The sequence below is a fragment of the Bufo bufo genome, chromosome 4 (assembly GCF_905171765.1).
Source record: "Bufo bufo chromosome 4, aBufBuf1.1, whole genome shotgun sequence".
Classification (NCBI taxonomy): domain Eukaryota; kingdom Metazoa; phylum Chordata; class Amphibia; order Anura; family Bufonidae; genus Bufo; species Bufo bufo.
The window spans coordinates 526,858,553-526,930,641 of record NC_053392.1 but is presented as its reverse complement, the minus strand read 5'-3'; the positions used below and the strand labels follow the sequence as shown (position 1 = coordinate 526,930,641).

Genomic DNA, 72,089 nt, shown 5'->3' with positions numbered 1-72,089 from the left:
CAGTGATCAAAAGAAAAAAAATTTTTTGTCACTGCGGTGGGGCGGGCGTGGGTGAACGCACGTGTGGGCGACCGATCAGGCCTGATCGGGCAAACACTGCGTTTTGAGTGGAGGGCGAGCTAAGGTGACACTAATACAATTATAGATCTGACCGTGATCAGTTTTGATCACTTACAGATACTATAAAAGTACAAATGCTGATTAGCGATACGCTAATCAGCGGATAAAAGTGACTGCGGTGCGGTGGGGTGGGCGCTAACTGACGCTAACTACCTAACCAAGGGGCCTAAACTATCCCTAAAACCTAACAGCCAATACTAGTGAAAAAAAAAAGTGACAGTTTACACTGATCACTTTTTGTCTTTCACTAGTGATTGACAGGGGCGATCAAAGGGGTGATCAAAGGGTTAATTGGGGTGCAGGGGGGTGATCTGGGGCTACAGTGAAGTGTTTGGTGTACTCACAGTTCAGTCTGCAGCGTACTCAAGTTGTGTGCAGTAGGTGTTTCTGGGTGATGTAGTGCAATATACACTAACCTGGTACAGCTGACTCTCTGCAAGGGCAGGTATAGGTAGAAATAGTTTGTGACGCCAGTGCCAAGTAAACGGTGGCACGCCATTTGCGGATGCAGGAATAAATTGAGGAAACGTAGTATTAAAACAGAACTCCAACTTTAGTAATTTTCAAGCAGAGACAATATTGGAATCGCAGTTCCTTGGCATACAGTCGATTTTGCAATTCGGTCGATGCAGGCAATTCAGTTATAGCAGGGTAATTACAGAGTGTTGAACACAGGACTTGCAGCACAGGAGCTTGCACTCTAATTCTGTCTGATCCTGGAATATAGCATATCTTCACCAAGGCCCATTAACCTAGTTCTGGCTTTATATCCTTGGCTATAGCTTTAATCAGTACCTCCTCTGTCTTTCTGAGTACCTCTTGCTTTCCTGATCTTTGCTTCTGTCTCTCTCAGCTTCTGGACACTTCCTCAGGCTCTAGAAACTTCTGAGCTGTGTCTAGACTGACCTTTACTTCCTTGTCTGGGCCTTATATAAACTAGGGCTTCCTAGCTCCCTCTAGTGACTAGAAGCTGGACTGACACCCCTAGCAGGCTTATACATGCAAGTGTCATAGTAACAGGGAAACACATAGCATTGCATTACATGACATTTTATAAAACTGACATATACCAACTTCTCCATAATTAGGAGGGACGACAGCACACCAAGTGACACTTTGGTAGTGACGGGTATTACAGTCCCCGTACACTACATACCCCACTGCTTTAAGCTGAGTACGACCTCGTACTCCATCATGGGTCGCCCAACTGGAATCTCTACCTGAAATAGAAAAAGAGACATGCAGGCATACATACATGTAATTCATTTGCATTTACATTTACATCAGGTCCAATTGGCAAAAGTGAAGGGTAGTGACAAGGGGCGTCGTTCTCTTCTCTCAGGATAGTGAATGAAACGGGGGCGCTGACCTGGCACAGCGTAACATTATAACCAGGATAGTCCATGACAACGAATAAGTCCATAATAGAACAGCAAAATGGATAAAACAGTATAAAAGTTCTTGGAGGCTCAAAGAACAAACATGAGTCCGTACCCAGGTTATTTCTTATTAATCACAGAGGCTCTCATGCGGTGGAGTCCATCTCTGGGCACATTACTTTTAAAAGAATAAGAATCTCAGAGGCTCAGGTACTTTTGAGTCTGTCTCCGGGCACGGTTCCTTAGTATGAAGTTGCACAATAAAAGGACAGCAAAGACAAGTGCTGTAATACCCCTGATCAACCTGAAAAGGGGGTGAAGGGTAAAAGGTGCAACTAAAGGAACAGGCACAACTTGGCGTGGGGTAGCAAAAGCAGGCAGGAGGTCCTGGAAACAAACTTGGCCTTGTTAGCTTTGTGATATCAGTGGCCAACACCTACCACTGAGCCGTGGACAAACTGGCAGCCGCAACAAAAGACCAGAAACATAGGACTCCTGTCCTGGAAGGGTTAACATCCAAACTGCTGCAGTGAAACAAATCAAAGGCCTAGCAGGCTGATTTACAGTGGCATATCATAACCACTCGGCTCCGCTGGCAAGTATCGTCTGTAGTATTCTTCCACAGGCGGGTGTGCCCACATAACAGTGTCAGGGGGCAGCTGTAGAGTAAAGGGGCCCCTAATAGGTATTGGCCCCATAGGCCTAGGGGTGAACCCTCTGGTGGACCTTGCCGGTCCTGACATGATCACTGCAGGGTGTAACGGGCTTGGCACCGCCGCAGCAAGCGGTCCGGTGCCCTGGGTGCAGCAGTTTACGGCAATCGCGGGTCCGGTCTGGGGCACTGACGGAGCGGTGGCAACAGAAGGCGGTTTGCGGGTGGTGACAGGCACCCTTACCTCATCCTTCCTCGGCGGTGTCTGGATCCTGGCGGTGTATGTCTTGCGCAACTCCCGCAACTTCTCCTCCAGCCGGACGATCTGCTCACCGATGCTCTCTGTGTCGGAGTCGCTGTCCTCTGCTGGCGCCGCCGGCGCAGGTACAGTCACCGATGACGCGGACTCGGCCTCTGCAGGTTCTGGCGATGCGTCTGGTCTCCGTCCCATCCGGATGTTCTGAAAGGTAGCACTAAGTCCTTTTAACTGCTCCAGCTCCGATATTGTCTTCTCCCGACGAGGCAGCTCGGGGGAAGGATAGGGGCTCACCCATTTCTCCAACACGGTTGGCTGCCAGAAGACATTGGGCCCAATGAAGGAGCTCCGCTCCTGAAAGGCGTGATGGGCCGGCTCTGGAGAGCGTTCCGGTTCCCGCTCGCAGCCAGAGTAGTCTTCTCCTTCTTCTGCCTCCCAGTCCTCAGATGCACGCTTGGGACGGGTCACAGCAGTCGCATAAGGGCCTCGTAGGCTCTCGGCAGGGGTGTACTCCACTTCCTCTCCCTCGCGGAGGCTGTGCTGGTACGAAGGGAGGTAGTCTCTTTTGACAGACCTTCGATTCACATAGAGGTCTCTGCCAGTTAGATAGTCCTGAATAAACCCGTAGCCACGGGGTTTGTCAAATGACAGCACCACTCCCTTTCTCCTTTCCAGGCGGGGTTGGGTGTGCGTATGCTTCTCATGTATGGTCTTGGTTAGTTCCTCATAGATGATTTTGGTCTTTGTATTCCGCTTGATAGCGGCCTCTCGGATCTCCGCCATCAGGGAGGACCATTTGAAAGATGGTTGGAAAAAGTCCCTCCACGAGCCATAGTAGGGCTCGGGTTCTTTCTCCCTTGGGCGGCAGGCGGGTTGCTCCGGTCCCGGAGCGTAGGCCGGTGGAGCCTCTTCTGGCTCTACACCGATGTCAGTCATCTTTGCAATTTCAGGTGCGGACGCTGCAGTAACACTCTGCTCGCTTTCCAACATGCTCGATCCTTCTGAGGAGAGCGATAGGGTCGCGTCAATTAGAGTAGCCAGCTCCTCCCACTGCACTGGGAGGCCGCCCCCCAGGTATTCCAGTATATGGAAGGCGGTGTCCATGCTGGCAGACATGCAAATATCCAGATAAGCCGTGGCGCCTGACCTTGACCTTCTTCCCGCTTTTTCCTCAGAAAGGCGCCAATTTTTCCCGCCTTTTCGGGATGAAGGTGACGCAGCAGTAAATTCAGCAAGCCCGGCAGCCATCTTTGGGTATAAACGCTGTCTATTCACTGACAGCAAGCAGGATTGTAAAAAGTCCACAAAACCACACTCCAATGCGGCGATTTTCTTCCTCTGTGTAGCGCAACACTGCACAGCGCCTCCTGGAGGTTTCTGGTACACTTTGGGTATGATTCTCAGTCCACAAAGTCCACTTTAAATAAACAGGCAAATTGTCACTTTGGTCACAGGGCAACTGTATAAGGCACAAAGTTCACGCTTCTTGCACTGGAAAGCGTGCGTATCCTGTTCGTGACGCCAAAAGAGAGGTGCAGCGTACTCAAGTTGTGTGCAGTAGGTGTTTCTGGGTGATGTAGTGCAATATACACTAACCTGGTACAGCTGACTCTCTGCAAGGGCAGGTATAGGTAGAAATAGTTCGTGACGCCAGTGCCAAGTAAACGGTGGCACGCCGTTTGCGGATGCAGGAATAAATTGAGGAAACGTAGTATTAAAACAGAACTCCAACTTTAGTAATTTTCAAGCAGAGACAATATTGGAATCGCAGTTCCTTGGCATACAGTCGATTTTGCAATTCGGTCGATGCAGGCAATTCAGTTATAGCAGGGTAATTACAGAGTGTTGAACACAGGACTTGCAGCACAGGAGCTTGCACTCTAATTCTGTCTGATCCTGGAATATAGCATATCTTCACCAAGGCCCATTAACCTAGTTCTGGCTTTATATCCTTGGCTATAGCTTTAATCAGTACCTCCTCTGTCTTTCTGAGTACCTCTTGCTTTCCTGATCTTTGCTTCTGTCTCTCTCAGCTTCTGGACACTTCCTCAGGCTCTAGAAACTTCTGAGCTGTGTCTAGACTGACCTTTACTTCCTTGTCTGGGCCTTATATAAACTAGGGCTCCCTAGCTCCCTCTAGTGACTAGAAGCTGGACTGACACCCCTAGCAGGCTTGTACATGCAAGTGTCATAGTAACAGGGAAACACATAGCATTGCATTACATGACATTTTATAAAACTGACATATACCAACTTCTCCATAATTAGGAGGGACGACAGCACACCAAGTGACACTTTGGTAGTGACGGGTATTACAGTCCCCGTACACTACAAGTCTGCTCCTCTGCTGGATCCAACCGACGAAAAGGACCAGCAGAGGAGCAGAGAAGCCATATAACAGATCATATTTACTAATATGATCTGTTATATGACTTGTGATTGGATTTTTTGAAAATCGCCAGCCTGCCAGCCAATGATCGTTGCTGGCAGGCTGGTGACGAACTTCTTCTTTAACTTTTGCCGGCCCGCGATGCGTATATGCGTGACTCTGCGCAGCGCTGCCACCTCCGGAACGCGATCCTGCGTTAGGCGGTCCGGAGGTGGTTAAAGTAGACCAGATCTACAGATTTGACGCGTATATGCGTGACTCTGCGCAGAGCTGCCACCTCCGGAACGCGATCCTGCGTTAGGCGGTCCGGAGGTGGTTAAAGTAGACCAGATCTACAGATTTGAAGAAATCTCCTCATGGGAACTGCGCGCAAACCATAAATTTACTAAAATCTGGCACAAATGGAAAGTCTTCAAAGAGCAATGATTCACCCGAAAACGGAGCAGTACACTAATGGAAACACAATTCCACCCCCTATAACAAGGAACTGCGCCCGTCCCGCCCCAGAACATCTACCTAAGTGGGCCTGCACCGACCCGCTCAACCCAAGTTCATATGTCTTTAGTTAACTTGTGAACTGGACTTTTCCGGATGCAACTATACATAGAACCACAAGAGAGACTCAATGTTTAATTCTCGTTCTTGATATGGTCTTTACATGTTATCTTTAGGAGGAAAGTTCGATCCTCCTACATCTGTATTGAAGATTTAACTCAATAAAGTAATTGAAAACCCCCCCCCCCCCCCAAAAAAAAAAAAAAAAAAAAAGAGGGAGGGGCAGTTGCAGACAGAGTAGAACATCTAGGTGTAACGGCAACGCCCCCGTTGCTCCTAGCGGCTCATTTGCATATGTTAAAACTTTTCTCAGCAATGCAGGCAAATATGAACATGGGACGAATACAGATGCCTTCAGGTGCCAAGAGCATGTCCAACAGGTCAGCCAGTTTCATAGGTACAAACCTGTTGACAGATTGCTGAAATGAACACGTCTATCACTACCACTTTACTATGTTAATGACAGGTTCCCTTCCTTACCTGCCATAGTTACACATGGGATTTAGAATCTAAAGTTTATCAAGTTCTTCACTGCCATTATCATTATTTGACCCTCTTGATCTACACTAGCAGCTCAATCTGCATTGGGTACTCCATTCAGAACCTCTGTTGCATAGTCCATCATTTTGTCCAGAAACCATGACATCATAATTATGTTCACCATGACAAAATTACAGAACCCTTTACAAGTCAATAGGGTCCGAAAAGCATCACTGGTGTCTGTCACGTGACTGATCAGGGGCTCCTTTATTTTCCGTTTTGCGCTCTAGGACAGAAAAAAAAACTAGAAATATGAACACAAACGTGAACCTAGACTTCCCAATTCTACTAATGTACTTCTAAAATATCTCTATTGAGACCATCTTGACTTTTCAGCTGGCGGTTTTACCATTAAGCAGTTTTATTGATGAAAAGAACACCTTTATTATTACAGGATCCTGAAATCCAAAAGTCTCTTAGTATCAACTGGCTGCGCATTAACCCTTTCCACAATTCAGTGCAGTAACAGTGCAAATGAACAGGATATATCATAACAATTCAACAATATAAAACAGTACGAGTGCAAACAACGGTATAAATCACAATGCATGGTAACCCTTCAAAGTGCACTTAAGTAGCGAGTTGATGGCTTTGCATAGCAGCAATACGGGCAAATGTCCACAAACGTCCAAACTCAAAAGTACCCCAGGTACCAATATATATTTTCTATATATATATATATATATATATATATATATATACATACAGGGCTTTTTTTTCCAGAGAAAAGGTGGTGGAACTCACCCCCCCTCCCCTGGCCACACCCCTACCCACCCCTAGGACTGCCCCCTAAAACCACCCCTTTAGAGAACAGGGATGCAAGTAAAATTTGGGGGGGCTATAAAAGTCCAGCCCAGCAAAGAAACCCCCCAGATGGGGATGGCACTGTTAATGGGGGATATGGGGATGGCACTGCTAATGGGGGATCTGGGGATGGCACTGCTAATGGGGTGGAGGATCTGTGGATGGCACTGTTATGGGGGATCTGTGGATGGCATCCACAGATCCCCCATCCTATAACAGTGCCATCCACAGACCCCCCCCCTTAACAGTGCCATCCACAGACCCCCCCACCCCATAACAGTGCCATCCATAGACCCCCCCCATTAACAGTGCCATCCACAGACCCCCCCACCCCATAACAGTGCCATCCACAGACCCCCCACCCCATAACAGTGCCATCCACAGACCCCCCCACCCCATAACAGTGCCATCCACAGACCCCCCCACCCCATAACAGTGCCATCCACAGACCCCCCCCCCCCCTTAACAGTGCCATCCACAGACCCCCACCACCCCATAACAGTGCCATCCACAGACCCCCCCACCCCATAACAGTGCCATCCACAGACCCCCCCCCACCCCATAACAGTGCCATCCACAGACCCCCCCCACCCCTTAACAGTGCCATCCACAGACCCCCCCCCACCCCTTAACAGTGTCATCCACAGACCCCCCATTGCCTCTCCAGTACAGTTATAAAATGTGTAATTCAATTAATAATGATTCATGCTGCCCCCTCTGTAGTATAACATTCAATATATCCTACTCACAGGGCTACTGTTATATCGTAATGCAGGCCGGCCGGGCAGACGAGCGGCAGAGTGACTGACTGCCGTCACGTGCCTGCGCCGCCTATTTCATTCATAAAGTAGGCCGGGCAGGCACGTGATGTCAGTCAGTCACTCTGCCGCTCGTCTGCCCGGCCGGCCTGCATTACGATATAACAGTAGCCCTGTGAGTAGGATATATTGAATGTTATACTACAGAGGGGGCAGCATGAATCATTATTAATTGAATTACACATTTTATAACTGTACTGGAGCGGCGGGGCCGGAGCACAGTGAACGCACCGGCCCCCAGCTCCTCCTCCCAGTCCCTCCCCGCTGATACATCGCAGCCTGCGATGCTGGAGCATGGTAGGCTGCGATGTCAAAAGGTGGCGGAAAAAGCCCTGTATATATATATATACACAGGTGAAACTCGAAAAATTTGACTATCGTGCAAAAGTCCATTTATTTCAGTAATGCAAATTAAAAGGAATTGCATTAATGCAGCTTAACCTCTTCAGGACACATGACGTACCGTTCCGGCATGTTGTCCTGGTACTTAAGGACACATGACATACCGGAACATCATGTATAGTTCCGTTCACCGCCGCCCAGCGGGTGGTGATCGGAACCCGGTGCCTGCTCAAATCATTGAGCAGGCACTTTGGCTAGATGCGCCGGGAGGTCCTGTGACCCCCCATGTCGGCGATCGCAGAAAACCGCAGGTCAATTCAGACCTGCGGTTTGCTGCGTTTCCGGGTTATTCTGAGGACGCGATAACCCGGAACAGGATGGTGATCGGTGGTGTGATTTTACACCACCAATCACCATCCTGCGATCCGGAGAGGTGATGGTGACATCACCTCTCAGGATCGCCTCTGACTGGTAGGAGGGCGGGCGGCGGGAGGTTCAAATCTTGGCAGCGCCTGCATGTGTGGATCTCAGCCAGCATAACCCATCGTCCCAGCACCCATCCTTGCCCCAGCACCCGATCTGTGCCCCAGCACCCCCATCTGATCAGCCAGGTAATTAGGGAAAGGCTAGGGAAAGGTTGGGCTAGGCAGGGATATAAAAGGGAAAGTTAGTGGGAAAAAAAACTTTGATTGCATCACCCTAAATAGGGTGTCTGGGGTCCACAGCACAGCTGTGTGACCCTAGACCCCCCAGGGGTGCTGCCACTTGCCTCCCTCCCCCCCCACAACTTTTTTAGGGCGCAGGCAGTTTTTTTTTTTGTGTGTGTACGCTGACTGTGGCCGACACTCTTAGCGTCCGGCCACTGTTAGCGCACCGCACACACCACCGCTGATCAACTTCGGATGGTTGATCAGCGGTTTAGAATTTTTTTATTTCATTTTTTTTCACATTTTTTGCCATTTTTTTTTAGTTAGTCTTTTTTTTTTCCTGTTAGTTTAAGGGATAAGTCCGCGAACACCCGTGCCCCCACACACACGTACACTGAATAAAGATTTACACGCACGCATACACACATGCAGACACACACTCCCCTATGGCCCGCCGGATGTTCTCGGCCGAGGAGGCATACGCCCAGCTTGCACCCGAGTCCTAGAGTCCTAGTGAGGACGAGGATGACCCTACCTTCCTGTTGTCATTCGTGTCCTCATCATCTAGCGATGATAATGAGCCCCCAAGGCGGCAGAGACTCCGCCAGGCGGAGCAAGGGAACCGCCATTATAGGGACCCTGTGGCCCACCCTAGTACGAGCAGCTCTGGGGCTCGTACTAGTTTTCCAGCCCACCAGTTAAATCCACCGGAGCCCCCTGCCGGTGAACTTGTCTGGTGTACCCCAGAGCGATTTGAGCCCGTGATTCCTGATTTTGTAGGCCAACCAGGAATCCAGATTTCCACAGTGGGCTTCACTGAATATGACTTTTTTAGTCCTTTTTTTAGTGACCAACTGGTAAATCTAATGGTGGAGCAGATAAACCTGTACGCCCAACAGTTCGTTGCTCAACACCCGGGCTCCTTTATGGCTAGGCCCGGTGGCTGGACGCCGCTCAGTGCAGCCGAGATGAGGACATTTTGGGGCTTCGTGCTGCATATGGGCCTAGTCAAGAAACCTAGTGTCAGGCATTACTGGAGTGGGGACGTCCTCTCCCAGACCCCACTTTACAGTACGGCCATGACACGCTCCCGGTTTGAGGCCATCCGAAAATGCCTGCATTATTTAGATAATGCAGCATGTCCCCCCCGAGGTGATCCTGCCTATGACCGCCTGTACAAAATCAGGCCGGTCATCGATCACTTTGGGGCCAAATTTGGTACCTGGAAGGGAGGTCGCGGTTGATGAGTCTCTCATTGCGTTCAAGGGGAGACTCATTTTCCGCCAGTATGTTCCCTCAAAGCGGGCGAGGTATGGCGTGAAGCTGTACAAACTTTGTGAGAGTACCTCAGGGTACACTTACAAGTTTCGTGTACGAGGGGCGAGATTCCCGTATTTAACCCCCAGAATGTCCCCCCACTCTGGGTGTTAGCAGGAAACTTGTGTGGGACCTTATGCACCCACTGCTAGATAAGGATTACCAACTGTACGTGGATAACTTTTATACTAGTATTCCCTTGTTCCAGTCCCTCGCCGCCAGATCCACGTCCGCTTGTGAAAAATCAACGCGACCTCCCTGCCCACGCCCTCCAGGTACCTATCCCCAGGGGTGAGACCCATGCCCTTACCACTGGAAGCCTGTTGCTGGTCAGATATAAGGACAAGAGGGATGTCCTTGTACTGTCCACAATTCATGGTAACGGCATCACCCCTGTCCCTGTGCGAGGTACCGCGGCAATGGTCCTCAAGCCCGATTGTATCTTCGACTACAATCGGTATATGGGAGGAGTTGATCTCTCTGATCAAGTCCTCAAGCCATATAATGCCATGCGCAAAACCCGGGCATGGTACAAAAAAATTGCGGTCTACTTGGTACAGGTTGCCTTGTACAACTCTTTTGTGTTGTCCCGGAGCGCTGGCAACACAGGGACATTCCTTCAGTTCTATGAGGCAGTCTTCAAGGCCCTGATCTTTTCTGACCGGGAAAGAGCAGGCCGGAGTACCTCGGGAACTGGAGGCGCCCGGATCGTCCCTGGCCAACACTTTCCAGGTATGGTACCCCATACTGGAAAGAAGGGATGGACCCAAAAAAGGTGCAGAGTGTGTCACGGGAGGGGGATACGGAAGGACACCACTACTTAATGTGACACGTGCCCCGATCATCCGGGCCTCTGCATTATTGGTTGCTTCAGGGAGTACCACACTTCCATGGAGTACTAAATTTATATCCCAATTTAGCCACTGACAATCGGATAAAAAAAACTATGGTTCTCAGACTTGAGACACCAAAAAAAATTTGTTAAAAAAGTTTGTAAAACTAAAATAATTTAAAAAGTATACAAATTAGGTATCGCCGTGTCGGTAATAATCTCCTCTATAAAAATACCCCATGACCTAACCCCCCAGATTAACACGGTCCAAAAAAAAAAATGGTGCAAAAAAAGAATTTTTTTTGTCACCTTACATAACAAAAAGTTTAATAGCAAGCGATCAAAAAGTGATATAGACCCCAAAATAGTGCCATTAAAACCGTCCCCTCATCCCGCCAAAAATTAGCCCCTAGCTACAAAAAAAATAATTTGTATCAAAAAGGATAATATAGTCTAAAACCTAAATAATTGTAAAAAAGTAGACTTATTAGGTATCTCCGAGTTCGTAAGAATCTCCTCTATAAAAATACCCCATGACCTAACTCCCCAGATTAACAAGGTCCAAAAAAATTTTTAAAACGCTGCCAAAACAGCTATTTTGGCACTTTTCCATTTCAATCCGTTTTTTCCGGTAACAAAGCAAGGGTTAACAACCAAACAAAACTTAATATTTATTACCCTAATACTGCAGTTTACAGAAACGCCACATTTGTCGTCGTAAACTGCTGTATCACTAAAAGGCAGGGCGCAAAAGGAAAGGACCGACATGGTTTCTGGAAGGCCGATTTTGATGGCCTTTTATATTGACACCATGTCCCTTTTGAAGCCCCCCTGATGCACCCGTAGAGTAGAAACTCCCTAAAAGTGACCCCATCTAAGAAACCACACCCCTCAAGGTATTCAAAACTGATTTTACTAACTTTATTAACCCTTTAGGTGTTCCTCAACAGTTAATGGCAAATGGAGATTAAATATCAGAATTTCATTTTTTGGTAACCTTACCTCACAAAAATGTAATATAGAGCAACCAAAAATCATATGTACCCTAAAAATAGTCCCAACAAAACCACCACCTTATCCCGTAGTTTCCAAAATGGGGTCACTTTTAGGGAGTTTCTACTCCAGGGGTGCATCAGGGGGGCTTGAAACAGGACACGGTGTAAATAAACCGGTCCATAAAAATTAGCCCTCCAAAAACCACACGGCGCTCCTTTCCCTCTACGCCCCGCCGTGTGGCCGTACAGTAGTGTACGACCACATATGGGGTGTTTCTGTAAACGGCAGAGTCAGGGCAATAAAGATACAGTCTTGTTTGGCTGTTAACCCTTGCTTTGTTAGTGGAAAAAATGGGTTAAAATGGAAAAGTTGGCAAAAAAATGAAATTCTGAAATTTCATCTCCATTTGCTAATAACTCTTGTGGAGCACCAAAAGGGTTAACATAGCTTGTAAGATCAGTTTTGAATACCTTGAGGGGTGTAGTTTCTTAGATGGGGTCACTTTTAGGGAGTTTCTACTCCAGGGGTGCATCATGGGGGCTTGAAACAGGACACAGTGTAAATAAACCGGTCCATAAAAATCAGCCCTCCAAAAACCACACAACACTTCTTTCCCTCTACGCCCCATTTGCCAATAACTCTTGTGCAACACCTAAAGGGTAAACAAAGTTCGTAAAATCAGTTTTGAATGCCTTGAGGAGCGTAGTTTTTTAGATGGGGTCACTTTTATGGAGTTTCTACTCCAGGGGTGCATCAGGGGGGCTTCAAATGGGACATGGTGTAAATAAACCAGTCCAGCAAAATCTGCCTTCCAAAAACCATATGGCGCACCTTTCCCTCTACGCCCTACTGTGTGCTCGTACAGTAGTTTTCGGCCACATATGGGGTGTTTCTGCAAACTACAGAATCGGGGCAATAAATATAGCATTTTGTTTGGCTGTTAACCCTTGCTTTGTTACTGTAAAAAATGGGTTATAATGGAAAATTTGCCAAAAAATTTAAATTCTGAAATGTTATCTCCATTTGCCATTAACTCTTGTGGAACACCTAAAGGGTTAACGACGTTTGTAAAATCAGTTTTGAATAGCTTGAGGGGTTAGTTTATAGAATGGGGTCATTTTTGGGTGGTTTCTATTATGTAAGCCTCACAAAGTGACTTCAGACCTGAACTGGTCCCTAAAAATTGTGTTTTTGAAAATTTCTTAAAAATTTCAAGATTTGCTTGTAAACTTCTAAGCCTTGTAACATCCCCAAAATATAAAATATTATTCCCAAAATGATCCAAACATGAAGTAGACATATGGGGAATGTAAAGTAATAACTATTTTTGGAGGTATTACTATGTATTATAGAAGTAGAGAAACTTAAACTTGGAAATTTGAAATGTTTTAAAAAATTTTGGTAAATTTGGTCTTTTTTGTAAATAAAAATGCATTTTTTTTACTTCATTTTACCTGTGTCATGAAGTACAATATGTGATGAAAAAACAATCTCAGAATGGCCTGGATAACTCAAAGCGTTTTAAAGTTATTACCACTTAAAGTGACACTGGTCAGATTTGCAAAAAATGGCCTGGTCTTTAAGGTGAAATAAGGCTGTGTCCTAAAGGGGTTAAAATTAGAATTTTGTGAAAAGGTTCAATATTCTAGGCTCAAAGTGTCACACTCTAGTCAGCTAATTAATCCATACCCCCTGAGCAAAGGGTACCTTCAAATTGAGACTTTGGGGTTTCATAAGCTGTAAGCCATAATCATCCAAATTATAACAAATAAAGGCTTGAAATATCTCGCTTTGCATGTAATGAGTCTATCTCATATATTAGTTTCACCTTTTAAGTTGCATTACTAAAATAAATGAACTTTGCACGATGTTCTAATTTTTTGAGTTTTATATATATATATACACACTCACCTAAAGAATTATTAGGAACACCTGTTCTATTTCTCATTAATGCAATTATCTAGTCAACCAATCATATGGCAGTTGCTTCAATGCATTTAGGGGTGTGGTCCTGGTCAAGACAATCTCCTGAACTCCAAACTGAATGTCAGAATGGGAAAGAAAGGTGATTTAAGCAATTTTGAGCGTGGCATGGTTGTTGGTGCCAGACGGGCCGGTCTGAGTATGTCACAATCTGCTCAGTTACTGAGATTTTCACGCACAACCATTTCTAGGGTTTACAAAGAATGGTTTGAAAAGGGAAAAACATCCAGTATGCGGCAGTCCTGCGGTCAAAAATGCCTTGTGGATGCTAGAGGTCAGAGGAGAATAGGCCGACTGATTCAAGCTGATAGAAGAGCAACGTTGACTGAAATAACCACTCGTTACAACCGAGGTATGCAGCAAAGCATTTGTGAAGCCACAACACGCACAACTTTGAGGCGGATGGGCTACAACAGCAGAAGACCCCACCAGGTACCACTCATCTCCACTACAAATAGGAAAAAGAGGCTACAATTTGCACGAGCTCACCAAAATTGGACTGTTGAAGACTGGAAAAATGTTGCCTGGTCTGATGAGTCTCGATTTCTGTTGAGACATTCAAATGGTAGAGTCCGAATTTGGCGTAAACAGAATGAGAACATGTATCCATCCTCTGATGGCTACTTCCAGCAGGATAATGCACCATGTCACAAAGCTTGAATCATTTCAAATTGGTTTCTTGAACATGACAATGAGTTCACTGTACTAAAATGGCCCCCACAGTCACCAGATCTCAACCCAATAGAGCATCTTTGGGATGTGGTGGAACGGGAGCTTCGTGCCCTGGATGTGCATCCCTCAAATCTCCATCAACTGCAAGATGCTATCCTATCAATATGGGCCAACATTTCTAAAGAATGCTATCAGCACCTTGTTGAATCAATGCCACGTAGAATTAAGGCAGTTCTGAAGGCAAAAGTCGTATTAGTATGGTGTTCCTAATAATTCTTTAGGTGTATATATATATATATATATATATATATATACACTCACCTAAAGAATTATTAGGAACACCATACTAATGCGGTGTTGGATCCCCTTTTGCCTTCAGAACTGCCTTAATTCTACGTGGCATTGATTCAACAAGGTGCTGATAGCATTCTTTAGAAATGTTGGCCCATATTGATAGGATAGCATCTTGCAGTTGATGGAGATTTGAGGGATGCACATCCAGGGCACGAAGCTCCCGTTCCACCACATCCCAAAGATGCTCTATTGGGTTGAGATCTGGTGACTGTGGGGGCCATTTTAGTACAGTGAACTCATTGTCATGTTCAAGAAACCAATTTGAAATGATTCAAGCTTTGTGACATGGTGCATTATCCTGCTGGAAGTAGCCATCAGAGGATGGATACATGTTCTCATTCTGTTTACGCCAAATTCGGACTCTACCATTTGAATGTCTCAACAGAAATCGAGACTCATCAGACCAGGCAACATTTTTCCAGTCTTCAACAGTCCAATTTTGGTGAGCTTGTGCAAATTGTAGCCTCTTTTTCCTATTTGAAGTGGAGATGAGTGGTACCCGGTGGGGTCTTCTGCTGTTGTAGCCCATCCGCCTCAAGGTTGTGCGTGTTGTGGCTTCACAAATGCTTTGCTGCATACCTCGGTTGTAACGAGTGGTTATTTCAGTCAACGTTGCTCTTCTATCAGCTTGAATCAGTCGGCCCATTCTCCTCTGACCTCTAGCATCCACAAGGCATTTTTGCCCACAGGACTGCCGCATACTGGATGTTTTTCCCTTTTCACACCATTCTTTGTAAACCCTAGAAATGGTTGTGCGTGAAAATCCCAGTAACTGAGCAGATTGGGAAATACTCAGACCGGCCCGTCTGGCACCAACAACCATGCCACGCTCAAAATTGCTTAAATCACCTTTCTTTCCCATTCTGACATTCAGTTTGGAGTTCAGGAGATTGTCTTGACCAGGATCACCCCCCTAAATGCATTGAAGTAACTGCCATGTGATTAGTTGACTAGATAATTGCATTAATGAGAAATAGAACAGGTGTTCCTAATAATTCTTTAGGTGAGTGTATATATATACACAGTCCTGATCAAAAGTTTAAGACCACTTGGAAAAATGGCAAAAAATCATATTTAGCATGGCTGGATCTTAACAAGGTTCCAAGTAGAGCTTCAACATGCAACAAGAAGAATTGGGAGTGAGACAAAAAAAAAATTGAGCATTCAATTTAATGAAAACATCGAATAAACTGAAACAGGCTGTTTTTCAGCTGATCAAAAGTTTAGGACCACACCTCCAAAAAAAACTAAACCCCCCAAAAACAGAAATCCAACTTCCAAACATGAACTCAGTAATGAGTAGCTCCGCCATTATTGTTTATCACTTAAAAAAATTGTTTCGGCATGCTTGATGCAAGCGTTTCCATGAGGTGAGTGGGAACATTTCTCCAAGTGATGAAGACGGCCGCACGAAGGCCATCTACTGTCTGGAACAGTTGCCCATTTTTGTAAATTTCCCTTGCCATCCATCCCCAAAGGTTCTCAATTGGATTTAGATCAGGGGAACACGCAGGATGGGCCAAAAGAGTGATGTTATTCTCCTGGAAGAAGTCCCTTGTCCTGCGGGCATTGTGTACTGTAGCGTTGTCCTGTTGAAAAACCCAGTCGTCACCACACAGACGAGAGCCCTCAGTCATGAGGAATGCTTTCTGCAACATCTGGACATAGCCAGCGGCCGTTTGACGCCCCTGCACTGAAGCTCCATTGTTCCACTGAAGGAAAAAGCACCCCAGACAATTATGGCGCCCCCTCCACTGTGGCGCGTAGAAAACATCTCAGGTGGGATCTGCTTGTCATGCCAGTAACGTTGGAAACCATCAGGACCATCAAGGTTAAATTTTTTCTCATCAGAGAATAAAACTTTCTTCCACCTTTGAATGTCCCATGTTTGGTGCTCTCTTGCAAAGTCCAAACGAGCAGTTCTGTGCCGTTCAAGGAGACGAGGTCTTTGAAGACGTTGTTTTTGAAGCCCTTCAGTATCAGATGCCGTCTGATGGTTATGGGGCTGAAGTCAGCACCAGTAAGGGCCTTAATTTGGGTCGAGGATCGTCCAGTGTCTTGACGGACAGCCAATTGGATCCTCCGGCTCAGTGCTGATGAAATTTTCTTGGGTCTTCCACTTGACTTTTTTGTTCCATAACCCTCAGGATCATTTAAGAAATTCCTTACTGCGTCCCACCTCAGCAGCGATGGCGCGCTGTGAGAGACCCTGCTTATGCACTTCAACAACCCGACCACGTTCAAAAAGGGAGAGTTTTTTTTGCCTTTGCCATCACAACGTGTGACTACCTGACAGAAAATGACAATGAATCCACATCTTTGCACAGATTTTAAAGGCATGTGGTCCTAAAATTTGGATCAGCTGAAAAACAACCTGTTTCAGTTTAATCGTTATTTTCAATTAATTGAATGCTCAAAAAATGTCCAGTGTCTTGACGGACAGCCAATTGGATCCTCCGGCTCAGTGCTGATGAAATTTTCTTGGGTCTTCCACTTGACTTTTTTGTTCCATAACCCTCAGGATCATTTAAGAAATTCCTTACTGCGTCCCACCTCAGCAGCGATGGCGCGCTGTGAGAGACCCTGCTTATGCACTTCAACAACCCGACCACGTTCAAAAAGGGAGAGGTTTTTTTGCCTTTGCCATCACAACGTGTGACTACCTGACAGAAAATGACAATGAATCCACATCTTTGCACAGATTTTAAAGGCATGTGGTCCTAAAATTTGGATCAGCTGAAAAACAACCTGTTTCAGTTTAATCGTTATTTTCAATTAATTGAATGCTCAAAAAATGTTTTGTCTCATTCTCATTTCTTCTTGTTGCATGATGTTGAAGCTCTACTTGGAACCTTGTTAAGATCCAACAATGTAAAATATGATTTTTTGCCATTTTTCAAGTGGTCTTAAACTTTTGATCAGGACTGTATATATAAAACCACCTGCTAATATCCAGTGTAACAGTCGTGTGCAGCTCAGATAGCAGCTAGACGGGCTGGGAGTAACTCAATAAGGTCCTGGTAAGTAGTCATAGGTATCTAGGATCATGCTGACTGCAGAATACCCCACAACTGCTGGAGGGTGGTGGGGTAGGATCCATAGAGAGAACACAATAATCAAGGTTGTCACAGAGATGCTCAATTGGGTTCAAGTCTGGGGAATTAGAGAGCTAGGGTAGTACTTAGAAGTCTTGGTCATCCTCATCAAGTGTCAGACATTTGTAGCCGTGTGACTTGTCGCATTTTCTTGCTGGAAAATCCCATCCTCGCCATGAAAAACAGTCAGTATGTATGGGTGTACGTAATCTGCAAGGATGGAATCATATCCAAATCAGCTGAGAGTGCGTTCCACATGGATGAGAGGTCCTAGAGAATGTCACAAAAACATTTCCCAGACCATAACGCTGCCACCACCAGCATGTGTTCTTCTAGCAAAGGTTACAGGGGGTAACCTGATTGGAAACCTTTGCCAATCAGCAGAGGTCCAATTCAGATACTGCCACAAAAATGTAAGCCTTTTCTGCCAAAGCAACTTCATAAACAGAGGTCCAGTGACAATTTATCTGCTTCTGAACCCTGTACTCTGTAGGGTTCTGTAACGTAAATTCAAAAGATTTGAGAATGAATAAACTTACGCAGGCTAGGTAAATAAATACATTTACTAAGTGTGATTAAATAAGAGATAACACAAGCAAATCACATACAGAATAAATATGCAACATGCAATATGGGGTGGCACTCCGGTCGCCATGTCGTGCATATGGACAACACCCCACGCATGTCTCTGAGATCACTCAGGAATGTGTTCTTATTAGCATAACGGGGGATGGGTACTATCTCTAACCCACTACATTACAAGGCACATCATTACACAGAATGGTAATAATAAAAGGGAACAGAATTAAAGGGACAGAACCAATCAGTACTTAAAAAATACCCTTACAATACAGGTTCGCTGAACTGTTCCTTTAGACACAAGTCTGGTAGCACCTGGTTCATTCTGGCGGTGAGTTGCTCCACTGTAGCTTGTCGGTCCTCCCTTTGCGCACTTTCATAGCCGACGTTCACCTATCACATCAATGTCCCGTGTTGTTGCTGTTTCCTCATTGCTTATATGCAATGGTGCCATTAGTCCACTCTTTTTCACCACAAAGGCGCGAGAACAGTTTCAAAAATACTGCCACCCGTTGCCTGGAAGCTAATATTCATCCCATTTTGCAACTGATAAATCGCCCCTTTTCCCCATGACAGCAGTGAGGAACATGTGTGCAGACAGACTATCACACACCTTATATAGTCACCGAGCCAGCTCACCACATGTCACCTCCTTCATGAGCTACGCACTGCCAACGTCTAAAGTAGCAAGTTGTGATAATAATGTGAATAGACTGTATCAGGAGCATTTTCAGTGCATACACAATGCTCACACTAAAAGCAGTATGAATTTGCCTCTAAAATGTCGAAGGTGAGCACTATATTAAGAAATGTGTGCAGCACTGTCTAGTCCCAAAATCTTTCGACATTACGTCACGTGAGACCACATGTGCAGTGTAAAAGATTTTTTGTTTATTGGAAACATTTCCACATATGTCATCACATTTATGGTATCAAGACATTTGTATAAGGCCTCATGCACACGACTGTTGTGTGTTTTGCGGTCCGCAAAACACGGATGGCGTCCCTGTGCGTTCCGCCATTTGCGGAACGGCATGGACAGCCATTGATATAACTGCCTATTCTTGTCCGTAACACGAACAAGAATAGGACAGGTTATTATTTTTTTTTGCGGACCACGGAACGGAGCAACGGATGCGGACAGCACACGGAGTGCTGTCCGCATCTTTTACGGCCTATTGAAGTGAATGGGTCCGCATCCAAGCCGCAAGAACTGCGGCTCGGATGCGGACCAAAACAACGGCCGTGTGCATGAGGCCTAACAGGTCCAGTTTCGGTGCGTTTCCATCTTGTAGTATTCATCTGTGGAAAAAATGGTAAAATTTTTGTGAACAGAAAATTGTCATCAAAATTACACTTTAAGGAAGTTTCTGTAAGTGAGGTTCTTCCTATTCTTGATGTATAGAGTGCCTAAAAGACACGAAACACACATACATAGTGCATGATCTCTGCTGAAACAGCTATCACAATGAATCTGAATAGAGTGACAGTGCCCTCTAGTGGAGAACGAGTGAGGAATATCCGTTATATTTGGCAAAAAAAACGAAAACAAATAGTTCATTTGTAGATGTGTAGCTTCTGTTTCTAACACAATCAGTTTACACTGCTCTCAGAGGCTCCATCGTGGTCTCTGCTAAAGGTTCTTTCACATTTTAGTGATGCATACCACATCGAAACTTCCATGGACCCCACTGTAAGTCAACAGAGTCCATCTGTTATCTGTCATACTACAGATCCGGCAGTTGTGCATAGAGCTTTACATCATTTCATTACATACGCCCATAATATTGTCACTCTACTGCTCCTTTCTGTCAGCCATGCAAGTGATTACAGTGATGGCGCACACGGGCAGATACAGAGCGGCCATCAATCAATGATGAAGAAATGGTGGGGGAGATGGGGAGACTGCTGTCTTCATGAGTATTTTGCTCTCATAACTTTGAAACTGTTGTATTATCACATTGGTCTACCAGCCCTGCAGACCCATCACTACTACATGCTGCCCTTAAACAGGACCATATTTTGGTGACAGATGTGCTTCAACCCCTTTGTGACAACCGCTGTATATGTACAGTGATTTTTTTGGTTTTTAAAGGGGTTGGCCCATCTGGGACACTGATGGCATATCGCTAGGTAGGGGCTGGGACCTGTTCCTATCTAGAGAACAGGGCCCCTGAAGTAAAGGAGAGCACGCCACACCCATTGAGCATATTTGGGATGCTCTGGATCGGTGTATATGACGGCGTGTTCCAGTTCCTGCCAATATTCTGCAACTTCACACAGCTATTGAAGAGGAGTGGACCAACATTCCACAGGCCACAATCAACAACCTGATAAACTCTATGCGACGGAGATGTGTTGCACAGCGTGAGGCAAATGGTGGCCACACCAGATACTGACTGGTTTTCTGACACCCCCCCCCCCTCCATCCCCAGTAAGGTCTCTTTCACACGAACATGTGCGCTCCGTGGCCGTATTGTGGACCACATTTACAGATCCGCAATACACGGGTGCCGTTCCGTGAGCATTCCGCATCGTGGATGCGGACCCATTCGCTTGAATGGGTCCGCAAATCCGGAGATGTGGAATGGTGCGGAACGGAAGCACGGAACAGAACCCTACGGAAGCACTGCGGAGTGCTTCCGTGGGGTTTCGTCCCGTACTTCTGTTCCACAAAAAGATAGAACATGTCCTATCTTTTTGCGGAATGGACGGATCGCAGACCCATTAAAGTGAATGAGTCCGTGATCCGCTGCGGCTGCCTCACGGTTGGTGTTCGTGCATTGTGGCCCGCAATTCGCACAAGTTCATGTGAAAGAGGCAAAACTGTCTAAGGCACACCTGTGCAATATTCATGCTGTCTAATCAGCACCTTGATATGCCACACCTGTGAGGTGGGATGGATTATCTCGGCAAAGGAGAAGTGCTCACTAACACAGATTTGTGAAAAAAAAACGATATATACGGTATATATATATATATATATATATATATATATATATATAGGCTCATGCACACAGCCATATCCGTTTTTGTGGTCCGAAAATTGTGAATCCGGAAAAAAACTCTGATACTGGCCATGTGTGTTTTCCATATTCCACAGGACACAGTCTTTTTTTTTGCCATGGAACGGTCATACGGATGCGGACAGCACACAGGTGTGTTGTCCGCATCTTTTTGCAGACCCATTGAAGAGAATGCGAATCAGAGGCAAAAAAAATAGATTTCTGTGGATTCACCTGTAAAATCTCTTTCTCGCTGAGTTCATTGGGGGACACAGGACCGTTGGTAAAGTGTTAGCTCCTCCCTCCGGCTATACCCACTCCAGCCTGGAGAGAGCATACCAGTTTGTGCGCAAGCAGTAGGAGGAGAAGAAATCAGAAATTAAATAACAGTACAACAACCAGTGGGTCCGAACCCATAACTGAGGACCCCACCATTCAAACAACCGCTGTCACCTGCGCCAAATTAGAGAACAAACAAAGGGTGGGAGCTGCGTCCTCCAATGAACTCAGCGAAAAATAGATTTTACAGGTGAGTCCACAAAAATCTCGTTTTCTCGCTCGTATCATTGGGGGCCACAGGACCGTGGGACGTTCCAAAGCAGTACCAAAAGAGGGAACAAAAGACCAGAACCAATCTAAGGCTGGCCATGAGATCCCGCATGGAATGTGGGGAAAGGATGCACAGAAACCCTGATTAGGACCGTAAGAGCATGAACTAGGTGGGACAGCCAGAAAGCGTATAACACGCAGCAACAGGCTGGGCAGAAAAGGAGAAGCTCAGTCAAACAAAGCCAAAGGTCTGGAGATACTTCACAAGATGTGGATAGCATCACCGAATATCCACAAGAAGGATAATCAATTTTGATGACTAAAAAACGGAGGACCACAGAACTGACTTGGATGACCAGATTGGACAACCAGGACTTCGTGCATGACCTCAGACCCCACAGAAAACAGAGGGGGGTCTATCCAATAGAAATAGGTCTGTGTAATCCAGGCACGTACGAGACCTGGCCAAGCCTAGGGACAGGTAGTGTCACGTCCCTCCTATGACAGTGGTTAGAAAATCTGAGAGACTGGCTGCGTGTTAGGTTATCTGACAGCCTATCTGTTTTTACTTGTTGCAGTGTTGTTATTAGTAATGCCCACACCTCTTGTCTCAGGTGTAGCTTGTGATCATTACTGCTCCTCTATTTAGTCTGTGCTCACACTTCATACCACGCGGTTGATATTATCTGCCTGGAGTTGGAAGAGCTGGTATGAGTTCCTCATCTGAGATCCTGTTCATCCATTTTCCATTGAAGATAAGTGTACTTCCCTTTGTATTTAGTTGTTCCCATTTGCTTGTTGTTTACTAGGCCTCAGGGAGACGCTGGTTCGTTCATGTGGGAAGGAACCAGTGGTCTCAGACCCAGTCACTACTCCTAGGGCTTTCCAGGGTTTCTAGGGCCTAGGTTTATGGTGTATGAATATTTCCATCTTCAGGGTCTATTCATACTGACATGAGTCAGGGCTAGGTTTAGGGTTTCCTAGGTGGTGACCTCTTCCCTTTCCCTAGCCGTGAGGCCTAGTTTCTGGTAATTTTCCTTCTGTTGTCATTCTGGTGTTCCTCCCCTCCCCCCACTTTGTGACAGGTAGACCCAGACAAACCTCACCAAATGTGTAGGTACCAGGAATGGATATTTTACCAGAGGAGAACTTGGACATCCGCCATGAAGGCATCAAGCAAATAGCAGAAGACCACCCCTGGAACAACCACCCAGGTGGATTAAGAAACAGAGATAGAGATTGGCACAGGAGATCAAAACCCCCATGGGAAACCATCGGTGGCACTGACCAGAAGAAAAACACACGTGAACGGTAAGTAATATGGGAGGAAAAACAGTGTCCTCGAGGATTAGGAACACACCAGCCATGCTGCGGTGAGAAATGTTGTGTATGAGTACAGTCACACAAATTTCCGTCACTGGACAAAGACAATACTGACTGATGCAGGATCCAGGACAATACCATGACTGGCGCTAGAGAGACTGAGGAAGCAGAGCAAAGACAGGGGAAATGCACTGTGAAATATCTAGAGACGTCACTGTGAGTACACTCATGGAAGCGGAGTAAGAACCGCCGCTTACAGCTCTGCCAAAAAATAAAAAAAACTCCCTAAGGACAAGGTAATATGGCGGGTGAATTCCCCCAGAGCCACAGAGGCTCCTCATAAGTTCCCTAACAAGAGAACCCCACGGACAAAACTGCCTGGACCGGCCAAAGCAAACAGTAGGCTGAGGAACAAATACGTTGACGATAAGGAGAAGCAATACTGACACCAGAAACAACGGTGGTGCGCGGACTCGTTAAAAACTATTAACCGCCATAGTGTAGAGACCCTGCCTGTAGGGGAGAATGTGGCTAGAGATAGGAGAAATACTCCAACCGAAGGGGAGTGTGACGTGGAAGACCAACGCCACAAACGTACCAGAGAAAAATCTATCAAAAGGAGAAAAGAGCGGCACCTCCACAGCAGTGATACGCAAATCCCAATGAATATGGATACTGGTCAGGTAGACAAAAACGGTAGCTGGAGCGAGTACAACTACGCGCCTTGTAGAAGGGGCATAAAGCAGAAAGGGTGTTGCATTCCAACAACGATCATCTATTAGTGGTGACAAGAGACAGAACAACCGTTCCAACTCGTGAGAGGAGAAGTGAAGTCAACTCACAGTTTGTGTGCTGAATAGGTATGTTCCTCTACAGCAGAAGATATCAGAGCCATTGCTCAAATTTCTAAGAGGCGCAATGCTGAAGCTTTCACAGCATCAACTGTTAGTGCCAATGTCCCACTCGTGAAGGGAACAATGCCGTAGACATGTGCCACAGAAAAAAAGGGGGCTATGCCAGCTGAAGAACCCCGTACTAGCGCACACCAGAAGTGGGGGACCCATCAGCTACAGCATTCCATGCTATTGTAAACACCTGAGACTACTGTAAATACCTGATCCGATGATGAAAGTAACAGACATGACTCGTGCCATCAGAAAGGAATGAACCTGTCAGCCATGGCACAAAGTGCCAGCACAAAGACAAGACCTGCCCGAGCCACAGCAGCCGCCGGTAGCGTAAAATGAGCAGATCCAGCTGAGAAGGAATATACATATGTATATATACACCCCCACCACACACACACACACACACACACACCAATAACCTGTCACGGACGTTACGTTGACAGGTGGCAGGAGATTGGTGGGACTGGCAACGCGTGGTTTGATCTGACATGTTTTCCATTTGGATCAAATGACGTCTGTGTTGTTTCTGGTGCTTGCTACACCTTCTTTCCCCAGGTGTGGCTATTAGGGTCATTTAACCTTCTCTATTTTGCTTCTACCACTATGCTATGCGGTTTATAGCTTCTGTTTAGACCTTTGGATAGATTGTGGTTGGATCACGGCTGAGTTCCTGGTGCTTCCATTGCTCTTTTGGAGTTAAGTCTTTCCTTTCCCTTTTGCATTTCGTTTGGGTTATGTGTGTTGCATTTCCCTATTGTTTGTATTAGGCCTGAAGGAGACTTCTTTTGGAGGAACAGGTAGTATCGTCCCTGCCATTAGTACCAGGGTCCTATAGGGCTTGATAGGACTCTAGGTATTCCTGCGCATTAACTAATCTACCTTTGGGGTCTGTTCATACTGGTAGTCAGTCAGGATTTTGGTTAGGGTTTTCACTAGGAGGTGTCCATTTTCCTTCCCTAGTTCTCAGGCCTGATTCCCCTTCCCTCCTATGCTCGGTGTGGTGTTTCCCTCCCACACCAAAGCATGACATCACCACACCGGGTAACAACATGGAGGGTCCTCTATAGAAGGAGGGCAGGCAGTAGGAGCCAACACCCCCAAGGACAGGTCCGAAGCATGGTGTGGAGGAGCAGGCAACGTGGTACAAACCACAGATTCGCAACCCAGTGCAACTGCATCATCAGGAAAGAAACAACACGGATGCCATGTGAGCTCTAAGGGTGAACGCAAGCACTGCATCCAAGAAGGGGACCCCACAGCCGTAGACATAGAACCTACGGCTAGCGCAAATACTCCACCTGCGAATAGAGCCACACAGTAGAGGCCACAGCATCCAGTGCTCGTGCCACACTACACCTGAAAGGGAGCCGTACAGTAAAGAACACAGCCTCTAGTGTACGTGCAACACTCCACCCGAAAGGGAGGCCATACAGTAGTAGCCAGTGGCTAGGGCCAGCGCAATACTCCATCTGCGAAGGAGGCCATATCGTAGAAACCATGGTATATAGTGATAGTGTACACCCTCCATGAGGAGGCCCCATAGGAAACTCCATGGTAATGTAGTGCCATACAGTAGTAGCCATGGTATGCACTGTTAGCGTAAATACTCCACCTGAGAAGGAGAGCTGGCAGTGGATAGAGTATGCAGAAACAGTGAAAAACTCGACCGGCTGAATGTGGAAGAAACCACCATATTCCATTCTAGGGCGGGTGCTCCACTCATTAGAGGTGACTCCCATGGTAAAGTGGATTCCAACTGGGACTAAAAGCCCAAAGGAAGTGGTGTTGTAGGGGGACACCCTGGACAGGCAGAAGCCATCATGTAGGCTCTCAACACCAACACCGAAAATCTATCTGATAACAGAGATAATGTGGGAGGAGCGCTTTATCCAGTGATAGTGCCCATATTCCACCTATTGAAGAGGATAAGGCAACCGTAGGTACCATCTCTTGCAAATACTTCACCTTTGGAAGGGGAGGAATATCACTGGACGTACAGGAAACAGAGGTAGGACTGATACTTCACTGTAGCGTAGCAATCACAGCATTCAGCGTTGGTGAAATCATTCTACTTGTCACTGTGACTACTCTACCTGTGGAAGGTAATGGGAGAGGATATACTGTATCCAGAGGCAGTGTCATCTCTCCACCTGTGGAAGAGGAGGAATATGATAGGACGTACCGCATCTGGCGTTAGTAGCACTATTCCCCTATGGCGCAGTAGTCACAGTATGCTATGGTGACGCAAATACTTCACCTTTGGGAGGAGGTACTATACTGTATCCTGTGGAAGTGTAATTATTCTGTAAAAGGATCTGCACTGTCCAATGATAGAGATATTATGTCACCTGTGGGGGGAGTTAATGTGACTGGATGTACAGCATTCTGTGGTAGAGCAAGTACTCCGCCTATGAAGGAGAGTAATGCGACAGGGTGTACAGTATCCGGTGGTAGTGCAAGTACTCCACCTATGAAGGAGGGTAATGCGACAGGGTGTACAGTATCCGGTGGTGGAGGGTAATGTGACAGGGTGCATAGTATCCGCTGGTAGTGCAATTACTCTGCCTAAGAAGGAGGGTAATGCAACAGGCCGTACAGTACCCGATGGTAGTGCAAGTACTCCGCCTATGAAGGAGGGTAATACGACAGGGTGTACAGTATCCGGTGGTAGTGAAATTACTCTGCCTAAGAAGGAGGGTAATGTCACAGGCTGTACAGTATCCGGTGGTAATGCAGACAAGCTGTACAGTATCCGGTGGTAGTGAAATTACTCCGCCTGCTATTTTTTTTTTATTTGTATTTTTTTATTTTATGCATATCATCTTGAAATGGATTCATAATCCATTGTCAATGACCTCCTTAGCAAGCACAAACCTTGTCAAGTTGAGCCCCAGCCCTTTAAATAGGCTCAGGGGGCCAGTAAAGTGTTTTTTTTTCCCTTTCGCTCCATGAGGGCTGGGGGCGGAGCTTCAGAAGGATGTCAGGGCACGAGAATTGCGACCCGGGAACAAGTCCCGCCCCTCCAACCGAGCGTAGGCGTGAAGCCGACCGGAGCACCTCCGGCCAGACCGGTCGAATAAAACAGCGGAACCCCGAACCCTGTGACCAAGGAGGGCCTGGGACAGGCATACACGATGTCCAGAGGTTAGATGCACGGACGCCACCTGAGGGGATGCCAGTACTGTGGAAACAGCAGCGCTGGGCCATGGAGGGAAGGAGAGGGGAGCGAGGTGAGGCGGGGGCTAGGGGGCCGTAAAAACCCGGTTAAATAAGAGAAGAATCCAGGCTGAAGATTGAGGATAAATGGAGGGAGGGGAGAGAGTGGGGACGGTGGAGTGGATAGAGGGGTTATACTCACCCTGTGGTTACCTTACTCACCCCATCTTCATCATATTCTCTTCAACCACCCCCCCCCCCCCCTCCCCTCGGGGTACCAGCAGGGTCACCTCTTCAGCCGCTGACACCGAAGTGGCAGGGAGCTGGCATGGAGGGAAGGCCGGATTCAGGTGACCCCTTGGCTGGAGCTAGAGGGGGAGCTAGGCTGCCCTGGTCCTCTTTTTCTTCTTGGGGAAGCTGGAGAGGGAAACCGACCCAGGCCAGCTCCCCGAGGGAACAGGGAGGCTAGGCGGCCTTGTTCCCCCTGCCAGTAAAAAGAGAAAAAAAGGAAAAATATAGCAGAATTGACTCTGCAAAGTGGGGAGGTCTGCCTCCTACGACACTAAGCTAAAAACTGGTATGCTCTCTCCAGGCTGCAGGGGGTATAGCCGGTGGGAGGAGCTAACAATTTTTAGCCTAGTGTCGCCTTCTAGTGGCAGCAGCAGCTATACCCACGGTCCTGTGTCCCACGATCCTGTGTCCCCCAATGATACGAGCGAGAAATATACGGTCATGGGTATGAGCCCTAATGGTAACTACAGGTTGTTCAGCTAAAAACCAGCCTTCACTCAGCTACGTCAAAGAAAAAAAAGAGAAGGAAAATATTTATGGCTCTCATAATATGGCGACCAAAAAAATATTTTTTAAAGTTAATTATTTGCTTAAAAGTAGCAAAATATGAACATAAAATTCAGTTAATTTGGTATCGCCGTAATCATATTGACTCACAGAATAAAAGTAACATGTCTATTATACAGCTCTGGGATGCTGTGAGCAAAAACAATCCAGAATTAGGCTACTTTCACACTAGCGTTCGGAGCGGGTCCGTCTGATGTTTCATCAGACGGATCCGCTCCTATAATGCAGACGTTTGCATCCGTTCAGAACGGATCCGTCTGCATTATAACTTAGAAAAATTTCTAAGTGTGAAAGTAGCCTGAACGAATCCGTCCAGACTTTACATCGAAAGTCAATGGGGGACGGATCCGTTTGAAGATTGAGCCATATAGTGTCATCTTCAAACGGATCCGTCCCCATTGAATTACATTGAAAGTCTGGACGGATCCGCTTGCCTCCGCACGGCCAGGCGGACACCCGAACGCTGCAAGCAGCGTTCGGGTGTCCGCCTGCTGAGCGGAGCGGAGGCTGAACGCCGCCAGACTGATGCATTCTGAGCGGATCCGGGTCCACTCAGAATGTATTAGGGCTGGACGGATGCGTTCGGGGCCGCTTGTGAGCCCCTTCAAACGGAGATCACGAGCGGACACCCGAACGCTAGTGTGAAAGTAGTTACAGTTATTTCAGTTCATTCTGCCTCCCACAAAGTTGAATAAAAAGTGCTTAAAATGGTACCAATAAAAACTACAGTTTGTCCTACAATAACTAAGCCCCACACAACTCAGTAAAAGTAAAAATTAAAAAGTTATGGCAACACAAAACAATTTTTACTGTCTATTTATTGTGCAAAAGTAATAAAACGTAAAACGACTATAAAAATGTGGTATTGTCCTAATTGTAGTCACCCAAAGAATAAAGGTAACACATTATCTTTGCTGCCCAGTGAACGCCACAAAATTTACAAAGCAAAAAAAAAAACATGGTTGTTTTCTTAATTTTTATTTATTTATTCCCTCCCAACAATTTAATGGGATATTCCGGTCCCCACCAATCTAATAGCTATCCCCTATCTACAGAATAAGGGAATAACTTCTACCAATCAGAATACCCGAATACCCCTTTAACTCCTTAAGGACACAGCCTTATTTCACCTTAAGGACCAGGCCATTTTTTGTAAATCTGACCAGTGTCACTTTAAGGCCTCATGCACACGACCGTTGTGTGCACCCGTGGCCGTTGTGCCGTTTTCCGTTTTTTTTCGCGGACCCATTGACTTTCAATGGGTCCGTGGAAAAATCGGAAAATGCACCGTTTTGCAGCCGCATCCGTGATCCGTGTTTCCTGGCCGTGAAAAAAATATGACCTGTCCTATTTTTTTCACGGCCAACGGTTCACGGACCCATTCAAGTCAATGGGTCCGTGAAAGAACACGGATGCACACAAGATTGGCATCCGTGTCCGTGATCCGTGGCCGTAGTTTAGTTTTTATACAGACGGATCCGAAGATCCGTCTGCATAAAAGCTTTTTCAAAGCTGAGTTTTCACTTCGTGAAAACTCAGAACCGACAGTATATTCTAACACAGAAGCGTTCCCATGGTGATGGGGACGCTTCTAGTTAGAATACACTACAAACTGTGTACAAGACTGCCCCCCACCCGATCTCTTACAGGGGGCCGTGATCAGCACAATTAACCCCTTCAGGTGCGGCACCTGAAAGGGTTAATTGTACTATCATATCCCCCTGTAAGAGATCAGGGCTGCCAGGCAGCAGGGGGCAGACCCTCCCCCCCCCCCTCCCCAGTTTGAATATCATTGGTGGCCAGTGCGCCCCCCCCCCCCTCCCTCTATTGTAATAATTCGTTGGTGGCACAGTGTGCGCCCCCCCCCCCCCCTTCCTCCCTCTATTGTAATAAATCGTTGGTGGCACAGTGTGCGCCCCCCATTGCCCCCCCCCCCCCCCCTCTATAGCATTAACAACGTTGGTGGCCAGTGTGCAGCCTCCCATCTCCCCCCCCCTCCCCCCCATCATCATTGGTGGCAGCGGAGTTCCGATCGGAGTCCCAGTTTATTCGCTGGGGCTCCGATCGGTAACCATGGCAACCAGGACGCTACTACAGTCCTCGTTGCCATGGTTACTTAGCAATAGTACAATAGTAGAAGATTAATACTTACCTGCTGCTGCGATGTTCGTGTCCGGCCGGGAGCTCCACCTACTGGTAAGTGACAGTGACAGGTCTGTGCGGCGCATTGCTAAATGAACCGTCACTTACCAGTAGGAGGAGCTCCCGGCCGGACACGAACATCACAGCTCCCAGGTAAGTATGAATCTTGTACTATTGCTAGTAACCCGCTGCCACCAATGATGGGGGGGGGGGGGCGCAAGATGGGAGGCCGCACACTGGCCACCAATGTTGAAAATGCTATAGAGGGAGGGGGGCCAATGATTGCCACCAACGATTTATTACAATAGAGGGAGGAAGGGGGGGGGGCGCACACTGTGCCACCAACGAATTATTACAATAGAGGGAGGAAGGGGGGGGGGAGGCGGGGGGGGGGCACACTGTGCCACCAACGAATTATTACAATAGAGGGAGGAAGGGGGGGGCGCACACTGTGCCACCAACGATTTATTACAATGGAGGAAGGGGGGGGGGCGCCCTGGCCACCAATGATATTCAAACTGGGGGGGGGGGGGGGGGGGTCTGCCCCCTGCTGCCTGGCAGCCCTGATCTCTTACAGGGGGATATGATAGTACAATTAACCCCTTCAGGTGCGGCACCTGAGGGGTTAATTGTGCTGATCACGGCCCCCTGTAAGAGATCGGATGCTGCTAGGCAGCAGGGGGCAGTCATGTACACAGTTTGTAGTATATTCTAACTAGAAGCGTCCCCATCACCATGGGAACGCCTCTGTGTTAGAATATACTGTCGGAAATGAGGTTTCACGATCTAACTCATATCCGACAGTATATTCTAACATAGAGGCGTTCCCATGGTGATGGGGACGCTTCAAGTTAAAATATACCATCGGATTGGAGAAAACTCCGATCTGATGGTATAAAAGGGACTCCGGACTTTACATTGAAAGTCAATGGGGACGGATCCGTTTGAAATGGCACCATATTGTGTCAACGTCAAACGGATCCGTCCCCATTGACTTGCATTGTAATTCAGGACGGATCCGTTTGGCTCCGCACGGCCAGGCGGACACCAAAATGACTTTTTTTTCATGTCCGTGGATCCGCCAAAAATCAAGGAAGACCCACGGACGAAAAAACGGTCACGGATCACGGACCTACGGACCCTGTTTTTGCGGACCGTGAAAAAAAACGTTCGTGTGCATGAGGCCTTAGTGGTGATAACTTTAAAACTTTTTTACTTATCCAGGCCGTTCTGAGATTGTTTTTTCGTCACATATTGTACTTCATGACACTGGTAAAATGGAGTAAAAAAAAAACATTTTTATTTATCAAAAAATTCAGTTTTTTTTTTTGTTATTTACAACATTCATCTGACAGGTTAGATCATGTGATATTTTTATAGACCAGGTTGCCACGGATGTGGCGATACCTAATATGTATACAATTTTTTTATTTATGTAAGTTTTACAGAATGATTTCATTTTTGAAACAAAAAAAAATCATGTTTTAGTGTTTCCATAGTCTGAGATCCATAGTTTTTTCAGTTTTTGGTTGATTATCTTGGGTAGGGTATGATTTTTGCGGGATGAGATGACGGTATTATTGGCACTATTTTGGGGTGCGTGTGACTTTTTGATCGCTTGCTATTACACTTTTTGTGATGTAAGGTGACAAAAAATGGTTTATTTAGCACAGTTTTTATTTTTTATTTTTTACGGTGTTCATCTGAGGGCTTAGGTCATGTGATATTTTTATAGAGCCGGTTGATACGGACGCGGCGATACCTAATATGTATACTTTTTTTTATTTATGTAAGTTTTACACAATAACAGCTTTTTTAAAACAAAGAAAATGATGTTTTAGTGTCTCCATATTCTGAGCCATAGTTTTTTTTTTTTGGCGATTGTCTCAGGTAGGGTCTCATTTTTTGCAGGATGAGGTGACGGTTAGATTGGTACTATTTTGGTGGGCGTACGCCTTTTTGATCGCTTGCTGTTGTACTTTTTGTGATGTAAGGTGACAAAAAAAATGATTTACTTAGCACAGTTTTTATGGTGTTCATCTGAGGGGATAGGTCATGTGATATGTTTATAGAGCCGGTCGATACGCACGCGGCGATACCTAATATGTCTATTATTTTTTTTCGCTATTTTTTACCCAATTTTTTTTAACTTTATTTGGGGAAAATGACGTTTTGTTTATTTTTACTTGAAACTTTTAATTTTTGGGGAGAAAACGTTATTTTTTCAACTTTTTTTTTTCACTTTATTTTTTGTCCCTCTTTTGGGGGTCTAATCCTTTACAATGCATTCCAATACTTCTGTATTGGAATACATTGGCTGTATGAGTAATACTGTGTGTATTACTCATACAGCTTCCGACCTGTGAGATCCAGGGGGCTGGATCTCACCGGCACGTCACTGGAAGGCAGCGCGATGCCTCAGGAAGGCATCGCTCTGCCTTCCATGCCATCGGGTCCCCCCTACAGCCCCACCCAATCGGACCCGATGGCACCGCCGCCGCCCGCACCAAAAAATCTGCAAACCGCAGGTCTGAATTGACCTGCGGTTGCGGCGATCGCCGACATGGGGGGGGGGGGGGGTCACGCGCATTTAGCCGAGGTGCCTGCTCAATGATTTGAGCAGGCACCGGCTTCCGATCACCGCCCGCCGGTGATCGGAAATACACAGGGTGTACAGGTACGCCCTGTGTCCTTAAGTACCAGGACATCAGGGCGTACTGTTACGTCATTTGTCCTGAAGAGGTTAATAAAGGTTAAAGGATAACTGTCATATTTTCACTCAAATTTTCATATATGTTGTTGCTGCTGTGGTGATAATCCATAATCACTAACTATTGTGTTCACATACCACTTGTTTAATAAGATTCCGTCCATAGCAACCACTTCTCACAAGACTTCTTTCTGACTATCTTCTCAAGATGGCCGCCGATGCCCTTACCCTGAGGCTAAGACCTCCCTCCCTAACTACCCAGAATCCATTCGGCTCATCTTGGGAACGTGCAGCCTCACCCCAATCAATCGGCTTTCTCCAGACTTAAACACGCCCTCTTCTTCCTGAGTAGTTGGTCGCAAATTTTTATCACGAATATCAGCACTATGCCGGTCCGATGGGAGCGCGCACATAGCGTTCGGGGCTTACCACAACTACGTCCTCCGTCTTCTGTATATGGAAGATAGAGGACACTTAGCAACGCTGTTTTAGCCGCACCACTAAAATGCCTGGGGGAGGAAAGAACATGCTGCAATTACTAGGTAATTCAATACCTATACAAAAGTATTAACTAGGGAACTAAGGTAAACATATATATATATAACAGTTACCCTTTAATCAACATGTTATATGAACCCTAAATTTGTGCCATTGAAGAATACAACTCTTCCCACAAAACAACAAAGCCTCCAAAAACGGCTCTATAGTTTCCTCTGTTACCAGCCCAAAACAAAGATGGAAGACCGGCTCCCTTTATCTTGGGGTTGTAAAGACCTTCCCATTACAGGCGCCATTTTGCCGTCGCTCAAACACCATACACCTAAAAAATAAATTAAAAAATGCAATGAATATTTCCAGAGAAGCGCCAGCATATCGTTAACACTGTTCAGGAGGAACTAATCCCTGTAACAATTATCTATTTGCCGATATATTCCAGTCACAGTTCAGAGACACCGGCAGAGAGAACACTTCTACCTCTAGTGTTTGCACTTTCCCCGGCGTGACGTAAAGGAGGGCGCGTGTCACGTGATCAGCGGCAGAGGTCGGCGTGTTTTCTATATAAGCCGCAAAAGGTAACGCGTGACATGCCGGGTGTTCAGGGTGTCCTGTGTGACTGCGGCTCCTGGGAGTGGGGGTTCCCCTATAGGTTCTAGTAGGCTATGAATGTTAGTGTCCTTGTAGTTCATCTCTGCCACTGAAACACTGAGGTTGAAATCAGGTGGTGACAATGTGTCCGCAATGGTGGAGATTTGTAAATGTCAGCCGTGTATTCTGCTCGGAGGAAAGGACATGTCAGAAATATTGTAAAACTGTATGCGACTTCCATCTATCCCCGGTGGCGCCAGGCACCATAAGGGTACGTGGACACAATCAGGATTCATGTGCGGAGAATCCGCAGGCAAATCCGTGCGGTCAGTCTGCATCAATTGGTGCGGATTTGCATGCAGATTTTACTAAGTAAATGAAGAAAATCTGGTAAGGAAAAATAAAATAAATTGACATGCTGTGGATTAAAAAATCTGCATCGTGTGCATTGAGAATTTCAAATTTTCATAGAATACAATGTACATTGTATTTTCCGCATGTAATCCTGATAGTGTGCATTTAGCCTTAAGATAGGTGCGGGTCCCTCAAATGCGGTCGCTCTCCATTCGCCTGTATGGAAATAGCTGACCAAGCACTCGGCTGTTTTCAGAATCCCATAGCGGTTAATGGAGGGCGCTGCACATGCCGTATTAAGCTACGCTCACATCTGCGTTAACTTTTCCGTTGCTCTGTTCCACAGAAAACGGATGCGAACGGAAAACCTTACATTTCTCTCCGTCATTCATTGACTTCAGTGTTAAAACAGAAAGCCGCACTTCAGTCAAAAATAACAGAAACCTGACGGAATGGAGTCAAACTCAACATAAAGGATTGCACTGGTGAAAGGTAATAACGGAGGACACCGCATTGGAAATCATTAGCTCGGATGTGAACTCAGTCTTACCCTGAAAAATGATTGGTGGGTCCAATCCCTGGGGCCCCTGCTCATCACAAAAATGGTGGCCTGGGACAGCCCCCTCTAAGTATGGTTACATCACGTCCAGGGAGCCGTAGAGGACCTCCCCTCTGTACAGCTGATTATGGAGGGGGGCTGAAAACGGCATCAATATTCCCTAATATAACTGAACATGATTATTTACAACATTTTTCACTGATTTTGTCCCATGTAGGAAAATGAAGAGGAGTGTGTTACAGCGGATAGAGCGAGTCCTCCAGCTTCACAGTCTTTGCCGACAGTTGAATCCCCTGAGCCCCCGAAGTCTATCTACCAGACAATGGAGGTCAGCGCTGTTCCCTCCTCAGTCCTTGGCTGCCGTTCACCACCGACCTCAAACCAGCAACTTCTTGGAGACACCCGCGCAGCAGTGCAGGTTCTTGTCTGCCAGGAAGGTACTGATCCCGTCACAATTATTCCAACGCTTCACACTGCGCAGATCGCTGATCACAGCATTAGGCGCTTGCAGAAGGGGTAGACGCATACCGCAGACCTAAGGAGCCAGTGAGATGACTCCAGGATAAGAACTTTTGTAGAGCGTTAAAGGGCAACTGTCAGTAGATTTGTACCTATGAGACTGGCTGACCTGTTACATGTGCGCTTGGCAGCCGAAGACATCTGTGTTGGTCCCATGTTGATACGTGGCCGCACTGCTGAGAAAATGTTTTATTATATGCAAATTAGCCTCTAGGAGCACTGGGGGCGTTACCATTACACCTAGAGGCTCTGCTCTCTCTGCAACTGGTGTGCCCTCTCCAATTTGACAGGACCAGGCAGAGGGCGTGGAGAGAGCAGAGCCTCTAGGTGTAATGGCAACGCCCCCGTTGCTCCTAGAGGCTCATTTGCATATATTAAAACATTTTCTTCAGCAGCGTGGCCACAAATGAACATGGGACCAACACAGATGTCTTCGGCTGCCAAGCGCACATGTAACAGGTCAGCCAGTCTCATAGGCACAAATCTGCTGACAGCTGCACTTTAGGGTCCATTCACACGTCCGCATCCGTTCCTCAATTTTGCAGAATAGGTGCAGACCCATTCATTTTCAATGGGGCCGTAATGTGCTATCCGCATTTGCGGATCCGCACTTCCGTTCCGCAAAAAAGTAGATGCAATTGCAGACAAGAAAAGGCATTTTTTCTGAGAGTCCCGGCGATGTGCAGTCCGCAAAATGCGGAGCGCACAACGCTGGTGTCCGTGTTTTGCTGATCCGCAAAACACATACCAACGTGTGAATGGACCCTTAGGCCCCTTTAAGACGGGCGAGAATTCCGCGCGGGTGCAATGTGTGAGGTGAACGCATTGCACCCGCACTGAATCCTGATCCATTCATTTCTATGGGGCTGTGCACATAAGCGGTGATTTTCACGCATCACTTGTGCGTCACGTGAAAATCGCTGCATGCTCTATATTCTGCGTTTGGCACGCCACGCAGGCCCCATAGAAATGAACGGGTCTGCGTGAAAATGGCAAGCATCTGCAAGCAAGTGCGGATTCGGTGTGATTTTCACGCATGGTTGTTAGGAGATGATAGGGATGAGCAACCCCGGACCCCATTAAAGTCTATTCACTGTATAACATGGTTATAAGGGAAAATAATAGCATTCTTAATACAGAATGCTTACTAAAATGTCGATTGAGGGGTTAAAAAAATAATTAACTCCCCTCATCCACTTGTTTGCGCAGCCGGCATAGTCTTCTTTCTTCTTCTTTCAGGACCTGCCAAAGGACCTTTGATGACGTAGTAAGCATTCTGTATTCAGAATGCTATTATTTTCCCTTATAACCATGTTATAAGGGAAAATAATAAAATCTACCGAACCCAAACCCGAACAGCAGTGAAGAAGTCCGGGTTCGGGTCTGGGTACCACATACAGTTTATTTTCACATGTGTGCAAAACGCATTGCACTTGCGCGGAAAAAGCTGAACATCGGAACGCAATCACAGATAAAAGTGACTGCAATTGCGTACCTACTCGCGCGGTTTTCCCGCAATGCACACGCGGCACATCCAGAGCGAATCCGAAACGCCCGTGTGAAAGAGGTCTTAAAGGCTTTGATACTGATTGCCTATTCTCAGATTATTGGCCGTGGTCCAACACACCGCAGCCCCACCATTCAGCACAGTCAACAAAGCTGTATAGTTCTGGTGATGGAGCTTCAAGATAACAGCTGATCGGCAAGGCAGCAGGGTGTCTGACCCCCGCCGATCTGATATTAATGGCCTGTCCTGAAGGATAGGTTATCAAGTATCAAAATCCTGGACAACCACTTTAAGGCTGTATTGCACTGCTCATTTGACCTAAGAGCATTTTTCAAACATTTCCATGGGCCCTTATTTACCTGATGGAGGGCAAAAGAGTGTGCCCTTGGCCTCCTCGGCCTGTATACTTTATTCTGCTTGATGGAATGGCACGATCTAGTGGTTTGTCCAGTACTCTAGTGTACAATTGCTGCACATCTTTGGTTCTGAATGCCCAGAATGCTGCCTTGGTTGGTGACTACTCACGTTTTGCTTTTGATAGGAGAAGGAACAGAAGAAAGGGAAGTTGCAGCCAATCAAGGTTAAAGAGCAGAAGAAGCTGGTGGAGGTGTGGTCCAATATGACCATTCGTGAATTGGCCAAAGCCATGGGTAGAGATATTGGTGAGTGTGTGCCCCCTTCCCCACCCCTCCCCTCATATGGAGTGCTGGTCATTTGCAGCCATTATTTGACCAGCACAAACGACATCGGTGGGATCACAGCCCTTGGTTAAACCTCTTGCCGATGTGTGTTTCTCAGCCAGATCCACTTGAATGAAGCACTCAGGGGATAGACATGAAGGAACACGGCTTGGTAGATGACAGAGCCACGATATTCAGCCCTGTATCATCATCATATTTCCAGGACAGGTCTTTATCCCCTGGAAGCAGAAATCTGTGAACCCCCCCATATTAGGAATTCATCTTGCCGCACGTCCAGGATGTGCGTTTTCTCCAATCCTGGCCGTTTGTACTGTAGGGTAGCTGTTAATTACATGTACATTATAATGCGGCAATGGGTTAAACGGTGAGGATTGATATAGAAAGTATATCGGAAAATGGTGCGCCTTTTCTGTCCAGAAAGAATAACTGATTTCCTGAAACCAGAATACACCTTTCACACAATGTAATTACTTAACCAGTTACAACTGGAATACCCCTTTATCCCCTATCCTCAGGATAAGGAAAAAATATAAGGTCGATGGGGGTCTGACCGCTGGGATCCTCATTACGAGAATGGGTTCACCGGAATGAATGGAGCAGCAATTCAGGATTGCCCACTGCTACTCCAATTCTGGTAAGAGTTGGATCCTGTTCTCATGATTGATGGGGGTCTCAGCGGCCAGAACCCCTCTGATCTAATAGTTATCCCTTGTATAGGGAAGAACTTGTTAGAACCAGAATACACCTTTAAAGGGAATCTGTTAGCACTTTTGACTGTGCAAAACTGCTGACAGTGCTGAGTAGGACAAACATGTATTTTGTGGGGCTTTTACTATATGTGAATATGAGCTTAAAGAACTTGTCACCACTCCTTAGATGTCTGTTTTAAAAATACAATACAAATAATTGTAATCCACATGAAATAATTCTGGAGTGTTTAGACCTTGATATGCCATTCCTCTATCATTACTGCTAGAAGTTTCTGGGTGTTACCCGTTGGTGGTGTCCACTCACTAGTGTCAGTCTGCAGGGACACATCCCCAACTCAATATTCTGTTGTACATTCATTTGTAAGCCTCTAGCAGGAATAATAGAGGAATGGCACAACATAGTCCTAAGAATAGATGCTCCAGAATAAAGTTGGGGGCGATACCAAAAATATTCCTACAATATCAAGAAATTTTTTTTGTGATAAATATCCTTTTGGAAGAAAAAAGACTTGGGACCGCAAGGAGACATTATACTCTATGGGGCGGTGGGCCACAAGGAGACATTATACTGTTTCGGGACTACAACTTATAGCCCCGTACAGTATAATGTCTCCTTGTGGCCCCCGTACAGTATGATGTCTCCTTGTGGCCCCCAAAGAACATTGCATATAGCACTTCTAAACATTCAAGGTAATAGAGCACCACATACCTCTTACTTTCAGTGATGTCTCCTCTGATGTAGATGTTCTTTCCTAATCCTCTCCATTCAGAGATCAGACCACCATGATGATTTCTGCTGTATTGGCCTGGATCCGCAGAACTTCTGTCTTGGGCCGTTTAACCCCTTAGATGCCGTGGTCAATAGCGACCACAGCATGTAAGTAGTTTCCGGGGCAGTGGGCTCTCTGTCACCCAATGGCACTCCCACAAATGCAATCGTGGGGTGACAATGTCTTTACAAGGCAGCTGAGATCAAATAAAGGCCCCCAGGTTTTCATTCTGTGTATGTATATTGGGTTGTGCCAGAGGCCACTCGGACCGTAATACACTGTGCTACATAAGTAGTACAGTGTATTATGTAAGCGATCAAACAATTGCATGTGAACGTCACCTTGTGGGGACTAATAAGTGGTATAATTAAAAATTAAAGATTTTCAATTTTTTTTAAAATCCACCCTTTTCCTGGAAAATAAGGCTACTTTCACACTTGCGTTCAGAGCGGATCCGTCTGCTGTCTGCACAGACGGATCCGCTCCTATAATGCAGACGTTTGGATCCGTTCAGAACGGATCAGTCTGCATTATAGTTTAGAAAAAATTCTAAGTGTGAAAGTAGTTCAGACGGATCCGTCCAGACTTTACAATGAAAGTCAATGGGGGACGGATCCGTTTGAAAATTGAGCCATATAGTGTCATCTTCAAACGGATCCGTCCCCATTGACTTACATTGTAAGTCTGGACGGATCCGTTTGCCTCCGCACGGCCAGGCGGACACCCGAACGCTGCAAGCAGCGTTCAGGTGTCCGCTCACTGAGCGGAGCGGAGGCTGAACGCTGCCAGACTGATGCATTCTGAGCGGATCCGCGTCCACTCAGAATGCATTAGGGCTGGACGGATGCGTTCGGGCCCGCTTGTGAGACCCTTCAAACGGAGCTCACAAGCGGAGCCCCGACGCTAGTGTGAAAGTAGCCTAATGCTTTTTTAATAAAGAAAAAAAAAACTCCACATATTTGGTATCGCCTTGTTGTCGCAAACCGACCTTCTGATGTGATGCGATGTCCTAAGGCCCCTTACAGACAAGCGTGTCCGGATGCGTTGCGGATAAGTTCAGTGAAAACTGTGCGATTTTGCAAGCAAATCCATTCACTTTTGTTTGCGATCACGTTCAGTTTTTATCGTGCGGGTGCAATGCGATTTAATGCGTTTTGCACGCGCGTGATAAAAAAAACTTTTTACAAACAACATCTCTTAGCAACCATCCGTTCACTTCTGTGGGGCCTGCGTTGCGTGAAAATTGCAGAATATAGAACATGCTGCGATTTTCACGCAACGCACTTGTACACAGCCCCATTGAAATGAATGGGTCCGGATTCCATGCGGGCGCAAGGCGTTCGCATCACGCATTGCACCCACGCAGAATACTCACTCGTGTGAAAGGGGCCTAATTGTTCTGAAGTTGAGTGAGCCGGCTCGAGGTCAAGACACAGACACACATGCAAGATGTGTTTCTTGTAATGAGCTGTGTAAGTATTTATACATAGACAAACGCAGTAAAGGTGTCCTAGGTAGAGACAAGGTTTGAGTTACTATGTTTGGTTTCAGATAAGAAAAGGGAATGGTCAGCATAGGGGGAGTAGGGGCCCACCTGAATTTGTACTCCTGCCTTTCAAGGCTGAATCCCCCCTCTTGTGTAAGTGCAGGTTATACATAGATATAAAATGAATATGTATACAAAATGGACACCTTTATGCTTTCCCTCACAAATCCCCCCTATTGTGAATAATTTCAGGTATTGCTCGGGAGGTACATTGACATGTGCTAATCACACATCCATGACTTACTACCTACTTCCCCCCCTGAGCATCCTGCAAATTATATCACAATTGCACATGCTGGAGCTTTCCAGTGGGAGAATAATATCCGGTTTAACTCTTAAAAATGATGACTATACTGTCTGTGAACCATACTGGTTTGGCTGGAAGTATCTAACTGTACCAGTTTTCCTTTTCTTCTTACACCGTTTTCTGATGACCCAAAAACCTATTTTTACTATTACATATATGATTAATACAACTATTACTACTTGAACTATACTCTGTAAAATTCCCATATTCCTTATATCCTTGTTTACATATTTCCTCAGCAACCTTTTCCCATTTTTCTGCAGTGTGCTCTAAGCCTTCATCTATTGGCCATCCCCTACATCCTCTCTTAAAATTTCTCCACTGTTCAAGATCTAGACATCCATTCTTACACATATCAGCTTTTTTTTTTTTTTTTATCTGATTATTTTTATTGAACAATTTTCAACAAATAAAGAAGTAAACAGAAGTAAACATTTATATCTTTCCGCCACTTGTCATACAATCGGAGAGGCTGCTTTTTAAGTTGTGATTCCATAAGACTGTTATAGTGTAGCGATATGACACCGCTAGTGGAACCTTTTGAGCTTGCCAGATCTATGATCAGATGTCTGGAGGCCAACTTAATCTCATTCAACCTTCCTTGGGAATTAATAGCATGCCGAAGCTGCAAGTATAAATAAAATTGGGAGTATGGGAGTTGAAACTCTCGTTGTAAGTGAGCATACTCTTTCAGAGTATCCCCATCGTAGAGTTGGTTCATGTGGGTAAGCCCATAGCGTCCCCAAGTCTGAACATTAGATACTTTATGCAATTCTGCATACATATGATTGGGCCAAATCAAGGTAAACTTAGTGTAGCCCTGTATCCCCACCACCTTCCTCGCTTTTCACCATACTTTATGAATTGCTCGAAGTATCGGAAGATCGTCCCCTTTTTTATCCAGTGACCCATACTCTAGTGCTGTTATTAAGTTTTTACCCCCTACCAGAATTTGTGTGATCCGTCCTGCCTTATCAAGGTCGTCTTCCATCCCCCAACCCCTCAGATGTTGAAGTTGGGCAGCCAGATAATAAATCCACGGATCTGGAACCCCAAGTCCACCATCAGTTTTTGGTCGGCAAAGCGTAGCCAACTTTATACGTGGAACCCCTCTCTTCCAGATTAGATCCCTAAATAGGGCATATCAGCTTTTTTTTAAACATTTTATCACATCTTTTCAAAGCATCCTTTCCTACTCTTTCTCATTATTTGTCTGTCAGTTTTCCTCTTTTGCTCGCCGGACTTACTTGGTATGGTCCCCATGGTCTGTCTCAGTCCAATCCCAGGATTTGGGTCTGGCTTGCAAGGCACTTTAACACCCCAAATCCTAAATTACATAATTCGCCAGCCTTCCCCTAGGTCCTCCTCCTTCAGACAGTCCTTCTGGTACACCTAGCCTAGGTCTTCCTCCCTCAGTCTTTCTGATACACCTAGTCAGGACTTGCGCACAGACCACTTTGGGGACCCACCAGGTCTATAATCGCCTCAACACAGGTGCAGGTTATATATAGATATAAAATGAATATGTATACAAAATGGACAGCTTTATGCTTTCCTCACAGCCTCATCCATAACGGCCTGAGCCCTGCAATTATCATGCTATTCAGAATTGCTGTTTTATTCTTATCAGCCACCCTAAAATGGAATAAAAAGTGATCATAAAGTCTTGTGCGCCACAAAATAGTACCAATGAAGACTACAAGTTGTCCCTCAAAAATAAAGCCTCCACAAAGCTCTGTAGAAAGAAAGATAAAAAGTTATGGGTTTTGCAATGCAGTAACGCAACAACATTTTTTAAAAGGGCTTTTTATTGTGCAAAAGTAGTAAAACTTACAAAACACACGCATTTTTTATCGCTGTAATGGTAGTGACCCAGAAAATAAAGCTATCATGTTATTTATGCCACAAAGTGAGTGCTGCAAAATGTAAAATGTAAATAGACAATGGCGGAAGTGCTTTTTTTTATTCCTTTCAAAAAAAAATTCAAATAAGGTAATCGGTGAGTTGTGTGTTCCCCCTAAATGGTGCCATTAAAGACTACAAATTGTCCCGCAAAAAACAAGCCCTCATACAGGTACATTGATGGAAGTAAAGAAGTTGTAGTAAAAAAATTGCCTGGTCACTAATGTTGACCATTTATTGGTCCTGTGTTTCAGACGACATTTATGAAACTCTAATGTACTCCGACTTTGACGTGGACAATTTAAAACCATCTTCGGCACTAACTCCAGAGATGATTAAGGCAACCATAAAGAAGTCTGGCATGAAACACATGTATATGGAGAAGAAAGAAGAAAAAATAGTGGAAAATAAAGATGCCGTGAAAAGGTATTCTCATAAGCAGCTGGAGTCTTGGTTGCTTGTATAGCTTCCTATCATATTCTGCAGTGCTGTACAGAGAAGAAGACTTTGGAACAGATTTCCCTGCCCTTATACAAGCCGTGCTCTATTACTTGAGGGCGCGTAGACTGCAGGTACAACACAGTAATCATTTTGTTTTTGTTTGTTCAATTTTCAGAGGTCCCGCAGACCCTTCTCTTCTGGTGCCCAGACATCCTGTAGTTACCATAATGGGTCATGTAGATCATGGAAAGACAACGTTACTTGACCAACTGAGGAAATCCCAGATCACAGCAATGGAGGCCGGTGGTATCACCCAACACATAGGAGCATTCAGTGGTGAGGATTGCTTGGCGTTGTGTTACAGCCCCAATACAATATATATTTTTTAGCTATTTCCCATCGTTTAAAGGGGTTTTCCACTATTTATATATTGATGACCTATTTTCAGGATAGGCCACCAATATAAAAACTGATGGGGGTCTGACTCCCGAGACCCCCGCCGAACAGTTGTATAAAGAGGCTGCGAGCACCTACGCCTCTTCCTAGGTCAGGCACGCTCAACCTGCGACCCTCCAGCTGTCGCAGAACTACAACTCCCAGCATTCCCGGACAGCCTACAGCAGGGCATGGTGGGAGTTGTAGTTTTACAACAGCTGCAGATTGAGCATCCCTGTCCTAGGTCATATAGCATCATGTTCATTGGTCACATGGCCTAGGCACAGCTCAGCCTATCAAGTGAATGGGGCTGAGCTGCGATACTAAGCACAGCCGCTATACAATGTATAGCGCCGTGCTCATGGGCGAGATGCAGCCTTCTCAAACAGCTGATCAGCGGGGATGCCGAGAGTAACTCCCGGGGAACCCGTTTGACATCACTTACTGCAAGAAGGTGACATAGACAAATGCTTAGAGCCTTTTCCCTTGATTTATTTTGCCAGTGTGGCCAATATTTTGTGATATTGGATAACACTAATACTACATGCCAAGCCCCCTAACGTCTGCAATTCCTCTTCATCACCTGATGTATAAGAGAAACAAAAAGATGGCAGAGGCAGCGTCTCATGTGCAAAACCAATCATTATATTAAAATAAATGGAAGCCGATTTTGCGCTTGCCTTTTCTTGTGTCAAACACAACAATTGGCAGAGCAGGCTGTGTATCTATATCACCCAGCAAGAGGTGTCCACAGGCGGAAGCCTTAGTCTGCGGTGATACCGCTGACCGCACGTTCAGGCAGAGAGAAGATTGGGGGAAAATTGGACCACTCCGACGGTGCTCTCCCCCGCCCCAGGGGGTAGAGAGCCATCGGGGTGGTCCCTAGTTTTCCCAATCTTCTTTCTGCCCTCATCACCTGATGTGAGAGAGGAGGAACTGGTGACGCACCATAAAATACTGCTCTGGTGTGTATCATTAGGGCAGCAATCGGTATATACTACTTACACACGGTTGTCCAGTGCTAAACAATGCATACCAAGCGCAACACACTTTGGCACCAGCCTGGCAGCGGTCTGTGGTATTTCTGATTGATGGCAGATACTGTACCTATGATATTGCATCATTGTATGAACAGTGTGGGGCTGACCTCTGTGACACCTACTGATCAAAAGAACAAAGTGAATGGGACAACAGCAGACGGATGAGCGCGACATGTGTTTGGGAAATGCCTGAAAGAGCAGAGTTTGAAATGTAACTATTTTTATATAGCTGAATGTTTAGTGTAATTTTTCCATTTTTATGTTCCAGTTTATTTAGCTTCAGGGGACAAGATCACTTTTCTTGACACTCCTGGGCACGCAGCCTTTTCAGCAATGCGGGAGAGAGGCGCTCACGTGACTGACATTATTATACTGGTAGTGGCCGCAGAGGACGGTGTAATGAAGCAAACCATAGAGTCCATCCAGCACGCCAAGAACGCCAGAGGTAAATTACTATCCGTGCTTGACGTCCACACCTCAGTAGACCTTTATGATAGCTCTTGATTTCAAGGTACCATATATATTCTCTCTGTTCAGTCTTTTCTTTATTATTTCCACGTTTTATTACATTTTGTACTGATAAGTGTACTGAAAATTATCCAGTATTAAATGTGTGTGTAGTAGATACACTTTACAGGCCACTGTTCATTATGTCCAGGCTTTTACTTCTATGCCAAGTCCCAAAATGAAACTGTATAATATGAAATATGTTCTATATAGTAGTACTGTGCGACATGTAGTAGCCATATTTGAAATCAGAGGATTGTGGTTCACACACAGCATATATATTTATTTTTTTTTCTTTACAATTTTTTTTTTAGCCAGAGCCAGAAAGAGAAGTAGAAGTCATTCCTTTATATTTCCCATTCTTTTTGAATCCACTTCTGGCATTAGTTAAAAAAAACTGCAAAAACTGCTGCATCCCCCCCCCCCAAAAAAAATCACTTAATTACTTTAAATGTCCATGGAGTCTGACAATTTATTCTGAATGTATCTCTGCAAGGATGTTTTTGAATGCCCTTGCAAATTTTGCAGTAGCAGGGCGCCAGTTGTCAGTGCGGCTGGACTCCCAGAAACAGCTTATTACTGTACACATAATAGTATTTCTTCCCCATCTCTATATACATGGTGTTCATTGAGCACCAGCGATTGGCATAATGCTTCCCGATCCTGCCCCGGCGGTCATGTCACAGGATGCTGGGTAACTGAGGCCTGAGAGGCTGTATTCCTCCTAGTCCCAGGTACTGGAGAAATCCACAAGTAAAAAAAATGTTGAATATTAAAATGTCCCCCATGTATCTTATCTTATGGGGGGGGGTGGTCACAAAGTGTAAAATAAAACAAATGACTTTAATTAAAGGGGTTAACATTTTAAAAAAAAGTGTTGTTGCAGTTTGTACTTTAGCACACAAAAAATGACAGTCTATTCTTTTCTTTTCTTTCTTTTTTTTATATTTTCACATCATATGACTGGAGAGGCACAGGTACATGGCGACCAGTCCGATAAATGCAGGACATCAAATGTAGCGTTACATAGCAACTTGTCAAATAAATGTGGTGCTCCATTATGGCTCAAAGAAGGACTCTTATATAGGGATGTCCCGATACCATTTTTTTAAGACTGAGTACGAGTACCGATACTTTTATTTAAGTACTCACCGATACCAATTACCAATACTAATTTTAACCGCCTCACGTCCGCCCATAGGATATAAACGTCCTATGGGTGGACGTCTATTTCTGACAGCACGTTTTAAAACGTCCTGTCAGAAATAGCAGCTGCACGCTAATCGTGCAGCTGCTGATCGGGTTGCCCGCTGTCAGTGACAGCAGGGCAACCCTAAGACAAGGCAGGGACAGTGCCCAGGTGTCCCTGCCTTCACAATCGCTGCAGACACAGCGCTCACCGAGCGCTGTGTCTGCAGAGAAGGAAGCGCTGTGCGCTTCCTGTTCCGGCCCGGCGGTCATGTGACCGCCGTGACCGGAGAGTGCAGGAGCTGTGTGAGGTCTCTCAGAGACCTCGATCAGCCCTGCTGTGAGGCTGTACAGCGCAGGATTGCTACAGCCTCTCTAGGGGTGCATTTGTCCTGTAACTGGGGCTACTATGTCAGCCCCAGTTACAGGAGAAATCAACAGTGAAAAAAAAATAAAAAGTGAAGTAAATGTCCCCCAGAGGTCTTGTATGACCTTATGGGGGACGAAAAGTGTAAAATAAAATAAAGGGTTGAAAAAATAAAATAAAAAAAAGTTTCACATGTAAAAAAAAAAAAAATCCCAAGTAAGGAATAAAAAAAAAAATTAAAAATAGAAAAAATAAAATAAAATAGACATATTTAGTATTGCGGCGTCCGTAAAAACCAGCTCTATAAAAATATCACATGACCTAACCCCTCGGGTGAACACCGTAAAAAAAAAAAAAAAAAACTGTGTCAAAACAAGCAATTTTTGTCACCTTGCATCACAAAAGGTGCAACACCAAGTGATCAAAAACGCGTATGTCCCACAAAATGGTACCAATAAAACCGTCACCTCATCCCGCAAAAAAATGAGCCCCTACATAAGAAAATCTCTCAAAAAATAAAAAAACTATAGCTCTCAGAACATGGACACATTAAAACATAATTTTTTGGTTTCAAAAATGCTATTATTGTGTAAAACTTTAATAAATGAGTAAAAGTATTAGGTATCGCCACGTCCGTAACAATCTGCTCTATAAAAATGTCACTTGACTGAACCCCTCAGGTGAACGCTGTAAAAATAAATAAATAGAAACTGTGCTAAAACAACCAATTTTTTGGTCACCTTGCCCCATAAAGTGTTATAATGAATGATCAAAAAATCATATGTACCCAAAAATAGTACTAATAAAACTGGCACCTTATCCCCTAGTTTCCAAAATGGGGTCACTTCTTGGGAGTTTCTACTGTAAGGGTGCATCAGGGGGCTTCAAATGGGACATGGCATCTAAAAACCATGTGGAGTTCCTTTCCTTCTGCGCCCTGCCGTGTGCCCATATAGCAGTTTACGACCACATGTGGGGTGTTTCTGTAAACCGCAGAATCTGGGTAATAAATATTGAGTTTTGTTTGGCTGTTAACCATCGATGTGTTAAAGAAAAAAATTGATAAAAATGGAAAATCTGCCAAAAAAGTGAAATTTAAAAATTTGATCTCCATTTTCCTTTAATTCTTGTGGAACGCCTAAAGTGTTAACAAAGTTTGTAAAATCGGTTTTGAATACCTTGAGGGGTGTAGTTTCTACAATGGGGTCATTTATGGGGGTATCCACTATGTAGGCCCCACAAAGTGACTTCAGACCTGAACTGGTCCTTATAAAGTGGGTTTTGGCAATTTTCTTAAAAATTTGAAGAATTGCTTCTAAACTTCTAAGCCTTCTAACGTCCTAAAAAAATAAAATGACATTTCCAAAATGATGCCAACATAAAGTAGACATATGGGGAATGTTAAATAATAAATATTTTATGAGGTATCACTTTCTGTTTTAAAAGCAGAGAAATTGAAATTTAGAAAATTGCGAATTTTTCAAATTTTTGGGTAAATTTGGGATTTTTTCATAAATAAAGGTGAAATATTTTGACTCAAATTTATGACTATCATGAAGTACAATGTGTCACGAGAAAACAATCTCTGAATGACTTGGATAAATAAAGGCGTTCCAAAGTTATTACCACATAAAGTGAGATATGTCAGTTTTGCAAAATTTGGCCTGGTCAGGAAGAGGGCAAAGGGGCCAGATGGGAAGTGGTTAACAATAAAATACACACACATGTATTTTCTGACCACTGACCAACCAAATGGCCCAAAAACAGAACTATAACATTCCAAGGAGACATTATACTGTATGGGGGCCACAAGGAGACATTATACTGTATGGGGGCCACAAGGAGACATTATACTGTATGGGGGCAGCCACAAGGAGACATTATACTGTATGGGGGCAGCCACAAGGAGACATTATACTGTATGGGGGCCACAAGAAGACGTTATACTGTATGGGGGCAGCCACAAGGAGACGTTATACTGTATGGGGGCAGCCACAAGGAGACGTTTTTACTGTATGGGGGCAGCTACAAGGAGACGTTTTTACTGTATGGGGGCAGCCACAAGGAGACGTTTTTACTGTATGGGGGCAGCCACAAGGAGACGTTTTTACTGTATGGGGGCAGCCACAAGGAGACGTTTTTACTGTATGGGGGCAGCCACAAGGAGACGTTATACTGTATGGGGGGGAAGCCACAAGGAGACGTTATACTGTATGGGGGGGAAGCCACAAGGAGACGTTATACTGTATGGGGGGGAAGCCACAAGGAGACGTTATACTGTATGGGGGGGAAGCCACAAGGAGACGTTATACTGTATGGGGGCAGCCACAAGGAGATATTATACTGTACGGGGGCAGCTACAAGGAGACGTTACACTGTATGGGGGCAGCTACAAGGAGACGTTATACTGTATGGGGGCAGCTACAAGGAGACGTTATACTGTATGGGGGCAGCCACAAGGAGACGTTATACTGTATGGGACGGCCACAAGGAGACGTTATACTGTACGGGGGCAGCCACAAGGAGACGTTATACTGTATGGGGGCAGCCACAAGGAGATATTATACTGTACGGGGGCAGCTACAAGGAGACGTTACACTGTATGGGACGGCCACAAGGAGACGTTATACTGTATGGGGGCAGCCACAAGGAGATGTTATACTGTATGGGGGCAGCCACAAGGAGATATTATACTGTACGGGGGCAGCTACAAGGAGACGTTACACTGTATGGGACGGCCACAAGGAGACGTTATACTGTATGGGGGCAGCCACAAGGAGATGTTATACTGTATGGGACGGCCACAAGGAGACGCTACTGTAAGGAGTCAGGACAACAATTTTTGAAGCCCCTCCTCAGTATAATAGTCTTGTGGCCATCATACAGTAATGTATATTTCTTCTTGCCCTAATGCCTGCTTTTAGAGATCAATGTGCAGCTTGCAGGCAGGAAGGGAGGGACCAGGGCCATAGAAGACAGACACTATCACCTTTGGAGGGACTCGCTCCTGGCAAACACAGCTCTGCTGCAGTGAATGCAGTGGAGCAGACTGGTGTAATTACAATGTATAGTTATTGCAGGGACTCAGAGAATCGTCTGAGAGTTTATTAGTTAAAAGAATCTAATGAGTCAGTGTCACCGAGTCCCTGCCAGACTTCCTGCTCTGCTACATGCACCCTGTACACACACAGCTCCACTACATGCTATGCTAATAATGCCCCCCCTTCCCCCCGGACGTACTTACAGGGAGCCGCAGAGCAGGAAGTCTGGCAGGGACTCGGTGACACGGTCTGTGACTCATTAGATTCTTTTAACTAATAAACTGTCAGACGATTCTCTGAGTCTCTGCACTACGCTCCCTGTGCTGTGAGTCTCTGATTGGTTGGAGGGCGGGGAGGGGCGGGGCGGAGCTAGCTTCCACTGTAGGCTCCTATTACACAGTGCCTGCTGCTGCCTCTGAAGCTGTATGTGCGAGATGCAAGGGCAGGCTGCGGACTGACACAGACACATAGAAGCGGCGCACAGGTATCTCTAGTATTTCTAGTAGCTATAGCCTGTAATATTATTAGACTCCAGAAATACATCCAGGCCCCTCTTGAATTCCTTTATTGTACTCACCATCACCACCTCCTCAGGCAGAGAGTTCCATAGTCTCACTGCTCTTACCGTAAAGAATCCTTTTCTATGTTTGTGTACAAACCTTCTTTCCTCCAGACGCAGAGGATGTCCCCTCGTCACAGTCCTGGGGATAAATAGATGATGGGATAGATCTCTGTACTGACCCCTGATATATTTATACATAGTAATTAGATCTCCCCTTCCCATGTGCATAACCTTTCATTTGTCAGTGTTAAACCTCATCTGCCACTTCTCTGCCCAAGCCTCCAATCTATCCAGATCCCTCTGTAGTAGTATACTGTCCTCTTCAGTGTTAATTACTTTACACAGTTTAGTGTCATCTGCGAAAATTGATATTTTACTATGCAAGCCTTCTACAAGATCATTAATAAATATATTGAAGAGAATAGGGCCCAATACTGACCCCTGAGGTACCCCACTAGTGACAGTGACCCAATCTGAGTGTGTACCGTTAATAACACCCTCTGTTTTCTATCATTGAGCCAGTTACTTACCCACATACAGACGTTTTCTCCCAGTCCGAGCATTCTCATTTTATATACTAACCTTTTATGTGGTACAGTGTCAAATGCTTTGGAGAAGTCCAGATACACGACATCCATTGATTCGCCGCTGTCAAGTCTAGAACTTACCTCCTCATAGAAACTGATTAAAATAGTTTGACATGACCGATCCTGGAACAGCCGTTTGAGGGTGCATATATTTGTTCCAAATGTGAGCAAACTGCCCGTTTGGAATCTCACATCGAGTATCTAACCGGGCGAGTTTGAACGCTGAGAAGCGTTGAAATTTGGAAAAGAGTTTGCTGCTCACTGAGTATACTCTATGGGGCAGATGTGGGGGAGGGTGGTAGCGAGGAGGCGCAGGGAAAAAAAAAACTATTCCAAAGTACCCAGTGTTTTACATACAAGACACAACCATTTTCTCGCTTGTATCATTGGAGGACACAGAAGACCATAGGTATAGCTGCTGCCACTAGGAGGCGACACTAAGCAAAAAAGTGTTAGCTCCTCCTCTCAGCTATACCCCTCCTGCAGACACTGAGCTAATCTGTTTTAGCTTATTGTCCGTAGGAGGCAGTCCTTTTTTTCTGCAGGTCTGCCAAAGATTTTTTATTTTTCGGACTACAGACTGCCTCCAACCACCTGTTCCCACACTTGAGGGGGGAGACCAGTGGGTCCTCAAGCCCGCTACTCGTTCCCCACCTCTGGAAGACAAGGAGGAACAGTGGTTCTCAAATCCTCTGTTACCCGCCAGCTACAGTGTCACCTTGCTGCTACTTCCAGAAGTCCCCCCTGTTACCAGTGTATCCGCCCTCCCCAAGGGACAGCACACTAAGGAAGGTGACACTGCTGGAATCGGGGTGGGCAGAAACCGTCTAGGTAAGTATTACCTACCTTTCCCTGGTGGCCCCCGCCACCATCTTCCCCCCCCCCCCCCCCCCCCAGGGGTTAACCTTCCTCCCCTCCTTCCTGTACTGGGTTCTAGGGGTTAACCTTCTGCTGGGGACCCTTCTCCTGTGTTCTCTAAATTGAACACAGTAAAATGTGTTTTTTTTCCCTTCAAACCTTGGCCTCTCACCGGCTCCAGGCCCGGCGGTACTCCAGCGCTCACAGGCCTCCTTGGGCGGCTGCTGCTTTCTCTCACTGGCGTCGGTACACCCGTTCCCTGCCTCCTCTGTTCAGGGGGCAAGATCCCCCTGACACTCCCGCTCCCTCCATGCGCTGCTCTCCCAGCCGGAAGTTCTTCCGGTCGGCTCCACCTGTACACGAGGCCCTGGCTCTGCAGCCTACTATGCACGGTCACTGGATACTGTACAGCCTGTAGCATTACCCCCTTCCATAGGCGGAGTAATTGCACTATCACTGGATACTGTACAGCCTGTCGCATTACCCTCCTTTATAGGCGGAGTACTTGCACTACACGGTATACTGTACAGCCTGTAGCATTACTCTCCTTTATAGGCAGAATACTTGCACTACCATGGTATACTGTACAGCCTGTAGCATTACTCTCCTTCGTAGACTGAGTACTTGCACTACCACTGGATACTGTACAGCCTCTAGCATTGCCCGCCTTCCTTAGGCAGAGTAATTCCACTTCCACTGGATACTGTACAGCTTGTAGTATTACCCTTCTTTCTTAGATGGAATACTTGCACCACCACTGGATACTGTACAGCCTGTAGCATTATCCTCCTTCCTTGGGCGGAGTACTTCTACTGCATTCTGTACAGCTTGTGGTATTGCCCTCCTTTCTTGGACGGAGTACTTGCACTAGCGCTGGATACTGTACAGCCTGTAGCATTTCCCTCCTTTCTTAGGCGGAGTATTTGCACTACTACTAGATCCTATTCATTCTGTATCATTGCTCTTTTTTCATAGGCAGGGTATTTGTACATGGGACCCTATACATCCGGTAGCAATGCCTCTTTCCATAGGCGGAGTATTTGCTTCACCACTGGATACTGTACAGTGTACAGCCTGTAAAATTACTTTCCGTTTATTGGCGGAGTACTAGCAATACCACTGGATACTGTACTTCCTGTACCATTACTCTCCTTCCATAAGCGGAGTATTGGCACTACCACTGGATCATATATTCCCGGTAGCATTGCCCTCCTTCCATAGTGGGTACACTTCCACTGGGTACTGTACATATGCTCAATTCCATGGAGTAATTGCGCTACCACTAGATCCTATACAGACCCCTTCCGCAGGCGGAGTAATTGCACTAATCCTGGTTATCTTCTGTCCGGTTGGATTTCCACCTTCTATAGGTGGACTAGTTGCACCACAATCGCATACTGTAGATCCTGTTGCATTACCCTCCTTCTATTGACTGAGTAGTTGCACTACCAGTGGACCCTGTACATCTGTCGGGTTTCCCTCTTTCCGTCAGCGGAGTAACTCCACTACCACTGGAAACTGCTTATCTTGTTACATTATGCGTCTTTCTTAGGTGGAGATGGGTACCACACCTACATACTGTAAGATCCTGTAGCATTACCCTCCTTCCATCGGCGGGGTAGCTCCACAACCAGTGGTACTTGTTCTACCAGTGGATACTGTACATCTTGTCGGGCTCCCCTCTTTCCATAGGCGGAGTATTCCCACTACCTCTGGAATCTTCCGCCCTATCGCATTATCCCCTTGTCGCATTCCATCCCGTTCCAAGGGTGGTCTTCTTGCCAGACACAGACAATCGCCTTACCCCCGTCATAGGCGGTATTTTGGCACTATCACGGGATACTGTGACTACTTTTCACACTATCTTTTTCCTCAGGTAGTCATTGTACGAATTGGGGTCGGGCGCCTACATGGCAGCCTCTGTCTTTCCAGGGTGTTGACCCACGACATGCCTCTCCTCGTGCCTTGAGTCTCCATCCGGAGCATTATAATCTTGTTGCTTTTCCTTGGCACACTCGCCGTCCACACTCCTTCAGTAGGTGGAACGTCTGCACAGGTTACCAGTTTTCTTCCTTCCCCGGTGGAGCATTGCGCTACCAACAGTTCATGTTGGCTACTGCTGTTTGACCTAATTTTCAGGTGGAGTTTCCCCTCTGGAGAGGCCATGGGCTACTCCTGTTCCGTGGCTACTACTGTGTGACCCCTTCCCAGGGGGAGTTTTTGCGTTCTTCCTTCAAATGCCGACAGTCACTGGTTCTGGCTTACAGGACGCATTGTCAGTGGGCTCAGCACCGGAGGTTCTTGCCGCATCCCCTTCCTCCATGTGGGGTGTCGACCCTGACATTTTGTGCGGTTTTCTGCAGCACATTTACCAGGCATTGTATGTATGGTGTTTCCGAGGCGGTGGCTGATAGGTTCACTTATTCCTTATGGTGCTGGTCAAATGCTCATACCAAGCCATGCTACTGGTGATGGGTTTGCTCACTTCTGGCGGGCACTAGTGCAGTTTTCTGTACCTGGTATAACATAGCGATTTTCTGTGGTGCTGACTTAGCGCCTTGTTCCCTTCACATTTCGTGCATTGCCTCTACCATCTGCTATGGTCACAGCATCAGCGTTCCCTCCTTGTGGAAGTTTGCCTCTGAGTTGTCTGCACTGCTTCCCTCACCGGGTACGGCGGTCGTACTGTCCTTGTTGTCACCACTTACACTAGTTCTCTACTGAACCGTATCAGCCTCTTCTACTTCTCCCCTTCCGCAAGGCCCCAGATACTGTTTCTGCTTGCTTGGCCAGTTTCTATAGCCGTTGGGTTCTTGTAGGCCCCCTTTCTGCTGTGTAGTATCTGCTCGGGTAGTATGGTTCCGTTGCCGTTTTTTTCTGGGACTTTGTGGCATTCGACGTCCGTACTCCCTTCCTTGCGCAGTATTTATCCCATATCTGGTTCTGGCCTGGCCGTTTCGTACATTTCTTTCATAGACTACTTCTCTTCTTCTTTAGGCGGAGTTGGTCCGCAGTGGCGGCCGATAGGGTCTGATGGGTTTACGCAACTTTTATCTTTTCAGACATGTACGTTGCTTCTACCTGTTCCCTTGGCCTCGGTACTTTTTCTTTAGCTTCTGGTTAGGTCTGCCAGTTTAGGTAGCCTTCCATAGGTATCAGGCGGCTTCTCTTGTTATGGAGCTTAAGGTCCTCCTCTCCATGTCTCTGCTTACCAAATTGTCATTCTCCTTGAGAGACATTCTTATGAGACAAACCCTTTGGCTGTAGGTCTAAAGGGGACATTTGTTTGATGGAGGACACTTTTCCTATCAGGTTACTCCACAATTTTTTCGGGTCGGTTGCCTTGTTCCCATTGTGTCTCTTTTCTCCCTCAATATTCTTTTCTTGTGGGCCATGGTCATGTCTGACATCCAGGTTCTCTAGCCCTGATTTTGTTAATGGTTCTGCTGGTGTGCTCTTCTCCTTTTGACAGCCTGGTATGGAGTCGTCGCCTTCTGACACCTCTACTACTTCCCCCATGGGGGGGGCAAGATTAGTCAAGTCCGCAGTTCTCTGGCCCTTGGTATCCAGACACCATTTTTCAGTTCGTTTTCTTCTCATGCCATGTCGTGTCTGTTGATCACTCTAGGGGGGTCTTTTCCTGGGGTGCTGGTCCTTGGGTGTCACCTTCCTTAGAAGTCTTCTGGGCCCAGGCTATGTTTTCTCTCTCTGGTATATTCCGTAGATGCTCCATTTGCTCTGGCGCCTGACTTTTTTCATTTTTGTCCAGCTTGTGGATATTCGGTGTGCTCTCCACTTCTTCCGTAGCTTATGTCCCTGGGGCTGTTCTTGTTCTGCCCAGCAGGGGCATCTGGGTATTCAGATGCTCTCTGGCTGGCCTTCCTGGGAATGGCTCTTCCTGTCCTTTTTTCAGGGGTCCGGGTGTGTCCTCCCCACGCAATTCTGTGCGGGCCTTATGACATGCCTTGGATTTGTTCTGGGCTTGTTCCCTCCCCATGGTACTGCTCTTTAATGTCTCATGGTCTTCTGTGTCCCCCAATGATAAGAGTGAGAAAGTAGGATTTTTCTCTTACCTGTAAAATCCTTTTCTCGCTAAGTTCATTGGGGGACACAGCTCCCACCCCGTAATTACATTGCTGGCTCTCCTTGATGGGACCCTCCGGTTCTTGATTCTGACCCATCTTCGCCTTTCTTACTTTTTATTGTTTTCTGTTGGCTTCTCCTGGCTGCTGCTACTGCTTTCATACAAACTGATTAGCTCAGTGTGTGCAGGAGGGGTATAGCTGAGAGGAGGAGCGAACACTTTTTTGCTTAGTGACAGCAGCTATACCTATGGTCTTCTGTGTACCCCAATGAACTCAGCGAGAAAAGAATTTTACAGGCAAGACAAAAATCCTACTATTGTGGCCAGACTTCTTAATCAGTCTTAAAGGGGATGCCTCACTTCAGTAAATGGCATTTATCATGTAGAGAAAGTTAATACAAGGCATTTACTAATGTATTGTCATTGTGCATATTGCCTCCTTTGCTGGCTGGATTCATTCTTTCATCACATTATACACTGCTCGGATCCAGTGGTGGCAATCCAGCAGCGGTGGCTGTGCTTGCACACTATAGGGAAAAGTACCATCCTCTCTGGTGGCCAGGAGCATAGAAGTTCACATAGGCTAGTGCTTTTTCCTATAGTGTGCAAGCACGACCACCACTGATGGATCGCAGGGTGATCATAATCATGGAAATTACAACCGTATAATGTGATAGAAAAATGAGTCTGTCCATATTGCCTCCTTTGCTGGATAATCACAATACATTAGTAAGTGCCTTGTATTAACTTTCTCTACATGCCACTTGCTGAAGTGGGACAACCCTTTTAAGGCTACTTTCACACTTGCGGCAGAGTGATCTGGCAAGCAGTTCCGTCGCTGGATCCGGCAAAACGTATGCCAACTGATGGCATTTGTAAGACTGATCAGGATCCTGATCAGTCTGAAAAATGCCCGATCAGTCAGAAAAATGCATTGAAATGCCAGATCCGTCTTTCTGGTGTCATCCGGCAAAACTGATCCGGCATTTATTTTTTTTCCACCTTTTTTTCTGTCTGCGCAGACCGGAAGGACGGATCTGGCGTTCCGGTATTTTGAATGCCAGATGCGGCACTAATACATTCCTATGGAAAAAAATGCTGAATCCCGCATTCAGCCAAGTGTTCAGTTTTATTTTGGGCCGGAGATAAAACCGCAGCATGCTGCAGTATTACCTCTGTCCTGATCAGTCAAAAAGACTGAACTGAAGACATCCTGATGCCTCCTGAACGGATTGCTCTCCATTCAGAATGCATTGGGATAAAACTGATCAGTTCTTTTCCGATATATAGCCCCTAGGACAGAACTCTATGCCGGAAAAGAAAAACGCTAGTGTGAAAATAGCCTAAGTTTTGTATAATAACATTAGGTTTTTCTTTCCTACCTGCACCACAGTCCCCGTCATTCTGGCTATAAACAAGTGTGACAAACCCGAGGCCGATCCAGAGAGAGTAAAGATGGAGCTCCTGTCTCATAACATAGTGTGTGAGGAATTTGGGGGAGATGTCCAAGCTATTAACATTTCTGCATTAAAGGTAATGTCAGCGCTGAACGGCAGAAAATTTGTATTTATGTTACATTTACATATTTCTATATACAATATGGGGCTTTATTTGTATCTCCTCTGGAGGAAATGCAGAAAAAGGGCTTTTTTCCTTGCTTAAACAGTGCTAAAGGTTATGAAGCTGGAAATCCCCAGGCCGCCCTGTTAGCAGCACGTATCGGACATTATAGGGTGTGTAGTTTGGCTCTGCTGTTAGCACTGTTGTCCTGCAGGAATACGGCCGTGGATGTGAATCCGTCCAAGGAAAAAAATCTTCGTGGAGTTTGTATCTTCTCGCTGTGTTTGCATGGGTTCCTTCAGATACTCCACTGTCCATAAACATACCGATGGGTTCATTTAGAATTTAGATATATAAGTCCCAATTGTACAGCACTGCAAAATGTTAGGGCTGTAATAAACAAATATCCCCATGAAATATTAAGTAGCTCATCAATAAGCATGCTGTGAGGATGTCTGAGCCGTTTTCAGTATCATTGAGCTACTTCTTGCCACGCATACCCCTCATGGTGGAAAATGACATTAGTGACATCCTATCCTATCGCCTGCTAACAAAACTTGAACGTCTTCTTTTGCAGGGAGAAAACTTGCAGGCGCTAGCTGAAGCTGTTATCACCCTGTCAGAGATGTTGGAGTTGAAGGCTGATCGCACAGGCTTGGTGGAAGGAACAGTCATTGAATGTCGCACTGACAAAGGGAAAGGGTACATAACCTATGACTTTCAGTATAACTATGTTTTATAGGTTTCATGTCTCGCTCTTGCTCCACCTACGTCCATACACCTGTTCCCATCACTTATGAAGCAGCAGGATTTTTCATTAGGCTCCATTCACACGTCCGCAAAATGGGTCCGCATCTGTTCCCGCAATTTTGCGGAACGGGTGCGGACCCATTCATTCTCTATGGGGATGGAATGGATGCGGACAGCACACAGTGTGCTGTCCGCATTTGCGGAGCGCGGCCCCCGATCTTTGGGTCCGCAGCTCCGCAAAAAGATAAAGCATGCCCTATTCTTGTCCGCAGCTGCGGACAAGAATAGGCATTTCTATAGGGGGGCTAGGCGGGTTGTGCAGCCTTAATGTAGATGTGTCAGGCAGGATCTCACCAGCCGATTCAAAGGGATTTTTCTGGACCAAGATATTGATGACTTATTCAAAGGATAGGTCATCACTAGGAGATGGGGGAGTACCTTGCCCTCCGCACCAGTCAGCTTTTTAGCAACAGCCTCAGGTTCCAGAAGTAGATCGTATACTGGGCCCGAACGCCTCAGTTCCGTATACCCTAAAGCTCACATACACCCTATCCCAAAATTGCGTTTATGTTCCTTTTTAGTTCTTTATCGCCCCTGAAAGCCATCTTTATATTGGTATGCAAAAAAGAGCCCAAGGGACAGTACCTATTCACAACGGAGCCCTGCCACTCTCATCAGAATCAGAGCCCGTCTCCTCTCCCGACCTCTTCAAGCAACTGCTGGGAAGCTCACGTAGGCGCACCCTCTCTGCTGTGTTTGCTTCTGGTCCCTTCTGTGGGCAGTGTCTTCATTAATGGTGCTGCATATGCGCCGAAAGGCTGTGCAGCGCAGTAGATTACGAGACTGCCCACAAAGCACTGTCCACTTTGGTTTTATGTGGTTAATGACTTTCGGTCCTCATTGCAATGTTGTCTTCTAAATTTATCTACCATTTTACAAATTTATTTTGGCCTTCAGTCCAGTGACCACAGCTATTGTGCAGAGGGGAACCCTTAAAAAAGGAGCAGTGCTGGTGGCCGGAAAAGCTTGGGCTAAAGTACGGTTAATGGTGGATGAAAACAACACCGTGTTAAATGAAGTGCTACCAAGCATGCCTGTAGAAATAGTCGGCTGGAAAGAGCTACCGTCTGCCGGAGATGAAATCTTAGAAGTGGAATCTGAGGTAAACAGATTTGTATAAAGTTTTTGATAGATCAGTTGACTGTCCATATAATGCATTGACCTGCTTGGTCCTCCAGAGGGAGAGACGCTGTATTTAGTCTATATCCGTTCTGAGGAGGACCCGACTTGGGGGACCTGCTCTATTCTTTTAATAAGGTTTTTAAAATTGGGTTCTATTTCAACATGCTCAATCCTTTGTCTCATTTGAGATAAGCCGCCACCAGATTATTTCCGTCTCCACATTGAGAACACCTGGTCAAGCGTGTACATTTATGGAGAATCGGGAGAAATGGCGGTCTAAGGTGGTTGATTAGCTTTAGTTGCACGCAGGCAGACTTCTATAAAGTATAAATGTGGCTGCTTTGGTGTCTTGTTTGCCATGCTTTATATGGGGAAACTTGAATTTTGTGTTTTTCTAGCAACGGGCCAAAGAAGTTGTTCAGTGGAGAACATACATCGAGGAACAGGAGAAAATCGAAAAGGATATGGAAGTGATTGAACTCAAACAGAAGGAACACAGAGAAGCTCACAGGAAGCACCTGGACGCTTTTATTGGCATGACCTGGAAACAGAAAAGTGCTGTCTTGTATAGGACTAAGAAGACTCTCATGAGCAAGAGACCATCAGAAACGACAACACAGGATAAGGCGTCAGTCCCTATCATTATAAAAGGTTAGTGCCAAATAATTTTATTCTCAGAGCAACAGTGTGACCCTCAACGCCCACTCACTGTAATATTTCAGTCCACAGCTTTACATGTATCCAGTAGAGAAGATCCCAGAAGTTTCTACATAGTGTTATGTAGTCATGCCTATAAAATGCCAACTGCTTTCCAAGTTTTGTCCTTCTAAAACAGGGGTGCACAACCTGTGGCCCGGGGGCCACATGCGGCCCTTGATACTATTCTGTGCGGCCCCCAACCATCTGGTAACAGACATGTATGCCTATGTCTTGTGGCTGCTCATATGTATTTTTCATGTATTACTCCCATTAGATGGGAGTCCTGGAAGTGTAACTAGACATTAATGGTATATAATGTGTGTTCAATATGCCATAAGTACAATATTTCAGTTGCTAATGCACCTTTAAATTTTAATTTCGGCCCTCGTTATTGGTTCCGTCTGGCAATGTGGCCCCCAACCAGGAAACGTTGTGCACCCCTGTTCTAAAAGATGTATGGGCAGCATATTAGGTGTAATGCCCAACAAGTCCAACAAATAAAGTTACAGCCGTTTCTAATTTGTGCAATTGGTTCAAATTGTCTGGTCATTAAGGCCTTTTCAGTCCTGGTCATTAAATGGTTAACCAATAAACAATCTCCTCGCTAGTGAGGGAAAGCTCTTACTGGTTATCGCAGGGCACCTATAACTGGGGGCAGGAGGCAGTAACAACCAGTGAGCGCCGTCCTCCGCAGGGAAGGAAAACGCTCCTTTATGAATAGGAGGAAGGATGGAAGGAAATGGCGCCACTTAAAGGGTTTTTCTGTTAAAAAAAAATTAATTTAACACGTTGCCGCAGCATGGCTCCTAAAACAGAACATTCATACTTACCTGCTCCACACCTCCCCCCACGGTCTTCATTTTCTGGTTCCCACACTGTTTACACTGGCAGTGCATCGACATGGCCACATGCACCGCTCCAGCAAATGACTGGCTTCAGTGGTGACATGTTTGTGGCCACATCACTGCTGAAGCCAGTCATTGGCTGGAGCCGCGCATGTAACCATGCCCACAGCCAGCCACAAGTAAACCGTGCCAGGGCCAGAAAATGGAGACAGTGGGGCAGTGCAGAGGGCCAGGTGCTGCATGGAGCAGGTAAGTATGTAATGGCAAGACCACCTACTTACCTTACTTGCCTTATATTTTTCTTTTGCTCAGGTGATGTTGATGGATCAGTTGAAGCCATTCTCGGTGTATTGGACACATATGATGCAGATCACGAATGTGAACTGGATTTGGTCCATTTTGGAGTTGGGGATATCGGCGAGAGTGATGTTGCTCTTGCTGAAACATTTAGCGGTAAGTAAACTTAGCTCATGCCTATTCTGCACTTGTACTTCCTGTATTCCCATATCCTAGTGTGTCATGGCATAAGCATTTGCTAAATGGCCTCCAGGCATAGAGTGGCTCTCGAGGTGCCCATGGGTAGCGGTGTAAAACAGGCACCAGCCCCCATAGCCTTTCCAAGATGGTGCATCAGTCATCTATTGTGCAGATGGGGGATATTCAGGGGAGCGATGGACATTGCAGCAAATACCTAATGGTCTAGTTGTTACTGTGTGTCTGGGATCAGATTGCTGCTTCTGATGTCGTCATTTCTTCTTTGCTTTCAGCTTCCATATACGGATTCAATGTCAATGCCAACAAATCCATTCAGCAAACTGCTAGCAAGAGCGAAGTCCCAATCAAACTTCACAAGGTCATTTACCACCTCTTTGATGATCTTAAAAAAGAACTTAGCAGTAGATTACCAGAATTAACCGAAGAGACTGTGAAAGGTATGTGGAACAATGGTTTAGATGGGTTCACAGCACGTTTTAAAGCTTTCCCTAAGGCTGGGTTCAGACCTGAGCGTCTTTGATATGCGCGTTTAACGCGCGTTTTTTGCAATAGTAAACGCGCGTCAATTGACTGCAATGTCCTATGGCCACAAACGCGCGTCAAAACGCCCCAAAGAAGCTCAAGTACTTGTTTGAGCGTAGGGTGTTTTACAGCGCGTTTTTCAGCGCTGTAAAACGCTCAAGTGAGAACCAGGGCCATAGGGAAGCATTGGTTTTCATGTGTTGAGCGTTTTACAGCGCGTTTGAACGCGCTGTAAAACACTCAAGTGTGAGCCCAGCCTTAGGCTTGTTTCACACTTGCACGCATCGGTATTTGTCCGGCCGCTCATCAACGTTGTGGCTGGATCTCTGCCGGCCCCCATTATAATGAATAGGGCCGGACAGAATGTCGGCTGCGCCCGGCAGGGACGGATCCAACAGGCTGTTCCCAGCCGGAACAGCCTGTTTGATCTGTTTCACGCAAGTGTGAAACAAGCCTTATCCTGCTCTCTTGTATCCATTGCTGGCTATGATTAGGAATAAACAAAGGAGACCTTCAGAACCCTGCACCACTTCATCCATAGTACTGCGATGGGACAGATCGCTCTGTACAGTATTCTAACGAAGTTTTATGCAAATCGAAGTCGATTCACTCATCCCTAGTGATCAGTATCAAAGTCTTGGAAAACCCCTTTAACAGTAGAAATAATTTTCTTTTAAGGTTCACATTATGATGGTATGTGGTAACAAAGTATTTCTTCTTCCAGGTGAGGCTTCTGTTCTGGCTTTATTTGATGTCTCGGTAGGAAAGAAGACTGTGCAGGTGGCAGGCTGCAGGGTGCAGAAGGGTCTTCTGGACAAGAAGATGAAGTTTAAGTTAATCCGTAACAATAATGTTCTGTGGGAAGGTAAGATATACAGTTGTGTTTTCATTACTCCAGATTGTAAGTCATGACCTGCTGTGAAATCTGAAGTGTTTTCTTCCACAGGATCATTAACATCTCTTAAGCACCACAAGAACGATGTGCCAACAGTAAAGACTGGGGTGGAGTGTGGTCTGAGCCTGGATCAAGATGTGGAGATTAAAGTTGGAGATGAAATAATTTGCTTTGAAGAAAAGACTGTACCTCAGACAATATCTTGGGATCCTGGATTCTAATTTAGGTGCGTAATGCCTTAGACAGTCTTTGTGTACTAGTTTAGTAAGCTATGCTCTGAGTTCATCGTGGTAGTCTATAAGCGACAAATTCAGCACGTTTAAAGGGAATCTTTTTACCTGCGACCTCCCTATCAAACTTTTTGCATAGACACAACTGTGGTTCACCTGATTAAAACGCTGATTACATTTGTTGATCTGAGGCTCTGTTCTCAAGTTATGATACTGTTTCAATATGCAAATTAGGCTGTGGTTCCATGAGGGCATCACCCTTGCTCTTGTTGCCCCCACACTTTGCGCCTTTCTGTGGCCAGCCCCTCCCTCGCTACTTTGATTGACCGGGTTCGGCAGTGGCAAAGCAGCCAATGGAGAGGCTGGCCACAGGAAGGAGCGGAGCCTGGGCACAGCAAGAGCTATTGCTCTGCACCAAAGGCCTAATTTGCATATTATATTAAAGGGGTTCTACAGTTTGTTTTAACTGATCTATCCTTTGGATAGATCATCAGCATCTGATCGACGGGGGTCCGACACCCAGGACCTCCGCCGATCACCTGTTTGAGAAGGCAGTGGCGCTGGCAGTAGTGCCGCGGCCTTCTCGCTGTTTACCGCAGGCCCAGTGACGTCACGACTAGTATCACTGGCCTGGGCGGGGCTAAGCTCCATTCAAGTGAATGGAACTTGGCTGCGCCCAGGCCAGTTGATAGGAAAGGAGCATTGGATCCAAAAAACAAACAAACTGCATTTTAACCTGGTGACCCACAGCTTCGTGTCTATGCAAACAGTTTGCTAGGGTGGTCACTGAATTCCCTTTAATGGAGTTGTCCAATGTAGGTGACCCCTTAGAATACACCCACCTTGGCGATCCATTAACCACCACAGTTATAGCCGTGGGCGCTGTGGATGATGACATGCTTTCCTCTACAAAGGGGAAATGTAGTATTACGTGGCATTAGATTAAATTGGTGCGTGGAAATGTGATACACGGCTCTGCCCGAAGAAGCCACTCTTTGCTGCAGCACTACGGAAACCTGATTTCTGCTCCTTTTATGATATTTATGGACAAAATTAATTTGTAATGTAAAAGCATACACCTGACATGCCATGTGTAAGGACAGCCTTGGGGTCCTTTCTAGGTCCCCTGGGCTGATTGTATGAGACGTCTGGGTCCCAGACCACAATCATGGAATTCCATGTGACCCAATCAAAGGAGAAGACCCATTTATCATGCTGCAGTCCTTAGTATATAGACTGTAGTGATCACAGGGCTGAAGTCGATTCCTGCTGTTGGTGTTGCGATGATGGCTAATATGCTCTGAAAAGACACTGCTATAGAACGAGATGTTGTTGATTAAAAAAATCAGCCAAGGCAGCATGTGTGTTAAAATAATAAAACATTTACTCTCCTATTTTATTCCATGCCACTTTCAGCGCCGCCTCTCCTATCCTCCCTGCCAGGCTGTGTTTGTTTGGCTGCAGTGATGACGACCCATATATTCCACGTAATCACTGGCCTTAGCCATATAGCGCAGAGGCCAGTAATCTACTGCAGCCATGTCCATGGTATATGGGCGCGTTAACTGCTGCAGCCAAGAAGATGTCGTGGAAAACCCCTTTGACAGTAGAAATATTTGGCAGCAGCAGGAGGGATGACGCTGGGGCAAGTATATATTTTGTGATGAATGCTGACTTTCGTAAAACAGGATTGTATCTACCCTACCAACTTCCTGTGGGGAACACTTTTGAAACTGTGAATGTCAAGTGTCACCTGTTTGATGTAGTGTTCTGCTTAAAATGGTTAATATATTTTTAGAGGCAGGGAAGCTATTCAAATTTTTGGGAAAAAAAAGTATTCTCACTGTCCTGTCGCCATTCCGATCCTTCCCATCGCTACAGCCAAGATGTCCAATTTTTGGTGATATATGGCACAGCTGAGACTAGTGATTGGCTGCAGCAATCACGCGTGGTATACGGACACGTTACTCCTGCAGTCATAAAAACAAAGCCTGGTGGGAAGGATTGGAGAGGCAGCGCTGAAACGGAGGGGTTTGGAACAGTAAATATAACTTTTTAAAATACTTTTTCTGTACAGGTTCTTCTCATAAAATTAGCATATTGTGATAAAGTTCATTATTTTCTGTAATGTACTGATAAACATTAGACTTTCATATATTTTAGATTCATTACACACAACTGAAGTAGTTCAAGCCTTTTCTTGTTTTAATATTGATGATTTTGGCATACAGCTCATGAAAACCCAAAATTCCTATCTCAAAAAATTTGCATATCATGAAAAGGTTCTCTAAACGAGCTATTAACCTAATCATCTGAATCAATTAATTAACTCTAAACACCTGCAAAAGATTCCTGAGGCTTTTAAAAACTCCCAGCCGTGTTCATTACTCAAAACCGCAATCATGGGTAAGACTGCCGACCTGACTGCTGTCCAGAAGGCCATCATTGACACCCTCAAGCAAGAGGGTAAGACACAGAAAGAAATTTCTGAACGAATAGGCTGTTCTCAGAGTGCTGTATCAAGGCACCTCAGTGAGAAGTCTGTAGGAAGGAAAAAGTGTGGCAGAAAACACTGCACAACGAGAAGAGGTGACCGGACCCTGAGGAAGATTGTGGAGAAGGACCGATTCCAGAACTTGGGGGACCTGCGGAAGCAGTGGACTGAGTCTGGAGTAGAAACATCCAGAGCCACCGTGTACAGGCGTGTGCAGGAAATGGGCTACAGGTGCCGCATTCCCCAGGTCAAGCCACTTTTGAACCAGAAACAGCGGCAGAAGCGCCTGACCTGGGCTACAGAGAAGCAGCACTGGACTGTTGCTCAGTGGTCCAAAGTACTTTTTTCGGATGAAAGCAAATTTTGCATGTCATTCGGAAATCAAGGTGCCAGAGTCTGGATGGAGGAAGACTGGGGAGAGGGAAATGCCAAAATGCCTGAAGTCCAGTGTCAAGTACCCACAGTCAGTGATGGTCTGGGGTGCCATGTCAGCTGCTGGTGTTGGTCCACTGTGTTTTATCAAGGGCAGGGACAATGCAGCTAGCTATCAGGAGATTTTGGAGCACTTCATGCTTCCATCTGCTGAAAAGCTTTATGGAGATGAAGATTTAATTTTTCAGCACGACCTGGCACCTGCTCACAGTGCCAAAACCACTGGTAAATGGTTTACTGACCATGGTATTACTGTGCTCAATTGGCCTGCCAACTCTCCTGACCTGAACCTCATAGAGAATCTGTGGGATATTGGGAAGAGAAAGTTGAGAGACGCAAGACCCAACACTCTGGATGAGCTTAAGGCCGCTATCGAAGCATCCTGGGCCTCCATAACACCTCAGCAGTGCCACAGGCTGATTGCCTCCATGCCACGCCGCATTGAAGCAGTCATTTCTGCAAAAGGATTCCCGACCAAGTATTGAGTGCATAACTGAACTTAATTATTTGAAGGTTGACTTTTTTTGTATTAAAAACACTTTTCTTTTATAGGTCGGATGAAATATGCTAATTTTTGGAGATAGGAATTTTGGGTTTTCATGAGCTGTATGCCAAAATCATCAATATTAAAACAAGAAAAGGCTTGAACTACTTCAGTTGTGTGTAATGAATCTAAAATATATGAAAGTCTAATGTTTATCAGTACATTACAGAAAATAATGAACTTTATCACAATATGCTAATTTTATGAGAAGAACCTGTATTTCTGGAAAAAACTATTTTAACGAGCAGCCACTTTAAATGTATTCTATGGGAGAATTACCTACAATAGTATATTATTTGCTTAGGCCAGCACCAGATAAGCCAAACCCGTCTAATTGACTTGTCTGCTCTTTATGTTCACAGTGACATCTTGGCATTCTCACATCGCTTCGGCATTGCAGTTGATTTGGACAAACCTGCTACATTTTTTTAATGAATTGCTGACCCCCAAAATGACCTGTGATGAAGATTATGGCTTCATTTCCCAGTATATGAAGTGGACATCTTTGTTCCCATCTGCATCTGAGGACCTTTTTGTTCACCAGAAAATGCACAATGGTCTTGTAAACTATGCTGTAAAATCTGTCAGATTTTTATATTTATTTTTGTTAAAATAAAAACAAAAAAAGTTTAAAAAAAGTGTAAATTAAGATTTAAGACTATAAACTATTACAGTTCCCTTGTTTTATTTATGCTGCTTGTCCCATTATCAGTGCATTGTGGTAACAGATTGGCTGCCATTAAAACAAAAGTGGAGTTGTACTTTTAAATGTCACCGCTGTTTTTTCTTTGCTGACTGCTTGATCTCTTTTTGGCTCTGTGATAATTGCAATAGCTCCTACACGGAGTCAGAGGTAGTATCATTTCCATTTCCTTGTACATCCGCGCCTTAGGAGGTTGATCTGTTCATCCCCTATGCTTTAGGCCTCTCGCACACGGACGTGTTCATGCTGTGGCCCACAAATTGCGGGTTGCAATGCACGAACACCCACCGTGGGGCAGCGGATCACAGACCCATTCACTTTAATGGGTCAGCGATCCAGCCGTTCCGCAAAAAGATAAGACATGTGTTCTATCTTTTTGCATAACGGAAGTACGGGACGAAACCCCACGGAAGCACTCCGTAGTGCTTCCGTAGGATTCCGCTGCGCACCATTCCACATCTCCGGATTTGCGGACTAATTGAAGTGAATGGGTGCGCATCCGTGATGCGGAATTCACACGGAACGGTGCCCGTGTATTGTGGATTCTGCATGTTCAGGTTGCCTGCTGTGTAAAGGCCTAGGTCTCCAGTCGAGAGTGAGCTGATTTCCATTACAGCAAAGACAGAGTGGCCCACATTTATTAATCCTGTCAGATTCGTAGGCAGACGATATGAAAATATGTCAGTGGCTGATGCTGGATGATAAATCAGTGTCTAGTTTATACCACCTGTTTGTTGCCCCAATGTGCCAAAATACTGTCCACCAAAAACTTTAGACCAGCACTAGAATCATGAATTTTATGGCAGACGGGAGGCTCGTATCATTGCATTAACCTTCTTTAATGCTCAAATAGCAATATTAATGTACATACAGTTGCAAGAAGAAGTATGTGAACCCTTTGGAATGATATGGATTTCTGCACAAATTGGTCATAAAATGTGATCTGATCTTCATCTAAGTCACAACAATAGACAATCAGTCTGCTTAAACTAATAACACACAAAGAATTAAATGTTACCATGTAAACATTCACAGTGCAGGTAGAAAAAGTATGTGAACCCTTAGATGTAATAACTGGTTAAACCTCCTTTGGCAGCAATAACTTCAACCAAACGTTTCCTGTAGTTGCAGATCAGACGTGCACAACGGTCAGGAGTAATTCTTGACCATTCCTCTTTACAGAACGGTTTCAGTTAAGCAATATTCTTGGGATGTCTGGTGTGAATCGCTTTCTTGAGGTCATGCCACAGCATTTCAATCGGGTTGAGGTCAGGAGGTGTATTTTCTTCTGTTTAAGCCATTCTGTTGCTGATTTACTTCTATGCTTTTGGTCGTTGTCCTGTTGCAACACCCATCTTCTGTTGAGCTTCAGCTGGTGGACAGATGGCCTTAAGTTCTCCTGCAAAATGTCTTGATAAACTTGGGAATTCATTTTTCCTTCGATGATGGCAATCTGTCCAGGCCCTGACACAGCAAAGCAGCCCCAAACCATGATGCCCCCACCACCATACTTCACAGTTGGGATGAGGTTTTGATGTTGGTGTGCTGTGCCTCTTTTTCTCCACACATAGTGTTGGGTGTTTTTTCCAAACAACTCAACTTTGGTTTCATCTGTCCACGGAATATTTTGCCTGTACTGCTGTGGAACATCCAGGTGCTCTTGTGCAAACTGTAAACGTGCAGCAATGGTATTTTTGGACAGCAGTGGCTTCCTCTGTGGTATCCTCCCATGAAATCCATTCTTGTTTAGTGTTTTACGTATCGTAGATTAGCTAACAGGGATGTTGGCATATGCCAGAGACTTTTGTAAGTCTAGCTGACACTCTAGGATTCTTCTTCACCTCATTTAGCAGTCTGCGCTGTGCTCTTGCAGTCATCTTTACAGGATGGCCACTCCTAGGGAGAGTAGCAGCAGTGCTGAACTTTCTCCATTTATAGACAATTTGTCTTACCGTGGACTGATGAACAGCAAGGCTTTTGGAGATACTTTTATAACCCTTTCCAGCTTTATGCAAGTCAACAATTCTTAATCATAGGTCTTCTGAGAGCTCTTTTGTGCGAGGCATCATTCACATCAGGCAATGCTTCTTGTGAAAAGCAAACCCAGAACTGGTGTGTATTTTTTATAGGGCAAGGCAGCTGTAACCAACACCTCCAATCTCATCTCATTGATTGGACTCCAGTTGGCTGACACCTCACTCCAATTAGCTCTTGGAGATGTCATTAGTCTAGGGGTTCACATACCTTTTCCACCTGCACTGTGAATGTTTACATGGTGTGTTCAATAAAAACATGGTAACATTTAATTATTTGTGTGTTATTAAGATAAGAGATAAGATGCCTTTATTGTCACTGTACAATACCATGTAATACAATGTACAATACAATGAAATGTTGTTTGGAGCAATCCTAGATGCCATGGACAGAGGAACAAGAACGGACATTTAAACTAAAGCATTACACTAGAAAAAAACAAAAACATTGCACTAGAAAGCATTACTATTCACAGTATGTGTGTGTATGTATGTATGTATGTATATATATATATATATATATATATATATATATATATAGCAAGAGCAAAGTAGGAAGTGCTTATGAGTGTGTATATGTATATATATATATATATATATATATATATACACACACTGATTCAGACACCACTGCAGACAAGAGATCATCATGGGTTCATAAATGCAGCAGTCACTTTCAGTCTGTGGTAGTTTCTATCCTAGGAAGGGGCAATAGTCTCTGAGCATTTAAGAGACTGATTGCTTTGGGGTAAATACTATTAGTTTAGGCAGACTGTGATTGTCTATTGTTGTGACTTGGATGAAGATCAGATCACATTTTATGACCAATTTGTGCAGAAATCCATATAATTCCAAAGGGTTCACATACTTTTTCTTGCAACTGTATATAATGGGATACTTTAAAAGAAAAAAATGTATGTGTATATATCCTATTCTGCATAGCAACAGATATTCAAATGAGGAGCTGAGGCATCCAATCACGGCTTGATCCTTAGTCTATATAAACTTCTGCGCTGCGTAGCTCCACCTCTTTCTTTATTGTTCATCAGATGACAGATAAGTACAATACCGTGTCCTCTCATATATGTATAATTGTGCTCCCTGTATGTGTGTATATATATATATATATATATATATATATATATATTCCAGTGCCCTCCGGTCCCTGCTCCGTTCCACAAGTGCATATAGGCAGCGCATTTCCAAGTATCGGGTCTTCCCCCGAGATCTTATCTTATCGCCTTATCCTATCCTAGCCTGCCACCTAGAGCATTCACATAGTATTACTTCTACTTAAAAAACAACCATTAGTACGGTTTATAACATAAGGGTTGATTTTAACTCTTAGATTTATGTATTTATTTACCTCAAATATATAAAAAATTTTACTATATACTTATAATAGATATAATTTACCTCAATATATATAATAAATACTATATATACCTCTTCAGAACATGTCTGATGAGGGTGTGGAAATGAGGATGGAGCAGGAAATACTTACACCTGCAATTGTTGAGGGAATTTCATCTAATGCTATTAAAGGGCTTCTGTCACCCCGCAAAAGTCTTTTTTTTTTTTTTGGATAGTTACATTCCTTATAGCGCGATATAGGAGAATATAATGGTATTACTTACTTTCATGCGGCCGTTTCTTTAGAAAACGAAGTTTTATAATATGTAAATCCGGTCTCTACCAGCAAGTAGGGCGTCTACTTGCTGGTAGCCGCAGCAGAAAACCGCCCCCTCGCCGTGTTGATTGACAGGGCCAGCCGTGATCTCCTCCTCCGGCCGGCCCTGTCAGTATTTGAAAAATCGCGCGCCTCTGTTCATTCGGCGCAGGCGCTCTGAGATGAGGAGGCTCGTCTCCTCAGAACTCCCTCAGTGTGCCTGCGCCGATGACGTCTTCTCTTTCGGTGATGTCATTGGCGCAGGCGCACTGAGGGAGTTCTGAGGAGACGAGCCTCCTCATCTCAGAGCGCCTGCGCCGAATGAACAGAGGCGCGCGATTTTTCAAATACTGACAGGGCCGGCCGGAGGAGGAGATCACGGCTGGCCCTGTCAATCAACACGGCGAGGGGGCGGTTTTCTGCTGCGGCTACCAGCAAGTAGACGCCCTACTTGCTGGTAGAGACCGGATTTACATATTATAAAACTTCGTTTTCTAAAGAAACGGCCCCATGAAAGTAAGTAATAGCATTATATTCTCCTATATCGCGCTATAAGGAATGTAACTATCCAAAAAAAAAAATATTACTTTTGTGGGGTGACAGAAGCCCTTTAAAGATTTAGTTGATCAGTCTATAAAACAAGCCCTTGGATCTGCTATATCATCGCTTAACGATAATATCAATAAATCCGTGACCATGGCGATGTCAAAAGCTAAACGGATCTCTGAACCCAACATCCATCCTTCGACGCCTTCTTAACAATTTTGGTCAGCAGACTATTTGACCACACACAGACCCAGGAAGTCCACTCGGAAGCGTCATATTACGGACAATGATGAGTCTCCTACTAAATATATGGCAGGAGAAAGTATAAATATTTCTAAGACCCCGTCTCACCACGGTGGTACAACCAAACAATATCTCCCCTCACATTCTAGACCCTCGGCTCCAGAGGAAGAATGACGTAAGCGGGCACATACATCC

General features: G+C 45.5%; 1 protein-coding gene across 1 annotated transcript; it reads left to right on the top strand.

Moving 5' to 3' along the window:
• Positions 1-33,992: 33,992 nt before the first annotated feature.
• MTIF2 (mitochondrial translational initiation factor 2) lies at positions 33,993-67,305 on the top strand. Its single transcript, XM_040429756.1, has 16 exons — positions 33,993-34,054; positions 34,768-34,913; positions 35,198-35,417; positions 37,548-37,668; positions 43,197-43,368; positions 43,559-43,719; positions 45,127-45,303; positions 57,446-57,585; positions 58,190-58,314; positions 59,320-59,524; positions 59,943-60,195; positions 61,401-61,541; positions 61,856-62,020; positions 62,830-62,970; positions 63,052-63,226; positions 67,063-67,305. Exons 3-15 carry the CDS (start codon positions 35,202-35,204, stop codon positions 63,219-63,221), a joined length of 2,187 nt encoding a protein of 728 aa, XP_040285690.1. The 5' UTR covers positions 33,993-34,054; positions 34,768-34,913; positions 35,198-35,201; the 3' UTR covers positions 63,222-63,226; positions 67,063-67,305.
• Positions 67,306-72,089: the final 4,784 nt, after the last annotated feature.

Excerpts from the sequence above, each read along its gene's own strand:
- MTIF2 (XM_040429756.1), top strand. The coding sequence starts at position 35,202 with ATGAAGAGGAGTGTGTTACAGCGGATAGAGCGAGTCCTCCAGCTTCAC. Across the intron at positions 58,315-59,319 it reads CGCACTGACAAAGGGAAAGG|TCCAGTGACCACAGCTATTG; the intron begins GTACATAACCTA and ends TTTGGCCTTCAG. Across the intron at positions 59,525-59,942 it reads TCTTAGAAGTGGAATCTGAG|CAACGGGCCAAAGAAGTTGT; the intron begins GTAAACAGATTT and ends GTGTTTTTCTAG.